Genomic DNA, 72,089 nt, shown 5'->3' on the forward strand with positions numbered 1-72,089 from the left:
TGATTTAGTACTTGTTTTAATTGTGATTTCTTGCTTTAATTTTATTTTTTTTGTGATTTAATTTAATTTTTGATGATCAATTGCAGGTGGATTTCAAAACAGATGGGAAAAACCTTAAAATTTTTATAGGGGAGGAAAAACCAGGAACACAGAGCATTTCGCACACCCTACGAAAATTTTGCAAGGTTTGCGAAAATCCCAAATATCATTTCGCAGGGCATGCAAAAAATTCGCACACCTAGGTTTGCGAATGCTTTACGAAAAGCTGTGCGAAATTAAAGAGGGTGTACGAACCCATTTCACAACCCTAGAGAAATTTCACAAACCCTGTGCAAATTCCAACAGCCTGTGCAAAAACCAACGGTCACTGAAAAGTCTATTTAAACCCCTCCAGGCCCTGTTTTCATTTCGCACACCCCATCTGCCCATTGCGAAAGCCTCCATCACTTTGCGACGCCCCAGCTTCCATAGTTTTTTCTCCATTGGATGTCCCGCGCCCACCCATTTGAAGAGGCGACCCACATCGAACCCGTGGAACATAGACCCGAGCCTCTCACTCCATTTATGACATGGTGTGGATTAGAGGAGGCCATACCAACTCTTCACTGTCTCGTAATCCGAGGCAAAGAGCCTCATCTCCGCAGGATTTGACATCTCAGGCCCCCAAGGCCTCGACCATTCCATCTTTTGAGAGTAAAGTGCCCTCTAATCCTCCTCAGCACGGATACGAGACGCGGAGACCACCGACTACACCCAGGACGACTTCTTCACGCCCTGAAAGCTCAGTACGTCGCACTCCAGCTAAGAGGGTCAGGACTTCAATCCCTGGAGAGTCATCTAGACCTTCACAGCCTGATCCTCGGGCCCCTACCGATTCTCAGCGTCCTTCTGGCATGTCACCGGAAGCCATCATCAAACGCCCTATGGTCACCGCGCCGCCCATTGAGGGAAATTCAAATTGTAGAGCCAGACCATTCCATTTCGAGCTATATTTTGACCTCGAGGTCATGCAACAGTAATAGGAGCTTCGGGATTCATTTGGACTGCTCCAGAAGTACCATCTCGAGCACTTTATGACTCCTAAGGAGTTCTTTTACCCCAGAGTGGCACTAGACTTCTATCAGTCCATGACTACTCATGGCGCCTGGAGTCCTATCGCCATTCACTTTAGCATTGATGGGCGCCAGGGTATCCTTGAGGCTAGACATGTTGTAGAGGCTCTACATATTCCATACGAGCTAGTGGATCTAGCAAATTTTTGGGAGTGGTCCTCTGTATCTCAACGGGACATGGTGCACATCTTATCCAAGGGGACCTTTATAGATTCAGTCCTTCTACGTAAGGAGCTTCCACCTGGGATGCTCCTAGTAGATGTGTTGCTACGGTCCAACCTTTTTCCTCTTTAGCATTTAGTGTAGAGGCAAGGAGCTATCTTGGACACTTTATTCTAGATATCAGAGGGCTTCTATTTCGGTCCATATCACTTGATTATGGCCTCGCTCCTCCACTTTGAGGAGAAAGTTCACAGGAAGAAGCTCCAGAGGGCCGACACTATTCCACTACTGTTTTCGAGGTTGCTCTGTCACATATTGGAGTATATGGGTTATCCTACTGAGCTCCACCTTGAGCGTTGCCACCATTGTCAAGAGCGATTCACTCTCCACAAATGGACACAGTTGGAGGGCTATTCGGCACCTCTAGGAGCCTCACCCTAGCCAGTACCTCCAGTACCACCATAGGCTGAGCAGGCACAGCAGGATGAGCTTCCCATAGAGTTTGTACCACCTGCTTTTGTCGCACCTATGCCTGAGGCCACTTATACTGCTCCTCCTACCACTCCCGTTGTTCCATCGGATGCACCTTCTACATCTGAGGCCTCCATCACCATTTCTGCCATGGAGTTTCATGTCATGGTACATACATTCCAAACACTGACCACTACACACACTGCTTTATTCCAGCAGATGGCCACTATGAGTGCTCAACAGGACCAGCATACTGCTATCCTTCGTCAGATTCAGCAGCATCTGGGACTTCTACCGCCACCTCAGCCTGACATTCTTGGACCATCAGAGCCCATAGCTCCAACTGAGGAGACCACCAGAGCTGATGTCCCGATCTAACCCACTCAGGAGGCCACTACAGAGGCATCATTTTCACATGATCCTACCACTACTTGATCATCTTTTTATCTTGTATTTGCTTATTATATTAGTAGACATAATTACTTGTTTTGATGTTTTATATTCTGGGATTGGATGTATTACATGATCATATCTCACATTTTACTTTCTCATAGTAATATATACACATCATTTTTTATTATATTTGCCATTCTTCTATTTCCTCCACTCATTACTCTTTTGTTTTTTTTTGAATCATATGGTTTCTCCTATATGACTCAGACTCCATGTCACTCAGGAGGTACCACTTTCTCCCTTTATTTTCAATCGCTCTTGCCACATTGAAGGCAATGTTGATCTTGGTTGGAGAGAGAGTTGAGGAAGGAAGTTTTGTTAATAATGCTAGGTTAACTTGTTAAGTTGATTTAGTTGTTTTTGCTTAAATTTTTAATAATTTTTAAAGTTTTTACTCTACTCTTCATGATTATTAAATAAAAATTCTCAAAATGAAATGAGAGAAATTGAATTCCTGTATTTTTACTTAAATATTAGAGTTTGTATTATGCTTATCGAGGTTGATGAATTATTGAAACTCCTATTGATTTCAACCTTATTTCTTCCACTTTAATCTTACCACACACTGTGCACATTAGGTTCCAATTATAAGATGAAAAACTATCTCAACCCCTGAACTTAAGAAAATTTAGACTTGGTACCTTCGACCTCATTTTAATAGTGTTGAGACACCTTAATAAAGGCCAATGAACCTTCAAAAAAAAAAAAAAAAAAGATAAAGAACAAAGTGTTACACTTGCCTTGAAACCTGAGCAAGGTCCGAGGAGTATATGGTGAAAGTCTTTAAAATCCGGTGCCCTAAGCCCTTATTGGTTGGGAGTCACCGACCTCAATGCTTGTTACAAGGGTGAATAGGTGGAGTTTAAAATATTGTAGGTGCTTGGGTATTAAATTTCATTCTCAAAAGTCTGGGGTAAAATCTGAAGAGTTAGTGGTCAAAAGATCCTTAAAGCTTGATGCCCTAAACCTTGATTGGTTGGGAGTCATCGATGGATCCCCGTTACATGGACACTTTAGAAAACAATACCTTAAGCATTACCTTCTTAAAATTAAAAAAAAAAAATTGTGAAATAAAAGAGGTGCGTTCTTAGCCTATTAGAGGTTGGTTAGTTTGCTAAAGTTTGAGAAAGAACTAGGTTGGGGGAGGGGGGGATTAGTTCAACATACTATATTTAGAAACTAATAAGCTTAACACATAGATTTTTGTGGAAGAGTAAGGATTGAGCCTATGAGAGTGGAAATCCTTTTAATACTTAAATATGCATAATGCCTACTCTTTATGAATTGTGATTAGGCAAGATATTTGATAAACTCTTGTTGAAGGTTGAGTTTTGCTTCTTTAATGTTCCATGAGAGAGTATGCTCTACATCATGCCACTTGAAAATTTTTTGGAGTGATCAACATGATTTTGTAAATTATTTTACTATCTATTTTTCTTTTTTCTCTCCTTCATTGCTTAGGGACTAGTAATATGTCAGTTGGGGGGAGTGATTACTACTCAAAAAGTGCTCTTTTATAGCTTGTTATAAACTCTTTTAAATACTTTTGAGTAGTATTTATTATCTTTTAACTCAATTGGCACATTAAAGACCCTTGAAAATGTTTCTAATCAGTTTTTGGCAAGTTTTGGTGTTTTTAATAGCTTTTTTATCATTAAAACGAGCCAAGAATGAGGGAGAATTTTTTATAGTCCATGGCAAAGCAAGTTGAAGCTCAAACACATGAAGAATCCAAGTTTTGGAGAGCTTCGCAGCCTTTGCCAAATCAATCAAGTATGTAAGGAAGAGAATCAGAGAAGAAATCTAACATCCAGAAATTTCACATGGCTATGTGAAATGCCAAAAGGAGTACAAGCTGCAAGACTATGAAAAATGAATTTCGCACCCTATGCAAAATTTCGCAAGCCTTGCGAAAATCCTCCTGTGTAATTTTTAGATATTTTTGCACCGACTCCATTAGATTTTTATCTCAAGATATTTTGTGTAATTACCTATTTTTTCCTTGTAATCAGCTAAATTTATTTTTAGATATTTAGGATATCTAAATGAGGGGTTAAAAATATCTCTCTATATATGTTTTAAAATATCTCTTTTGTAATATCTCGGAAGAAATTCCAGAGAACACTTGTAAATTCTTTTAGTAAGAAATACACAGAGCTTTGCTTTGCCTTACCTTCTTATTTTTGTTTTTATTTTCTTTCTAGTCAAATAACCTCTAAGGATGAGTGGCTAGGTTTTTCGTTTCTTGGATTGAAGGAAGCTAGGTAAGGGATCCAGATACAAAGGTGGGAGTTTTTCTTGCCTTAAATGAGGAGAGTTGTTAGCCATTAATGGTTTTTATTTTAAGGTTTAACTTAAAATCCCTTAAAATCACCTAAGCCAATACTTGGTAAGCTTTTCAGACTCCTTAGAGATCCATTAGTTATCTCTTACGAGCCTTTGGGAGGTGGTTTAAAGCTAGGATTACCTAGAATGGCCAGTACTTGGTAACCTTTTTTGACTCCTTGGAGATCCATTAGTTATCTCTTACGAGCCTTTGAAGGGTAATCCAAGGTTAGGATCACCTTGAATGGCCAATACTTGGTAAGATTTTTGGGCTCCATGGAATCCATGGATGTCCATTAGTTATCATGTACGAGCCATTGAAAGATGATTCACAATGAGAGGTCTTTAGTGTTTGAAACCATTAATGGGAAGCAATTGCAGTTTTTCATAGACTAGTGGGATCAAATCTTGGTTGCTAAATACACACCGGTTTGGGAGATAACCATTCTTTATGTTATTATCCCCAACGCGAGGAAAAGATCCGGAATCTCCCCCTTTTGTCTAAGGAACATGAACCTAGTGACCTAAAACTCTAAGAAACCTTTTCTTTGTAATTAATCTTAGTTACTATTTTTGGCTAACTTAAAACCAACCCTTTTCAACCAAAATTATGTTTTCTTTTAAAGCTAACTCATAAAAGAAAAAACACCATTTCAATACTTTAACTAATATCACTTGTAATATGAAAACCCATCCTTGTGGACAATCCTAGAACCACTATACTATGCTAGCTATGCTACCCTAGTGTATGGTGAATTAGGTTTATAAATTTTGTTGATAACTCCCGTCTGAGGACTGAATCAAATAGTACACCAATTGGGGACGAATCAGTATGGACATTGATTTGAGCATTCAACCCATGTCTCTTACATTGTACATAACTTGGGTGCATTTGGAGTTGCATAGAAGATACAAGTTATGGGTTCCTCATAAGTAGATAAGTTGTCCATAATTGATTCATGGATATGGACAATCTAGTAGAAACTATAGTGCACCACCTCTTAATTGGATGGATGGCTTGTCTTAGCCGTTGGGATGGGTTTCCCATGGTAAGTGCATTAGTGTATGTAATGTACACTGGACAAGACCTATGGTGAATTATGATGCAACCTTGAGAGAATATTGAGTCTATGCCAAAATCAACAGGAGGCTTTAACTTATGGTGAGACCCTAAGATGGTCATATATCCCTATGGATTGGGTCACTATTGATGGAGGTTGGTGACAACAGGTATTCTCAATAGGGGCACCATAATATCTCATAGGATTGAGATAGTGTCTCCTTGGGTGATCCAAAGGACCTGTGGTAATAATAATTCCTTTAATGGAATTTGACATATGCTCCTTGGAGCTAGAGTATGTCAATTGATCACATAATAAGTGGGATCTGTAACTCAAGAATTGGAGAGGTAATCTTGATAGGTGATAACACTATCTTATTAAATTACAGACACCTATTCATGGGGAGTCTACTCAATGGATGGTGTCTCGTTGTAATATACATAGGGTACTAAAGTGTAGTTGACTCTTTGTATTGGGATTTTTAGTTAATTTCATAATTTGATTCTAAGGGAGCCAATACTCTTGTGGATCTCAATGGTCCCCACTCTGAGCTCATAGTCCTTGATGGCACGGTTTATGGGGGTTGGATGAGTTATTAGTTCATTTTTGTGCATAAGGGTGTTTTCATAATTATATAAGGTTGCACAAGGATAAGTGAGTGGTATGTCTGGACTTGACTAATTGATTAATTAGGGCCTTGTATGGTTAATTAATCAATTAGCAACCTTTTTGGGCTAGATTAAGTGACCCAAGCCCATGGTGGGCTTAAGTCACTTAAGGTCAATAGGAAGTCTATAAATACCCCTTTAAGGGTTAGGGTTTCTAAGTCTTGCCATTCTCCCCTTCAGTTTAGATAGAGAACCTCAGCCTCCACCCTTGAGATCTCCACCATTTCTCAGGCAAAAGATCATGGTGGTTACGAGATCCATTATGACTTTGGAGTTATCTACATTGATTGGAATTGATCCAAGAACTTCCAGATCAAAGGTATGTGACTTTATTCTCTATATATATCTATGTTTTCTATAGTAACCATATTGTTTTTTAATACCTGTTTATTTGTTGTGGTAGATTTAGAGAGCCTAGGATAGATTTTCAAGCACCCTACGTGATTTAGAGCATGGGAACGGAGTAATCTGGGGTTCCCAACAGATACATGGGGTAAGCCATATATGGTTTTGAAGCATAGGAAGTCAGGAATTCAACACTTCAAACAATTTATAATTCAAAATTGAAACGAGTGAGATATGATCAAAGCAAGACTACATAAAGAGCATGCTATTTCAGGATTGAGTTTGGGCCAAACTATTTTTTAATTGTTTAGACTCAATTTTGGGCTTGTTCTCGGACTCAATATTTTTTTTTATTTTTTATTTATAGCAATTGGGCTTTTTAGCGTGTTTCAATTTTTTACTAACTCTAATCTTTAGTTGCAGAACTATTTTGATAAGATCCCTAAAGGTCATGATGAGAAATATTTATTTAATTATTCCATTGTTTTTATTATATATTATCTTTATTAATTGCATATTTGGCTTGAAATATTTTAGTATTTTTAATTGAATATCAATTTTCAGGGGTTTTTTCAAAATTGGAAAACTTATTTAAATTGGAATGTGCATGGTTAAGAAATTTTATTTTAGATGATAAGTTGGAAAATAATTAAAACTTCTTTCTTTCTAAAAATTAATTCCTAGATATTTTATTTTTATAAAATCCTTTCAAATCTTTCAAATCTCTAAGAATATTTTTTTTTCCTTTTAAGGAAGAGCTTTTATTTTTCCAAATTTTTATAAAAATATATTCCTTCCTTTTTGTGCATGATTTCAATTATAAAGAATGAGTTTATTTTGAAAATTTATGATAGAAAATTTATAGTTAAAAAGGTTACCAAAATAAGTGTTCAAACCTAAAGAAAAGTATTTTGATATTTTTAGTTAATTTTCAAGAGAAGATTTTTCCAAGATTATTTATTTAAACTGGTTGTTGCTATTATCCACGATGCAATTTTGTTTTTGATTAATTTATCTGAGCACACCAGGAGCATTAGGTGTAGAAGATTTCTTATGCACGCTCTTTTGGGTGTTTGATTGGTTCTTCAATAGTTGGCTTGACTTCACCTCGTTCTGTGCTCTCAGACGTAAAGAACTTCTATTGGTACTTGGATTCAAACCTTCACTTCTCTGAACATTGACCTTTGCTTGGATTGCAAGGGAAATGGATTTCCTTTATTCTTTTAACCAGCAGAACTTTCTTCTGTATCAGGAGAACCTTTGAAGGATATTGTCTCCACTGATCCATTCCAGCTCTCTAATCTGTTGGATCTGGTATCTCTCTCTTTCCATTAAGCACGAGGGTTTAAGTGGATCAGTCATCACTACAACTCCTTTTGCTCACATTACTCCACACAGCTAACACTGCAAAGACTATAATCTTCTGAAGTTGTCTGTGACATGTGGGCAAAGATAGCAGACCAGCAGACACAGGAGGGAACTCTTCCATTTCAACCAATTTCCTCAAAACAGTAGATGCAGGAACTAGCAATCCACAAACCATAAGCCTTCTCAAGCCATTGAACATCAGGGCTTTATGAAAAACTTGCCAATACTATGTTCACAATGGATTTCCTAGGAGACCCTTCCATACCCATATATTGTTCAAACAACTTCCAGCAAGGTGAAGATGTCTCCTTCTCTGACTAATCCTTTCACAACAACATGCATCTCAAGATTAAACCATCTCGAGTTCAGAATTTTACTATCAAACCTTTTGTCCACATGCTGTAAAGGAACTGCACGCCTACCCTCTGTAAGACCTCATCTTTGTTGTTTCCAACCCTACTCAAAATCAAGGGCTTCTCAAATGGTTCAGCTGCCATAGCAAATTTCTCATCAGAAGTAGCCTCTTGTGAGTAGGAGGCAGGTAATACCATGTTGGTGAAGAAAACAAATAAAGCTCGCTCAGTAAAATAGAGACCAGCATTTTTAGCTGTAGTGGCAAGCCTCAAAAGTTCAAATCCAGGGCGTCCAGACTTCATACTTATGGGTCGCTTAAGTAAATAATCCACTTTCTCTATAATATTAATTTCTTTGTTGTCAGCAATAGCTCAACCATCTAGTTTCTTCTCACCTCGCCTTAGAACTGAAATTGCTTAGGCATTTTTTCCCGTCTATTCGGTTGCCAGAATTTGTATTAGGAAGTTGGGCCTCCCAATTTTCATCTTCAATCTTAACTTGGTTTGATGAGGAAGCTTCATCTTTACCCTCAAAAGTCTTTCTCATTCAAAGAACCAGAAGTGCCAATGACAGTTACGGATTCATTCTTTGGTGATGCCACAGCTTTCAGATGTTCACTTGGCTCATTTGTTGGAGACGTGACAGAACTGACATAACTATTATTGTTCTTAGTGTACTTAGACTCTGACTGCCCACAATATAGTGAGATTTCTTGGAAATTAGTCCCAAAAAATGAAACAGAGTTCAAGTAATCTGCACCCTCCCTGTTAGTAGACCCATGCAAAAATTGTGCCATCATTTCTGTTGTGTCACTGTCTCCTCTTAGAGCAACCTGAAATGGCTGAATCTTGTCTGAATCATCAGCTTCGTCTTCAGAATCCTCCCCAGATTGTGTCTTCTCATCTTCTTGCATGAACTTCATTCCTCTGAATGTCTATTGCAGAAGCAGTCTCAGTTTTGGAAGTAAATAAGACTTCTGTTGTTCAACTGGGTTTTTGAATAGGTGAGGATGTCTTCCTTTATTCCTTCTAACTTCATAAATCGGGGTTCTGTAGTTGAATTTCAGCAATTGCTAGACTAGTCTCTCTAGCATCATTAGCCAAAGAAACAGAAGGTTTAGGGCTCTTCCTAGCAAAGAGCTACATGAAATGCCATAGCTTTATCACTGGCCATTATCGTCTCCTCAACATTCTTTCACATGTGCAGAAAAGAACCTTCAGGGAAAAACATAAAGTTTCCATCTCTACCAAACTACAATGGATGTGGTCCTGCTGTGTACTTCATTCTCTCATTCTTTCAATTGTATCAAGGATTTAAGCTGTTCAATTTCCTTAGTCGAGCTTTCTTTCTCCATCAGATCACTCTTCAACAACATTAACCAGTTCATATCATACCAGCAACAGGTGTTATCTTTCTTGACAGTGAAGCTGGCTGGTTCAGTCAATTGATTGTTCTTCAAATTCAACAGCTCAAGCCTTTTAAGCTTGGATATTGAAAAGGGTATGTCCCCATATAGCAGATTATCAGTCAAATCCAAAGTTATCTCATCTGGGATCTGACCAGTTAGTCTATTCCCCTACAGATCTATGGATTTCAGGTTCTTCAAATCACCAACTGCTGATGAAATTTCCCCACTCAAGTTCAAATTTGACAAGCTCAGAGAAACAACTGACAAGCTGACATTATGCCCATTATCCGATGCCTAGAGAACTCTAGGATTCTTTCAATGATCTCTTCTAAAGTTACTTTGGCCTTCTTGAGCAGTACCATTGCCTCTAAAGTATTACCTACCTTTTTTTTATTATATCCAGAAGCTGGTATGATTGTAATTGTAACCAGAATCATCAATTAGAACAGAAGGACTGCCATGGATTTGCTGCTACCGTTGAGTCTGCTGTTGGCCATAGTAATCATAGCCACTTACTGCGGTTGTATACTGACTTGGCTGGGCAGTTGTCTGGTCCCAACCAGAGGCATTCAGTTGAGGATGGCAGAGGAAAGTGCTCTTGTTCAGCTTGATGCTCTTAGTTACTTCTGATGATGGATTGTTAACATCTATTGAGGATTCCTTTTCATCTTTTATTAACTTGAAATCTTTCCAATACTTCAGGTTTCTAGTCATCAGGATAGCAGAAGATATTTCCTCCTTGTTTCATCTTTGTCAACTTGCGTACCTGAAACAGGACCTTTAGAAGTACCATGAACAGCTGAAGGACAGTAAGATTTCATGGTTTCTATATCTCCAGATCGATCTTCAACCAAAAGATGATCTGTATGAACAAAATTCCATTGATTCTCTATCAGATGACTGTACTACTAACAAATGGAAAACCAAGAATCCCGTAAGCCACACATGCCAAAGTCCTCAAATCGACTTGGAAATCACACAACAAATCATCATCGTTCAGACATGAATCATTTACATTTTCAGACATACAAGCTCATATTGTCAAAAAAATCACTCTAATTGCTATTGTCCTCGTTCTCAACCTGGGAAACATTTTCTCTTGGTTTGGTTTCAATTGTGCCTTCAATTTTATCCTTCTATAGTGCATTATGAACTCCCATAAAAAACATTGATCCCCATAACTTTAAATTTGGAATACAATATCTCTTCCACAGTTTCCCATACATCCATGACTTGCGTTTGATCATATGAAAGAACAAAGCTTGCCCAAACACCTTCTTTCTGTGCCTCCAGAAACCCTCTTCCCACTAAACATGCTTGTTGCTGACTTTTTCACAAATGATCAGTCTGAAGACTCATGACCCAAAACATTCCCAATCAAGGTTTGAACCGAACCTGAGCATGTATTAGCAAAGAAACCAGACATTGTTGTAGAAATCAGATGGTTCAGATTGCCAAGGCTTGGAGTGGTGAGCTTAAGGGCTCAGAAGCAAATGTAGTAAGGAGCTTCGTTATCAAGAACCATATACTCATCTGCCTTTCAACTGATTGATGGGCAGATAGGGTGGCATTATGTGATTCTACTACTGTATCAGAGACCTGGAAACCTTACAAGCAATCACAATTCTCTACCTCCCTTCGAACAACATCAAGCACTTCATTGTTCAACTCCATCCCCTTTGTATAATGCCCCTCTAAAGCTAACACCGGTGTTGAGAACTTCTGGCAATAAGTCTACTTCGCACTCAGATGAAGGTACCCACTGAACAACGAGCGCAACCTCAATGTGCAAGACCAGAAACAGTCACCAGAAAAATAAGAAGGATTAGAAAAGGGAACAAAAGGAGAACCTCGGAGAAACAAGAGGAGAACAAACAAACAAACAAAGGGAAACAAAGTGAAGCCACATCTCATTATTTTGTCAATGAGCTTCAAAGTCATGTGAGACATCAAAATAGATTTAAAGAGAATGATAAGAGCTACGTGATGATAAAGAGAAACATAGAGTCTACAACAGCATACTTGAGAATGCTCTCTCAAAAACTTTGAAAATCTACCAGCTTCCTCATCGTTTTTTTTTCTTCCTCTGGTTTGTTACTGCTTAGCCTCTCCTCTCTCTAACCGACACTACCCAACCAAGAAAATGTCTTCTCCCTTTCCTCCTCTGCCTCACTCTCCAAAATATAAACGTCATCACCCCTCCTTCCCCCTCTACAGAAAATCAGAGAATGTCTCCTAATCCAATCCCCATAGTGACCGCCCTCTAACCCGTTCTTGCTCCCATTTTTCCTTCTCTAAGTTTTTCTCTAACGGACCACTTGACTAGTAACTTCACTTTCAACTTCTCACCTTCATCTTACGAAGTACACTTGGAGTCCACACCAAGCTCAATCTCAGCTTCTTCTTTGAATCCTCACAAGAAGAAAATGGGTTTTTGCACAAAACCAAGAGAATGAGATATGAATGTTTCATAAATCAACCCATGTTCTTTTTCAAAAAAATCCATTTTAAGAAAAATTTCTTGGCAAACTTGTGGGATTTTCTTAGGAGCCAAACATACTCAAAATAGAGAGGAATGAAAAACTCTCAGACGACTGCAACTCTCTCTATTTTCATAAATGGGAGAAAATTTGGTTTTTAAATGAGAATGAAGCCCTAATCCAAGAGTTGGAAATTGATCTTAGAATCAGGTTAGTTGGATCGACTGTCCCTGCACCTGGATTGATCCAAAAACAGGAGAATAAAAGTCTTGCACCAAAAACTATTTCTCCCAGCTTTCTGAACTCATTTAAAGATGAAAAACAGGGTTGATTCACATTCAATCACCACACACTCGGCTACATACCTCGTCCTCTTAGCAAAGTCTTAATCTTCAAAGTCAAATAGTCCGAAGAGGGATTGGTAAACCAAGTTAGGGGACACTTAGGGATTTTGTTTGAAATTGCCAATCTAGCTAAACACTCACAATCTCCCCTTTTGGAAATTTTGGGACAAAACCCTTTACAACACGAATGAGTACAAGTAAGTAAGCCCCACCCAACTCTCATACAAGACTACTAACTTACTCAAAACCTCACCAAAGGTATTACAAAACATGCAAATAAATCTCAAGAAAAACATTAGTAGTACCTGCACATATTACCAAGACATTTTCACAAGTTTCAAATGAATTGACACACAAATATCCACAAAGATCACTTGTCTAAAGATAGTCAATATGTATTCATGAATCCAAAACCATGTCTAATATCCACAAATACACAAAAAGGTGATCATGATCAACATATCAAATATCCAAAGCAATAAAACACAATGAAACTATCATGATCAACTACATGTCATAAGAATCGAGGAAAAAAATGAGAAACCTATCCACGATCTCACTATGTCTAACTAAGTTTGATATCTTCTCTTCATCTCTCCATTTTGCAATGAAGACCCTACTGCACATGACTATGAAATAATCTTGTGCTCTAATGGAAAGAATCAAACTTACTAGACATATCGCCTTGATCTAATTGAAGTGACTTAGTATGCATACCTAATAGGTTATCTGATCCCGCTTTATTCAATGAATGTATCTAAGGCATCAAATCTCCTATGTACATATTCAAACCTAGAGTAATCATCACTAAAAGTGATGACATACCCATACCCTCCCCATGCATGGACACTAAAAGTTCTATACATGTCAGTATGCACTAACTCCAAACATTCCTTAGTTCTAGTCTTCTTAGTCACTTTACCATCTATACAGGATTCGTAGACTGAAAGATCTTCTAGAATCAAAGAGTCTAGACTTTGCTAGTCTTTGGATCCTATTTAGATCAATATGACCTAGGTCTAGAAACCAAATGTTTAATTAGTGCTAGGTTTAATCTCGAGATCTTACTGTTCTCATCACTTGGCAAAGTAATAATGGAATACATATAAAGGAAGAGGATATTACTTCTCACTAACCTGCATAACTAACCTTGCATTTGAAGCTAAGGTAAGTATAATCTCATCATTTAACCTTCTCACTTGTTGAATATACAAGGACTTACAGATAGTGGGCATGGAATTTATCCACCATAAATGGTAAAATCCACCATTAAATATTCATCAATGAGAAAATGATGTATACTTTCTTTTTTTCCTTTAGGTAAATTGAGCATTCATTTTCTAGTATCCTAAAAGGTCACAAATGAGGCACTTGTCCTTGATCTTGCTCTCTTATTCCTTATCTTGAACTTTCCTTATTTAGTATTGTTGTTCTTCTTCTTCTTAAGAGAAGAACTTGAAGAACCTTTGACTTCCATATGAACACCCTATAATCTTTGAGAATCCCCTTAGCCATCCTAAAGGAAAATGGCATGTGTATACTTGGTGTTCATAATAGTCCTAAGAGTAGCTTGTCAAGGCTGACCTATCCTTATCACCAAATAACCATTGCAAACTAGAAAGAGAGTATCAAAGTCTCTAGTAATAGACATGTATTACTATTACAATACATTACCCAAAGATCCAAGTATTAGACACTTAGTCTTCTGATCCATCTAGTACCACCTTGATATACAATTCTTTCCCTTTACTAAGCTAGTTCATAAGGAATGGCTAGCTCTGCCTAAACTACCTTCTATGCAATTAGTTACTGTATCCATAATAAAATTAGTCCAATTGATTAGTTGGGTTTGGCCTATTGTGAGAAAAATAGTGATAATTGAACCAACATGATATATGTAACAAAGAATATAACCAAGCATATGACATAATTAAGCATTCATGGCATCTGGTAATTAATTTAGCAAAAATGTAGTGCTCACTACATATCCTTTTGCAAGGTATCCGAGTATCATAAGAATGAAGCCTATGTGAAGCAAGTCATGACCTTATTACTAGTTAAAGACCCTCTCAAATTGATCTCCCTACCTTAACCATAAAAGTATTTAAAGGCAAGATCAACATACCTGTTATTTGGCCCATGGAATATACAAGTGGGACCGCATGAGGTGATTCTACCACTTCATATCCAATGTTAAGAGTATAACCATTGTTCTTGAACTATCAATGTCACCAACTAAGGAACCCCACCGTGGAGGTGGTCGCTCTCACTACAAACATTTCTAGTCTCGTCTATGTAGAAAGTCCATATCTCCTTATTCTTAAGGCTAACCCATCGTGGGGGTGCTGATGAACCCAAATCAAGATGTACTCGACAATGAAGGCGGTGGGCTTGCCTAAGGCCCCCTCCCACTTAATCTTTTGAGATAAATAAGAGTATTTTAAAAACATTAGTAATTTCCCTTATGAATAAATTATCTACTTTTAAAAATATTTATTTCCTAATTGGAAACCTAGTATAATAGGAGAATACCAACATGCAAAATTTTAAATTTCCATTATAGTAACATTATAGTAATTTTCAAAAAGAATATTGATAAAATATCCACTCTCAAAATTTTAAAATCTATTTTCATAAAATTCCCCTTCTATACATAATTCCAATTAATAAATATTTTATTTAGGAAATGTTTCATAAAAAATTTATTTCCATCAAATTACTAAGCCTTTTGGAAATAATCTTTTAATGATAAATTATCTCTAATGAAAATTTCCAAAATATTTATTTTTCAAATTATAAACTTTTATGTAATAAGGAAATGACCAATTTATGAGATTTTGAATAATTTTGAGAGCACCTTATCCAAGAAAGGAACTTTTGCTTCTCATATCAAAAAATCCTCATAAGATTTACTTTCCTTATTCCTTACACATTTCCAACTTAATAAATATTTCCATGGAAATTTCATAATAATTTATTCCATTAAATACTACCAAAAATAGAACATTTTAGTAATTCCTTAATAAATAAAATATTCTCTATGAAAAACTCCCAAAAATATTTATTTCCAAAAAGGAATAAACAATTCATTTTGGAAAGTATTTTCAAAATATTTTATATCTCCATTAAATTACTAAAACTTTTGATCGCTTGGATTTTCATCGTTTATTGGATCAAAACACAATTTATAACCTAATTCACTATTCTAGAGTAGCTTGTACCCGATCAAAAATGGTTTTAGTACAAACTACCATAGTATAGTGGTTTTTAAGTGTCGTCCACTATGATGGATAATTCTCGATAATTAAGGCTTGAATGAGAGGAGAAGAAGTGATTGTGATAAAGTGAAATTGATTTGAAAATTCAATTTAAAAAATCTATGTAACAATGGCCTCAAATTGAGAAGAAAAATAAAATGTAAAATAGAAGAAAATTAATAGGAGATGAAATTCTCGGAGTTAGGATTTTCTAGAAAACAATTTCCATGGTGAATAGATGTTGAGATCTAATTGTCATCAAGTTATATTGAAAACCTAAATTCTCATCTAAATCGATTTTTGATTTAGTTTTAGGTCTAGATCTAATTTCTCTTCAAATTAGGTCATTTAATACAAGAGATCAATTCAAATCATATATTCAATTCATCTTAAATTATCTTCCAATGATTCACACAATGCATTTATTCAATCTCATCAAATATAGCTTTAAGAATTTGATGAATCTACCTAGCTTGCATTGTAGTAATCATTCAAGACAATTTGAAGAGAAAAACCCCCAAATTTCAATTAATCAATCAATTGGATCAAATTACCTTTGCAATTCAAGCGTTCATTTCTCTAATTCCACCATAGATCTTGCCTCTAAATCCTTCCTCCTTTGAGAAAAATGAGATTTAGCCACTCATGCTTGGAGATTTGATCTCACAAGGCATGTTTGGCTAGTGAGAAAATGAGAGAAAATGAAGGAAAGTAGAAAATCCTAGAAAGAAAAAGTCTGAAAAGTTCTATAATTAGAAAAATGTAAAAAGTCTCTCAAATGAGTAAATCAAGTTTCTATTTATAGACCAAGGTCAAGTGGACACTTGGCATCATCTAAGAGGTCTTCTGGAGGCTTCCTCACCAAGAAATCTGGAAAAAAAAAATGCAATTTTACATGAGCTCCAACAATTTTGCACGATTGTGCGAAGTGGAAAATTCATCAACACCATTTTCGCTTTCCTAGAGCATTTCGCATGATTGTGTGAAATTTTCGCATGGTCATGCAAAATCAATTTTCATTTTTTCCCTTTTGAGCTGCAGCCAAATTCCCGTCTGGTCCATTTCGCATGATTGTGCGAATTTTTCGCATGTTCATGCAAAATTGAATAACATGGTTTTTCAACTCCTTTTTGCCATTTCTTCCATTTCTTTCTCTTGATTCCACTTCAACCACCTCCAAATCAACTCCAAATCCCGGTCCAAACCAATTGCATTACTTATTTCATTGTGCATTTGGATCATAATCGACTTTATTTGTTCTTTTCAATTTGATTCATCTCTTTTGTCACCAATTTTATCCAAATCATACCTTGAAATGACTCCAAAACTTCATAAAACTTGTTAGTAACTCTTGCAAGGGAAAAAACATGTTAATTGAGTGTTTTAGGCATAATTATTATCAAAAGACATGAAACTCATGAGAATTATTATTTAAAATATGCTCTTTTTGAGTAGTAATCAACTTTCCAAATTTATTTTGGTAACCCTTCTTCTCATAAATTCTTTATCATGAGATTTTCTAAGTCCATTATTTACTTTTAAACCGGGACTCTTGTGCTAAAATAATTGCCCTCTTATTCCTTATCATTGAACTATCGAAATAGAATGGTTTCGTCATTTTCTTTGAAAGGGAGAGCCTGGAGGACCAACTATAGGTATAGTTTTTCTTCTCTCACTGAGAAAGAATAAGAAAACCTCCTAAAGTTTAATAAATAGATAGTTCTAAAGAAATAACAATCTTTTTAGCAACTAGTTTAAAAAGATAATTTTGAAAAATATCTTTTCATGAAAATTTACTAAGAATACTAAAAAAATTTTCTTTGGCTTCTAATACTTATTTTAGTAATCATTCTTAATTATAAATTATCTATCATAAATTTACAAAATTAACTTATTTTCTTTAAATCAAAATCCTGTGTAAAATATGAAAAATACTATTTTATAAAGATTTGGAAAAATAAGAGCTTTTCATTAATATATATATATATATTAAAAAGTAAAAATAAAAAAATGAAATCTTTAAGAATTCATTTTAAAAAAGGTAATAAAGCTCTTAATCCTTTTTCCAACTTATTTTTTCTTTTAAAATAAAATTTTCTAACCATGCACATTCCATTCTAAATAAGTTTTCCAATTTTGAAAAAAGTATATAAAATTATTTTCAAATAAGAATACCAAAATATCTTGGGGCCACATATGCAATTAATGAAAAGCATGTAATAAAAACTAGGGAATAAAAAAAATAAAAAACTTTTCCTATAGCCGTTAGGAATCCTATTGCATATTTGGAAATTAAAATTTAGATAACATCCAAATTACCAAAAATAGGGTTACTGAAAATAGAAAACCCAAAAGACTCAATTGCCACCAAAATAAGCCCAAAAGGAGAAGCCCAAATTCAGCCCAAATAACTAAAAGGAATTGGACCCATATTCAATCCCATAAGATCATGCTCCTTGCGCAGAATTGTTTCAATTGGTAATATCTCCCTCATTTCAACTCCGAATTCTGATCCATTTGAAGCATTGGATTCTTAACTTCCTAAACTTAAAAACCATAGGTGATTTTCCCTAGGAAAATTACTAGAAGTAGCCACGATATTGTCTCAAACTTGACATCACTATCCTATCATGCATTTTATGCGACCTTGCTTCAATTGACCATATCTCTCTCATTTCAACTCCGAATTGCAATCCACTTGAGCCAATGGATTCGTGACTTCCTAAGCTTCAAATCCATGTGGTTTTCCCCAAAAAGCTACTAGAAGGTAGTCCCAATTTTGAATTCAATTCAGCATCGTTGTGCTATAATGGATCTCACACCAAGAACTTCCAAGATTGCTTATTCTTTCTTTAACCACCATAGAATCTCAAAAAAAAAAAAAAAAAACTTTCAAGATTCCTTATTTTCTCTTGGGTCACCATAGATGGATACCTTAAACTGAATTTTTTACAGCAATAAAAATTCCTATGTTCATATAAAGGAGCTCACAACCTATTGATTGAAAAGAAAATATTTTTACAACCAAATAAAAATCCTATACCCCTTATGAGGTCTACAACCCAATCTAGAGAACAATAATCAAATATTATATCAAACTTCTAATCAATCAATCCAAATATATTGATATATTTTATTGAATGAATAAAAACATCTCATCCATTCATCCCTTAGGGTCATGTGTTGAATAAAAAAAAACTTGCAAAACAAAGTTAACAACCTAAAACACATTTAGCACACCCTAAAATAAATCTAACATGCTAGAACCTACCCTAGGGCTTTGATACCAATAGTTGGGAACCTTGGATTGCTCCATTCCCATGCCCTAAATCGTGTAGGGTGCATGCCAATCTATCATAGGCTCTTTAAATCTATCGTAGTGGATAAATTGGTATTCAAAAATAATATGGATACCATAGAAAACCTAGATCTAGAGAATAAAGCCACATACCTTTGATCTGGATGTTCCTAAATCAATTCTAATCGATGTAGATAACTCCAAAGTCATAATGGATCTCGTAAACACCATGATCTTCCACCCGATGACTCTTCCTTTTGTCTAGGCATTGAGATGGTGGAAATCTCAAAGGTAGAGGCTAGGGTTCTCTCTTTAAATTGAAGGGGAAAATGACAAAACTTGGAAACCCTAACCCGAAAGGAGTATTTATAGGCTTCCTATTAGGCTTAAGTGACTTAAGCCCATCATGGGCTTAGGTCACTTAATCTAGCCCAAAAAGGTTGCTAATTGATTAATTAACCACACAAGGCCTAATTAATCAATTAGCTTAGTCCAAAGATACCACACACTTATCCCTATGCAACATTGCATAGTTACCAAAACACCCTTATGCACAAAAGTGAGCTAAACACTCATCCAACCCTCATAAGTCTTACCAACAAGGATTATGAGCTTAGAGCGAGGACAATTGAGACTCATAGGAGTACTAGCTCCATCAAAATCAAATTCTGAAATTGACTCAACATCCCATTATAGAGAGTTAACTGCGTTCCAATACCCTATGTATATTACAACGAGACACCAAGTGCTTAGGTTCATGACCTACTATCCATTGCACGCAGACTCCCCATGAACTTATGTCCATAATCTAACAAGTTAGTGTTATGACCTATGAAGATTACCTCTCAAATCCTTGAGTTACAGATCCTACTTATTATGTGATCAAATGACATACTCTAACTCCAAGAAGCATATGTCAAATTCCAATAAAGGAATAACTGTGGCCATATATTTCATTATCACATTTCCTTTGGATCACCCAATGGGACACACTGACTCAATCCCATGAGTTAATGATGCCTCTATTGAGAATACCTATTGCCACCAGTCTCCATTAATAGTGACCCAATCCATAAGGATATATGACCACTTTAGGGTCTCACCTATAGGTCAAATCCTCATGTTGATTTTAGCACAAGCTTAAAATCCTCTCAAGGTTAAGAGTCCATATAGTATAGTAGATTGGTGAATCATGACAATTGATAGCCTTGCATCATGATTCACCATAGGTCGTGTCTAGTGTGCATCACATACACTTGTACACTCACCATGAGAAACCTATCTTGATGAGCAAGACAAGTCCTCTCTCCAATTAGGAGGTGGTGTACTACAGTCTCTAGTGGATTGCCCAAATCCATGAACCAACTATGGACAACTTATCTACTTACAAGAAACCCATGACTTGTATCTTCTGTGCAACTCCTATTGTACCCAAGTCGTGTACAATGTAAGAGATATAGGTTGAATGCACAAATCAATGTTAATATACCAAAAAGATAGTAAGGGGATAGTTAAGTCTAATTTTGCTACATCACGTCTTGCTTTTTGGGGCTTAATCCCAACAATATTATCCTCTATTACTTTTGCAGTAACCTTAAGTATTCATTAGCAGTGTAAATCACAAGAAAGCATATATAATCTTAATCCAAAATGAATATAACTAAATAACCTAAAATGATATATAATAGTTAAGTACCTTGGATTTTTCATATTGAAATTATATTGCAATGGATGGAGAAGAGGTTGTAAATAGTCCTTACTTAGACAACCCTCCCCATATTGAGTTGTTAAGGATGTTTCAGCTTAGCAATTTGTTATTATGTTGAAATAATAGAATGCAATAAACTATTATTTTAGCAAAAAGAGTGGGTTCCAACAATTGATATCAAAGCTAAAAGATTAAATAAGGTGAAATGTCAAATCAAAGCTAGAATACCAAGGAATGTACAAAATCAAAAGAAAGTTACAATTTTGTTGGTGAAATTATGGCTACAAGTAATAATTCAATTCATCATCAACTTACAAAATTCACATGTGAGAATTTTGATAATTGGTGTATTCAGATGCATGTCTTATTTAGATTTCAAAATTTATGGGATCTACTAAATAATGGTTATAACAAAGCAATCGATTCAAAAGAATTCAAAGCACTATCAAATGAGCAAAAAAAAAAATCATTAAAAATTTATTGAAAGAAATATTAAAAAAAACACTCTATACAATATTCCAAGCAATAAATGAATCCATATTTCATAATATCTCAAAGGCAAAAAAAAAAAAAATGATGGGTTACTCTATAAAAACTATACAAAGATGATTATCATGTCATACAAATGAAGTTGCATACATTAAAAGGTGAATTCAAGTCTTTTTGTATGAATGACTTTGAATCCATCTCAAATTATTTTGATTGAGTACAAACTATTGTAAACCATATGTGGGTTATTGGTGAGAAGTTTGGTGATCAACAAATAGTAAAGGAAATTATGTGATCTTTAAATGCAAAATTTGACTATGTTGTTGCAATGATTGAAGAAGGAAAAAATATCTTTACTTTCACAATTCAAGGGTTGGTGAGCTCATTATGTTCTCATGAACAATAAATGAGTAAGAGAATCAATTATAATAATTTAGAGAAATCCATGTAGAGTAAAGCATCTACAGGAGATTGTGGTAGCTAACATGGTGGTAAAGGTTGTGGTCGTAGCAGAGGTAGAGAACATAAAAACTTTAACAATAGAGATGGAGATTATGAAAAAAAATATTCTAATGGAAAGGGTAACTGATTACTACTCAAAACATGTTATTTTGTAGCTTGTAATTAGCTCTTTTTAAACACCCTTGAGTAGTAATTATTACCTTTTAACTCAATTGGCATGTTAGGAACCCTTGCAATCGTTTCTAATCAAATTGTGTTAAGCTTTGGTGTTTTTGATAGCTTTTTGCTCACCAAAGCAACTTAAGAATGAGGGAGAGCTGTATTTAGTTCATGGAAAAGCTTTTGGAAGCTCAAATTCATGAAGAAACCAAGCTTTGGAGCCTCATAGTCCTTTGCCTTAGTCGTTCAAAGTATACAAGGAAAGAGCAAAGGAGAGAGGAAAACAAAGTGAAGAAAACAGAGGACAGCAGCTGCAGTCTTCCTTTGCACTTTTGGAGCACTTCCCGAAGTCCATTTTTTGAAGTCCATTTTCTACATGCTATATACCATTTCAAATCTCAGGAAGTCAAGAATCCAACGCTTCAAATCGTGTACGATTTGGAGCTGAAATGAGGAAGATATGGCCTTCGGAAGACAACTGCATCAAGCTAAGGGACAATTTCGCACCTTGCGAAATTGAAACTTCAACGTGCGAAATTTAAAGTGGATGGCAGCTATGCAGTAGCGGTGAAGCCCAGCATTCGAAGTTGATTTTGCAACTTGTGAACTTGGATCTCAACATGCGAAAGTGGATTCTAAGTTGCGAAATCAACTTGCGGAATTTTCGCAAATCACCATGCAACGTGCGAAAATGGGATATTTGTGCTGACTCTTTTTCTTCTGATATTTTTGTGTCTAAATTTCCATTTTCTCCTTGTATTCAGCCACTCATGTAATTCCTTAGCTAGGAAGTATTCAAGGAAGGGTAAATTACCTTCCTATATAAACTCTCTTGTAAACACTTAAAAAAAAAACTCTCTCGGAGGAACTTGTTCCAGGAGACCAACTTTTGTATAGTTTTTGGAAGGAGAAATACAGAGCTCTCTTTGCTTTCCTTTTCTCTCTTCTATTTTCTTTTTCTTGGAAGCCAAACAACCTCTGAGGATGTTTTCCTAGAGGATGAGAGGCTAAACCTTTGGTTTCTTGGAGTGAAGGAAGCTAGGTGAAAAGTCCAGATGCAAAAGTGGAAAACTCTTGTGCATTAAATACAGGTAGTTGGAGTTCATAAATGGCTTCTAAATCTAAAGTTTTAATTTAAATCCCTTAGAATCACTTTGAATGGCCAATACATGATAAGCTTTTAGGTCTCTGTGGATACTTATTGCTAGATCCACATAAGACCATTAGTTATGATGTACGAGCCTTTGGAAAGTGGCTCAAGGTGAAGACCCATAGTGTCTAAAGCCATTAATGGAACTTGACTACCACTTCTATTGACTTTTTATGGATTAAATCTTCATTGTTAAACCTATACCGGTTCGGGAAACAACCATCCTTTATGTTGTTGTCCCCAATGCGAGAAGAAAAATCCGGAATTTCCCACTTTGCATTCTGAACTTGATCCTAGCAATCTTTAGCTCTAGGAGACTTTCTTTCTTCCATTTTTACCTAGTTTTATGTTAGTTTAGTTTCAAACACCACTTTCAAAACAAATTTTCTTTTCTTTTAAACTTTAAGTTTTTGACAAAGGAAATCATCGAACTCAATTTCTAATCTAGAGTCTATCACTGGTAGAGTGAAAACCCATCTTAGAGTTCGACCCTAGAGCTGCTATACTATAGTAGCTTTCACTACAAGAAAAAAGGTCTTCATTGACAGTTTTTCATCGTCAAGATAAGGTATATCTGTTAAGGTAGATCAGTATTCACATATGTCGTCTATGCCAGTGTCAAGAAATGATAAAAGCTAGCTTGACATATGCATAAGTTAAGTAGACCTTATTTCTATCAATGTAGGAATCTTATTAATATGACATATGTTAAAACGTTTCTTCCACTTTAGTCAAGGTTAGGTTAAACATATGTGATGGTTAACTCATTGTTTTGTCAAGATTATATTCAATATATGTTAAGCTTAAGTATGATATATGTCAACGTTGTTTTATATGCTTTTAAATTTAATTTACACATATGTCAAGGATGTTTTTTGTTATTTTTTTTTCAAAGTTGAAATTTAATATGTTAAGGTTCTTTTATTCTTATGTCAAGGAATACAATTTCTTTTATGTCAAGATTTCTTTATTCATATAAAGGAAATTGTTTTATTTCATATCAAGGTTGCATATGGAACATGTCAACATGTTGCCCAAATAATCTGCATCAAAATTGAACCTGTTGTGTGTGTGTCTATATATATATATATATATAAAGTACATGAATGTATAAAATATACTTAAAAAAAAATATGAACATGTAGGCAAATATATTGACAAAAAAAAAAAAAAAACCTTAATATCCTTGCATAATCTTATATTATCTCACATACATCCAAAAAAAGGCATATATGTACCCAAAAATCCAATAGTTATACATGATAAATATAATGTAGCCATGATCTTGTGCCTTCAAAAGTGCTGTAATTGCTGCAAATGCCACCAAATCTTCTGCAAGTAAGAAAAAAAAATCAGTATATGTTTATATTTGAAAGATTAATAAAAGGATATAAACATGTATCCAAATATATTCCCAAACAACCTAACAACTATATAAAATCTTGTTATCTTGTCAAATATATATGAAAAAAGAATAGATATTTACCCAAAAATAATTAAATATCAAGTAGTTGTACATGATAACAAAAATTTATGCATGATCTTCTCCTCTAAAAACTGCAGCACTGCAAATGTCACCTAACCTTTGGCAAGAAAGAAAAAAGTAACATTATTTTATATTTATTAAAAATTCAATGAAAAAAAATCTACATCCAATGTATATTAAACATGTCACCTAATCTTTTGCAAGTATGAAAAAAAAACAACATTATTTTATATTTGTGTTTGAAAGTTCATTAAAAAGATATAAATATGTATCCTAAATATATCAAAATGTATCCACAAACAACCCAGCAAGTATACATGATCTTATACTATTATCAAATAGTCCAAAACATAGTTCTGAACCAAGATTAGAACACTAGATGTATCCACTCATGACTACTATCTACCACTCATTTTCATCCAATTCCACTCATAGTGAGAAACTCGATTCAATTAGTCCAAAACTGCATGCAGCAGTGACTAAACATGGGTTTGAATCCAATCTTCCTGTCATGAATTCTATACTAGACATGTATTGCAGGTGTAGTTGTTTCTCTGAAGCAAATAGATATTTCTATGAAATGAATCAAAGGGATTCGATCACATGGAACACCTTGATTGCGGGATATGAAAGATCCAATCCAACTGAGACATGTAAATAGTCCTTTATCTGATGCCACCAATATTTGATTCTTTGTTTAAATATACTTAAAGTATTCTCAAAACTGTGTTTGCTTGCTATTTTCACAGCAAGAAACTTGTTGACTAGCTTGCCAAAGAATATTGGAAGGCTTTCACGTCTCATTCGTCTTGACTTTCATCAGAACAGTTAGTGAATCTAGTCTCTACAAGGTTTTTCCAGTACGTATGTAAAGTTTTAGAGGAATTAATAGTGGTTTTTAAGTATATTCTTTTATCTGAACTATTTTTTCTCAACTCTTCTAATGTAACATGTGCATCTGAGTTATGCGGGAATTTCATCAATACCAGCATCAATAAAGGGTTGTTGTTCCCTTGCAGAGTTTTATATGGGGTCATATTCTCATTCCTTGTTGCAAAAAAATTTAGATATTTGGGAGTGTCTGGTGTACGTAGATTTTCTTTCATTTTAAATCTTTTTATATTTGATATTCATCTAGTTGTTGTGGCTTCAAGTTTCAAGAATAATGTGTTGTCTTTGCTACCAGCAGAGATTGGGGCACTTTCTCTTTTAGGGACATTAGATCTTCACCCAAACCAGGTGGGTAGACATTCTATATTCAGTTTAAGTATAAAATTTATCCGACCAATGTCAAATTCTTCTGAGACTTCGGATATACCCTCTTTGAGTGATTTATCCTACATGTTATTTCTTCTTATCTTAGTTAGCTTCACATTTACCAGCATTATGGCTGCCTGCGTGATGTTAGCATTTTTGGAATTGTGGACAACAGATTCATGGGAGGATTATTCGAAGAGCCTTGATGGGAATTTGGCCTTGTCTAATGCCCTTATAGACATGTATTCCAAATGTGGAAATATTGTTGATTTGTACCAAGTTTTTGGGGGTATGTCTCGTAGAGATTTGGTTTCTTGGACTACCATGATGATTGGGTATGAAACTCATGGGTATGGAGAAGAGGTTGTTGAATTGTTTGACAAGATGGTCAGGTCAGATATTAAGCCTGACTAAGTCTTGTTTATAGGCATTCTTAGTGCTTGCAGTCATGTTGGACTTGTAGATGAAGGCTTGAGATATTTTAAATTAATGGTGGGTGATTATAACATTAGTCCAGACCAGGAGATTTATGGGTGTGAAGTGGATTTGCTAGGATGTGCTGGGAAAGTTGAGGAAGCTTATGAACTCATAGAGAGCATGCCATTCAAGCCTGATGAGTGCGTTTGGGGCCATTTCTTGGAGCTTGTAAAGCACACAGGTTTCCCAATTCCATAAAATTAGCTGCTCACAGGATATTGGATCTGAGGCCTAATATGGCAGGGACTTATGTGATGCTATCAAATATATATGCTGTTGATGGTAAGTGGGGGAGTTTGTAAGACTGAGAAAGTTGATGAAAAGAATGGGAAATAAGAAGGAGACTGGTAGGAGCTGGGTCGAGGTAGGAAATCATGTCTATAGTTTTGTTGTTGGGGATGAGGTGGGCCCCAAAATAGAGGGGATATAATCAGTTCTGGAAAATTTGATTGGGCATATGAAGGAATCAAGGTATGTTCCTGATTTAGATTGCTTGATATATGACTTAGAAGATGGCACTTGAGAAGCAGTTGAAGTCCAAAAGGTGAGAAAACCATATACAAATGGGGGATTGAAGAGAGTCATTTGATTTTTATAACAACCTCGAAGTGGGTACTAGCAAGAAAGTTTCGAGGTGAATTGACCTTTCCCATCTTTGTAAGAGATCTTATTTTATTATAACAGAGAAGAAGAATGATCTGTAGTAATAACATGATGGTGTGTAACAAATAAGACATCTTATCAGATCAGCAAAGACCATTGTTTGTATATACAAAATTCATAATGTACTTATCTATGACTTAATTTGTACTACAACACATTAATAACCAAAGAGAATGCATTGAAAGATTATTCTTCAACTTACTTGTTTGTGAGTGCCCTTTGTTGTTTGGGACAACTTCTAGGACTGCAGCTTTAGATTTTGATAACATGTTTACAACCTCACTCCATGGATGTGAAATGAAAGACAAGATGTGTTATTTAAAATGCATACCATGTAGGACTAGACATTCAACTCCTAAACCAAATTCAAGTTGATACGATCTTTGAAAATTTTGAATCTCAAATTTAATCACTAACAAGGAGCTAACCTTAACTTGTTATGGCATTGGCAAACCAAAAACTAATATGATGAGAGGAGCTTTCCTTCCATGGTGAACACCATTTCAATGGAGAGGAAGAGTGGCACTTTCCTTTATGTTGGATAACATTTCTATGAACCTGCAAGATTAACAAAAGGTAAGGTTAAACTCATTTTGTAGCATTACTAAGACAGCCAAAGTAAAATCTGCTTTAGATAGATTATGTATCATTTTTATTCATAAAATCTACATCCAATGTATATTAAACATGTCACCTAATCTTTTGCAAGTATGAAAAAAAACAACATTATTTTATATTTGTGTTTGAAAGTTCATTAAAAGATATAAATATGTATCCTAAATATATCAAATGTATCCATAAACAACCTAACAAGTATACATGATCTTATAATATTATCAAATATATATATATATAAGATATTTACTAAAAAAACCAAAAATTAAATAATTATGCATGATACCAAGAATTTATACATGATTTTATACTCTAAAAATTGCAAAGTGCTACAAATGCCACCCAACCTCTTGCAAGAAAAAAAAAAAACATTACTTTAAGTCTATATTTGAAATTTTACTAAAATGATATTAACATGTACCAAAATTTATGCGAAAGAATCCAACAAACATACATAATAAAAAAAATATATGAATTAGTACTTTCATCAAATGTATCTTTTAAAAGATATAGGTATGTACCCAAAAGTATCCAAAACTTCAGCATCTATGCATGACATAAGATCTTACATATGATCTTGTCATCTCAAAATTGCAACAACTGCAAATGTCACCGAAACCTTGCAAAAGAGAAAAGATGCAACATTAATTGAAATTTATGTCTGAAATTTTATTAAAAAATTATAAATTAACATACCCACTATACTTGGTCTAAGATAAGAGTGCTAAAAATGAGACCCATTTAGATCTCACTTCATCTAACTCAGCTCGTGAATAGGTTTTTTTTCCTTCAAACTAAAATATATGACAAGAGAAAATATGTTATTGTGAAACATTAAATATATGTATAAGTTCTCATGTACTTATGAAAATACATAGGCAGATAAACCTGAGATGTTAAGAGACTTCTATTTGCAATTATGTCTCGCATGTATCGCATGACAAAATATCCGCACATGACACCATCCAACTGTTTGGGCCCCTATGAGCAAAATTATAGCAACAAAATTTCACAATAAAATATGACATCATATAAATTTGGTCAATTTTTTCATCATTCACATTTTAAATTTAAAAAAGGAATGAATGACATAATGTTAGTTTCAAGTAAAATTTGCACCTAAATTATACTCAATACATGTCTAGCATAATACCTTAAGCTCCCATGTTTACAACTTGGAGGGTTAAATTAGGTAAAATATAAGAATGTACAATACCATGTATATGTGAAATATGGAGAAAAAAAAATGAATAGATAAAGGTAATGATTAATTATATTTATTAAGAATAGTGATTAACTTTAAAAAAATATAATAGTTAACTTTTGTCTATGTGAGAATATCCCTTAGAAAAGATCATGACTTTGAAGACTTCATTAAGGTAAATCAATCAAGCTTCAAGAGCAATTATCGATAATATATTTGGAAATATGTACTATTAACCTCATTTTACATCTCATAGATTGACATTATAGAAGAGAAATGCAATTAGTAATTATAAGGAATAAATGTTTTACATATGAACAATTTGATTGAAGATGGATAAAAGAGTAAAGAGTTTTGATTAAAGAGAGAAAGAGAGAGAGAGAGGTTGTGCCTTACAAGAAACATCTAAACTAAATATAGGATGTATATAAGACATACTAAGGTTAAAAGAAAGATATAAAGAACAACTCACACCTAAGTAACATGATCAAAGCTATCTAAAGGATCCCCATTGCTTCCTTACCCACACACACATCTAAATTGTTCTAAAGGATTGTAAATGCTATGGATATAGTGATCAAAATTTAATAATTGTTCTTCCTATGACCAACATTTCAAATTGACTAATTATGTATATATTAATTTTTTTATGCTTGAATTTTCTAAGGTTTGATCTTCCACATCATAATACAATTGAAAAAAGTATTCTAGTCATGCATTTTTAAAAAAAGTTTACTATTTTTCTTCTAGTTTCTATTACTATTTCTTGAAATATTAATTGTAGAAGGTAAAAATGGATCATAAATCTTTCAATCACATGAAAAAATGGGTTTGTTCTTTTTTAGTACTACTTCATTAATTAATAGTGGAATAATGGACATATGAGTACATTGTATTCATAGCATTTTAGATTATATTTTCGTAAGGTAGTGAAACAAACATATATGGTATCCTTCTCAACTCAAGTTAGAAATAGGAAATAATAACAAAAACAATTATAAACTAAGAAAATTCATATATATATATATATATAGATTTATATTCATGTGAGAGAAAGCCATATAGAATCTTTACATTTCAAAAATCAAGTAAATTTTCATTCAAGAAAGCAACTTAAATGTAGGTAAGTCTTCAAAAAGTTTTGGAGAAAAAAAAAATAACCTCAACAACCATCCACTTGAGCTCTTTTTAGATCCTTTCTTCTTTTGAGATACAAAATTCGAAACCCCCTACAAAAAATAAGATTACATTAGTGTTTGTTTGAGATATGAAAACTAAAATTATGGTAGGCTTACATGTTCACAATATCTTTTATATCTTGGTATGGTGTTGCATTGCGAGTCTAAATAGTAGACTATTTGTGCTTTGAGGTCAATTACAGCAAAACCCAATGAAACCTACAATATATTAATATATAATTTAGATAAATAGCATTTATAAGGCTAAGAAATTAAAAACAATTATGATTAACAAACTTACCTTGGGTTATATGGAAGAAAACCAAGTTTGCCAATTTGGAGTCAATTAGGTGATTAGCAATGAACCTTGCTCTTTTTTCAATTTGGTGGGGCTATTGTTCCAGCCTTGGACACCATTCCTGGATGAATAAATATAATTTTCTCCTGTAGTGTCTCATCCAGATGTTCATGGCAACCGCCTAATGAAATATCACCCAATTTAGAATTACTTGACAAAAAAAAAAAAAAAAAAAACAACTTCTACTTATTTATATCATGAATGTAACATAAAGATTTACAACAAAATCTCACCAAATATAGAAACATATGCAATTCATAGTCACTCTTTGCAGAAATTACATCATTCATTTCACTTGTCAAGAGGAAAGTTTGAAATTTCATCCCAAAAACATTGATTGGAAAGTCAACTTTGGGTGCCGGTTTACCCTCCAACATTGCTGAAACTGTTTTAGAAAATAATTGTACATCTCTAGGATTCTCTTATTTGATTTTCTTTGGGGATGCTTGTATCTTCTTCATTTTATTCTTCCTCTTGCCAACATCCTAAACACATAAATAGATGCATGACATTAAAATGAAAAATAAAGAAAACCAAGAGTGTAGGAAAATTTAACTCAACTTTGAAAGTTTGGGTATAACGTTATTCACCTCATCATCATCATTTATCACAAATGCAATAGGCCACAAAACCTCATATCCAACACCTCCCTTGTTGTCCTAATGTTTTCAGAAAGTGGGAATGGAAGAAGTGCATTAGGTTGAAGAGGGTAAAGGATGACCACTAATATATCAACACCATTAATGGAAATATGTGAATCTCGTAAATAAGTTCCATATGCAACAATGTTATCTGTCAGTTTCAAGAGCTAATTGCATTTATAAACTGTAAAAACATATTTTGTAATCCTTAGTCTTTCATTATAGTTATTTTATAATTGTTTTATAAATTTAACTTAGAAAAAGGCATATATACCTGAGTTAGTGGAAAGCTTTTGAGTCCTTGTGCTGATAGTTCTCCACATGAGCACTATCATCAGTCTTCCCTCCTATTTCTTCATGTTGCAACAATTGTTTCCTTATGTTTGTGTTGCTCACTTCAGAGCGGGGTGTGAAGGGTTCTTTTTTTCCAGCTTTCAAAGCAATGATCTCCTCTTCCAAGCTCTTGACTTTCTCCATTAACATTCTTTGACATTCCTCCTCTTCAAGAGTTTTTGTGGGTTTTGGTGTGTTGAAGAATTGTTTGGGTTTTTTTTTTTCCACCTTTTCCTCTAACCGTCCAGATGCTCTAATGTACCCAATGCTAAAGTGAGGATATCCTTTTGGCCAACACATGTGATCTTCCCTTCCTAACAGCCTTTGTCAACTCATCTCCAAAAAAATATAAGATACTTCAAAAGTCATATTAAATAAAAAAAAAAAACAAATGAAATTGACTAAAACTAAGTATAAGGTTTGACAACTTACAATCTTTTCCACTACAGGCCTCGTAACTTCATCATATTCACCTTTTTTCAATCTTGCTAGCTTCACAAGACCCATCTATCAATAGGTTTCCTCAGAACCTGTCTTTTGCATCTATCAAAAAACAAAAAAGTGAAGTAATTAAACTTTACAAAAGTAAATGTCCAACAAGATAAAATACACTAATTCAACTTACCAATTCTTCTTGAAGTCCTGCATATCCTTTCCTACTCACTCAATGAATATAAATGTATTTTGCCCTTCTTTCTTTTCCTTTTTTTGATTTAACTTGAAAACTCTTTTGACAACCTATTAGCCACTAACTTTCTCCAGTCTTCAATTGGAATGTAATTATATAAGTTGGTGGCTGCAAAAGATACTCGGGCTTATCCTTATAAGGCAGGATATACTCTTTTGTCAATCTGTGCCTGAACGACCTAAAGCTAGTCCCAATGGATGCTATGACGTTTGCTATTCTCATCAACCAAGAATGCACCCTAAAATATAAGATCTTGATTATTTACACAAAATAAAGGAAAATAATTTCATTAGATTACTACATACTTTATAGAAGATATTGGTTATTTAATAATCATGTCAATCTACACAAAATATAGAAAAATAATTTCAATAGATTTCTATATACCTTAACGCAATCCCATAATTTCTCCTTCAATTCCACAAGCACTACTCTCCAATCAGTATGATAAACTGGCACCATGGTTCGTGCTAACAACCCATGTATGATACAAGCTTACATATCCCTCACCATCCCTCACCATCATCATTATATTGAATGTCAATTTTTAGTCCTTTACTTCTCTTTTTAGCAATTTTCAGGTTTTAAAGTTGGGCCTCTTAACTTTTTGGTGAAGTAATCTTCTGTTTTCCTTCCTTTTCATCCATCTACATGACAATCCAAAGACTAATGATTAAACTCATAAACATAATACATACATAATATATATATATATATTATCTTACATTCAAAAGTAAAACATGATTTTTATAGTTAACCTGCTTTTTATCTCTTCTTGTGAGCCATTCATAAAAATGTAGCACTTTTCTCCCAAGTTCCCAAATAATTCAGAATTAGGCAATAATAAACAACATTGAAATGTATCTCAACTAAATCTAAAGAAATTAGTTACGAAATGATTTCATAAGTATGAATAAATCATTGTTGTACAAACTTTGCAATACATGAAAATTAATCTTAAATGTTGATTATGAAATATGCATAAAATTAATAGGCTAATCTATTGCTAAACCTCAACAACAACATATCATCGAGTTTAAAGAAAATTACCATGACTTATCTTATAAAACACCACACCACACACACACCACACATTCTACCATTATAGCTTAGTTAAATTACATCTATTTTAGTCACTACTGTTATAAGGTCCTAATTGGAATGCATGTTTCTAGTTAGGATGCAATACTCATAAAATGAAGTTTAAGAGTGTGGGTTGAGGATGCATTGCAAGGTGTTTGATTTTCCTACTATTAAGCATATAAGTATTAATCATATGTAATGAGATGTGGTTGCCTTAACTTTAATGATTCTAGGATACATGGCTTCACTTACACAATATTGAGGATGGAGTAATGTCACTAATAGTTAACAATAACAAACCAAAGACTACATTCGTTGAAGTAAAATAAATTGAAGAAGATTTTCTCTAAATTCACATAAAGTCAAAAATCCACCAAATTCACATTAATGAAACTTTATTTGAATTTTTAAAACTAATGTTATTCAATTACACAAAAATTGCAACTTGATCAATTATCTCTCAAAAGTTTTGTTCTCTAGCATAAACAAGTGACCTAAAACAAAGGAAGGAGCAAGAAAATAAAAATTATGGTATTCATACACCGTTTCAGTTGGAAATAAGAATATTCAACTATCAATTAAAACATATTTTTCCATTGTTAGGTGACTCCTAACAAAGATCAACTTCATATAAGGTAGGTTGTTATTATGTTTACAGTTAATTCATATATGTTATTTATTAATGTTTCAAACCGGTTCATTATGGGTTGGTGGATTCAATCTATCTTCCCATAAAACCTTTTGCTTTGTTTTGCATAGTACGTAGTTTAACACTTTGATTTAAAGTTTTTAATTCAAATCTATGGAAACCTTCAATGCAATTACCCCTTAAATTATTTAAAAGTTGAATCAATATGAAATAAGTGAGTAATGGCTTTATCTTGTCTAATATTAAATTAAACATACAATATCAACATATAAGCAACATTTATTTAACTACATATCAATTAAGCTCAAATGAAAGTTCAAACTATTCAAAATATATAAATATGATGCTAACTACATTTATTTAGAATAGCTTAGCAAGTATATAATAATAAAAATATATTTGACAAGAATAAAATAAAAACATAAAATTGTTGAGCATCATATTGTATATTAACAATAACTCAAAAATCACATAATACACTTAGTAATCACAATCACAACCAAAAAAAAGTATTAAGCTTAATTTTCAATCCAAATCCCCTCACAATTAGTACGCATACAAATTTCATCATAATCTTCAACTTCATCAAAAGACTTAATATTAGGCATCCCATTCGCAAATGGGTGATGCTCCATACAATTGTCAGCTATGTTGTCATCACCTTCTATGTCAAACGACTCCATTTTTTGCCTTGATAATACAATAGACCATCTTGGATCAACTTGATCTTCTACATAAAAAACTTGTTGGGCTTGCGTTGTCAAAATGAAAGGATCTGATTTATGTCCTATCTTGCTCAAATCAACTAATGTAAAACCAAGCTCATCAACTTTGACACCATTCTTGCTATCAACCAATCACACTTAAAAACACAAATGTTAAACATGTTATAATCAAGGTCCCATATCTCTGTGATAATCCCATAAAAACACATGTCACCAAGCACAGGATTCTTATCTTTGGAACTTGCAATTTGCATGGTCGATGCCACAATACTAACACCACTGTTTTGGTTGACTCGTGCCTCATCACGGTTCTTGATGTGGTAACAACAACCATGAATGATATATCCAGGGTACGTAAGAACTTGTTGTCTTGGTCCTTGTGCAAGCCACTTAAGTTCCTTTTCAATAGGTTCTTTCTTACTTGTGTCATCTACAACCTATAAGGTTCATTAATGATATGTAATTTAATGTAATTTAAATTTTGTAGGCATTAAATTTTAAGGGGAGTATGAATAGTTTCATACCTTTTTTCTAAGCCAATAACTAAATGTGCGCACATGTTCATCCTCTAGCCACTTCACTCTCTTTGATTGACGAGGATATTTTGTCTTCAAATATTTCATATGTTCATTATCAAGCAAAAATAGGCAAGTCGTGGTTTGTATAAACATTAGTTAGAATTTTAAAATCAAATATTCACATATATGACACTTAATAAACGGTTGTACAATGGTTGTATTTTGTAGAACATAATGATGTGCTTGCTCCACCAATTTGTAATCATGAATAGTTATTACACGACCACCAAGTAATGGTTTCCCACATTTCCATTAATCTTTCATACTAAAAGGAATCCTAATTGCATCCATGCCCGATAAATACTCTATACAAAACTCTAAGGCTTCCTCTGCGATATAGCACTCAGCAATACACCCTTCTGGACGATTATGATTTCGAACATAACCCTTGAGGACTTTCATGTACCTTTCAAATGGGTACATCCATCTCATATACACTGATCCACATAATCTAACCTCTCTTTACCAAATGCACTGTTAAATGAAGGATGATGTCAAAGATGGAAGGTGGAAAATACTTCTCTAACAAGCACAAAGTCACCACTATGTCCTGTTGTATATCATTCAATCTTGACACGTCCACCACCTTTGCATAAAGTGCATTAAAGAAAAAACACAATCTTGTAATGGCATATCTGACATGCTTAGGCAACACGGATCTTATTGCTATTGGTAGTAGTTGTTGCATAAGTGCATGATAATCATGGGACTTAAGACCATTAAGCTTTAGCTCTTCCATGGACACAAGGTTTCTAAAGTTTGAACAATAACCTTCTGGAACCTTCAAATCAGCTAAAGTCTGCAATACTATTTTCTTCTCCTTTCTACTAAGAGTATAGCATGCAAGAGGAAGATAAGTTCACTTCAACCCAAACCTTGGTGCTAAGTCAGGCTTAAGCCCATTTTTAGAAGATCAGGTCGAGACTTTACTCCATCCTTTGTTTTACCTGGAATGTTAAGTAAAGTTCCAATGATGCTCTCGTAAACATTCTTCTCTATATGCATGACATCCAAGTTGTGTCGGATATAAAAATATCTCCAATATTCAAGTTCAAAAAATATAGACTTCTTTTTCCAGCAACTTGTCGGATTAGCAAAGGATTCACATTGTTTAGCCTTTTTTTTCCCCCCATGAGTTATGAATCATATCAACCTTTGTAAATATTTCATCTCCAGTAAGTTCTTTTGGAGGTAACCTAAACTCTTGTTCACCATTAAATGCCTTCTTTTGCTTTCTAAATGGATGGTTGCATGGAAGAAATCTTTATGCCCGGTGTATGAGTTCTTATTCCCATGTTTTAGCCAATGTGAATTTGTTTCTTCACCACATATTGGACAAGCATAATATCTCTTAACGGTGCAACCAGACAAGTTTCCATATGCAGGGAAATCATTAATCGTCCATAACAAAATAGCCTTTAATGTGAAGAACTCTTGTTAATGTGCATCATAGGCTTTCCCCCCTACCTCCCACAATGTTTTCAAATCATCGACTAATGGTGCCAAATAAACATCGATATCCTTACCAGGTTGTTGTGGTCCTGATATTACTAAAGATAACATCATAAATTTCCTCTTCATGCATAACCAAGGGGGAAGGTTGTAAGTTATTGTGAGAACAGGCCAACAACTATGCCTACCGGTCATGGAACTATGAGGATTGATACCATCTGCTGAAATGGCAAGTCTAAGGTTCCTACAATCTGAAGCAAATTCAGGCCACATTTGGTTTACTAGTTGCCATGTTGGGGAATCCACTGGGTGTCGAAGTTTACCATTATTTTCTCTTCCTTGTGCATGCCATTTTAGGTCTTTCGCTATTTTGGGAGATTGAAACATCCTCTTAAACCTAGGGATGGGTGGGAAATACCACAACACTTTTGCAGGAATCCTCTTAGTGTTTCTTGCCCCTGCCTTGTTTACCTTCCACCTTGACGTTCCATAAGTAGAACATGAAGATGCTTCATTTAACTCATTCTTGTATAGTATGCAATCATTTGGGCATGCATGTATCTTTTTGTATTCCATCCCTAATGCATTCAATGTTTTCTTTGCCTCATACATGGATAAGGGCATCTCATTGTTGACCGGGAGCATATCCCCTAATATTTGGAGTAAATCTGAAAAGCTTTTATCTGACCACCCATACCGTGCCTTCACATTGTACAATTTAACTAGTGCAGAAAGTTTTGTGAACTTTATACAACTAGGATACAAAGGTTTTTCAGCATCTTCAAGCAATTTTTTAAATGACATTAGGTCTGTCATAAACTCATCTTCTATAGCATGAACCAGTTCTACTGTACTAGCAACGTCACCACAATCCATCGTGTCATAACGTTGTGCCATTTCAGTTGGTTGGCTACTAGTAGGACCTGCTTCTCCATGCCAATACCATGTACAATAACTTTGGTCAATTCCATTGAAAAACATATGTTCCCAAATCTTGTTAGGTGTATGATGTATTAAGTTTCCACATCGCATACAAGGACAACGAATTCCACGTTGATTGGGACAATGTTCTAATGCAAAATTAATGAAGTATTCAACTCCTTCCTCGTACTCCCTTGACATTCTATCTTTAGACATCCAACTTCGATCCATTCTATGATTCAAATACACAATGAATTAATCATGAGGAATTTTAACATTAGAATCAACTTGTTAAGAGTAAGGGCTCTTTCTCCATGCATTAGACCTTTTTTTTTTGTCTACAAAAGTAATTGTTTTAACACTTTTGAAATGTTAATGTTGTATCATATATCAAAAGGATTCATCATGTAATATATCCATGTTGTCTACAAGTATATGAAAGTGGGGTGGTTAATTATAAAAATTGTCTTATTCAATTCATGTCATTGTAGTTAATGCCACAAATTATCAATTTAAAATTTCTATTACTTCATGATATTTCATCTTATTAAATACATTTAATTTCATTACGTATTGAACCAAAGTAATAAATGTGGTTCTCTTATAGAATTATGATCCTATCTAGTTGATGTGCTACCATGCAAATGAGAAATAAATATATCTTACATTTGTTTAAGTCTTTATTCACTCTCGAATCATCAAAGATAATTTATTATGCATATTTCTGTAAAATTAAAATAAAATTATATATCAAAATATTAAACCAAGAAACATAATTAACTCTCATGATTCTATCTTGTTAAACTAATATCAACTTATACTACATGTCTTATGCATTCTAACATCTCCAACTTCCTAGTTTAGGTGGTGGTTCCTATCCCATATAGGAATACATAATCCCTACATGTCAACTACTATTCTGTTTCGTTTCATTTTAGAAAAATTTCGACAGCATTTCCTTATAGTTCTCCAAGTACACAAAATGGAGAAGGCATATTATTCAGCCTTGTCCAAATATGCACCCAGAGAACAAAAGGAACGAATGTCGAAATTTCTAAAAAATGAATGAAGCATAAGAGCGTAACTTCAAAGATATTATGTTTTCCTTATATTGTCCAATTCGATAATTCAAGCATCATTTGTAGAAAAAAAGTCTCATTCACATGCTAGACTAAGTTAGAAGTTGTCAACTTCAAACTAGTTCATCAATGAACCATTTGCATTCTTTGACAACTTAAATGTCCTTAGCATGTAATAAGAGAAATTTTTGTCATACAAGGATGCTAGAATGGGAAGTCTAATGTTTCATGCATGAACTTATTTAAATTCTATCTAAGTATCCTTAACACATTAAAATGAAATACATTTAATTCCTTTAACATATTTGTTATTTGCCTAGTAGCGGAAAAAAGAAATATATTTACTTGAAAACTCATGACTAGAGAAATTTAATTACACTTGGCCACAAACAAACAAAAGTTAATATTAAAAATATAAAGTCATCAACGTCACATTCAATGGAATCAAATTAAATCAAAAGTAAACCCACCCACTAGACCAAATCTACTAACCATCAAATAACTCAACTACAAGTTTGATTATATATGTTCAATTTCCTTTAAAAAAAATGAAGTATTGACAAGTTAGAGTTTCATGGGAAAGTATAGAGAGAGAGAAACAAGAGAGAGTAAAGAATTACCTTAACAAGACTTGTCCCTTGAAATTGTCCTCTAGTGATTGAGAAACTAAAAAACTAACCCATGATTAGGAGGACCTGCATTTTTGGTACAAGGATATGAACTTTTAAACAACAAATAGAACATCAATATCCATTAAAACTCTTAGTTCTTTTTCCCTTTGCTTGTTTCCTTTTTTCTTATCCAGGTTTCATGTTTCTTGTTCTACAGTTTGGATAAAAAGATAGGATCATCATTACGTACCCATGCAGTTTGAGAAAGCTTTGCTTATTTCTACAATGGGTTGGTAATTGTGGACCATTATTACATAGCAACAAAATATTTTATAATGAATTTTGTAATAAATAAATTAGAATTATAAAATATCCATTTTAATTTCTTTATGATATTTATTTTATAATATTTTTCTTTTAATAATTTTAGAATTTTCATATTTAATGTTTATCTTTTTCATATAAACAATTTTTTATTAATAAATAATTTTACCATAAAATTTGTCATGTTTTTTAATAAATTGTTTATCATTGCTTTCATAATAATTATAAATAAAATACTATTTCAGAGAGAAATATCATTAATCAGCCGGCTCCAACACAAAATTCGTAACCAATAATTGGTCCACAGAAATTTTGGTAAATTTTCCAAAATCTATCTGATATTTCGATATTAATCGGTATTTTTACCGATTTTTCAGAAAATTTACCAATATTTCCTACTAGTCCAAGCCACGCACAGGATACAAAATTGTCCGTTTTTTTTTTTTTTTTTTTTAAAAAGACATAACATGCTATTCAATAATATGACCATGATTTGCAGGTAAAGGTTGAGTTTTTCAGCCTGCCTCAAAAATCGTGGAGTTGGGGTTCATAATATTTAAATCCAATGGCACAAAAGCTAAGAGACACCCTTACAACACATCCAGAAACCACACAGAGCAAAGAAAAAAGCTTTTTTTTTTTTTTTATGGTTTTCCATGGGGGTTTTGCATGGATTGTCTCCGAAATCAACAGAGGAAGAATCTTCCTGGAAATGGAATGGGTGATGGATTTTCATGGGAATCAAATGGGGATTGCAATAATAATAATAGTAATAATAAACTTATTAGATTAGTACCTGCGTTGAATGAGAGTGGCAGAGGAAACAATGGCCTTTTTGGGAATTCTCTCTTGTGGAAGGCAACTTCAATGAGAGTGGCAGAGGAAACAATGGCCTTTTTAGGGATTCTCTCTTGTGGAAGGCAACTTCAAAAATGGCTTCTTCATGGCTGAGTCAGAGGAAGTGGGTGGCTTTTTTATTTTTAGATTTAGTACAAAAAAAAAAAACAACGAAACAAATTATGAGACATTTCGCTTGATGAAATCAGCAATTTTGCTTTCTAAAGGCCATATTTTAGAAATTAAAATTAATTTCATAAGATAATTTATTAATAATTTTAATAAATCTCAAATAAAATATTTGATATAAATTAATTTCATTTTTCATTTAAAATGTAATAAAACATGTTATGATAAAAGTATTTTAAAATTTTGAAAATAAATATTGTCTTCAACAAAATAGGCTCCCTTCATCTAACAATATGATAGAACCATATCGATCTTCATTTTGATACTAAGTCCTATTGCAATGTCATATGTATAAATTATTTTTATTCAATAAAAACAAATATTTTTTAACTCTATTCTAACTTTATACATTTCCAAAATACATATTTATTATTCTTAAAATTGAAATATTGAATCTACCGATATATGTTTGTTTATCTATGTTTTTTTCTTTTTATCACATCTATGTCAATTATACTTACAAAATAATTTCAAAATGTGTATTCTTGCTTATTTTATCATTTTTACAATTTTCCAAGCATTCCTATGAATGTTAAATAATTTTTGCTCCACCCATATTTGTGAAAAAATATTCATTGATATTTTTCTGATATTTTCGATATATCCCTAAAATTGAAGTACCAATATATGCGTAATTATTGATATTTTTATCCTTGATTCTAATTATATATATAAAAAACATTTAAATATATAGCAGCAACTTTTTATGGATTTTTTTTTCCGCTTTTTATTTATTTTTTTCTCCACCGATTGTGTGGTAATGTTCAATATTTTGACAAGCTATAAGTAGCTAACAATTTAGGGATGATGATTGGAGAGATGACATTTTCTCCACTATCCTATAGCCTATAAGTAGTCTTCCACTTCCCATCTAGCATGCAGCATTTAAGCACTTGATAGTTAGGATGCTGATGACGTGACTCCACTACCTCCAAGGCTCTACTCTAAACTTTTCCAACATTGCCTTTACACTTGCAGGATGTTAGGAATCAAGGAGCACCAGCTGGACACGAATCAGCTGAGACACCAATTGGGCATGAATCAAATGGCGCCGTTACCGGGGATGGTGCCACTTTACAGTGATATCACCTTTCTAGAGTACTAAGTTTGGTGACTTTTCTTTTCTTTTTACTAACTATTTTTATTTGTTTATTTTTCTTTGTTCACATTTTAGTATACCTTTTATTTAGTTTTTAGTTTACCTTAATTTTTTTTCTTTGAATTGTTTTTCTTTTGTTTTCTTTTGTTTTCTCTATTGTGCATGCCATATTGAATACGAGATAGCAGAGACTACCATGAACTTCATGAGTTATGTGGCTGAAGTTTCAAAAGGTTGATCTGCCCACATGTAAGCTTGAGCATAAGGTAGAGAGTGAAACAGAGAAAGAAAATAGGGAGGAAATCAAAGGAAAGAAAAAGGGGAAAAGTATAGAGAAAGATGACTATATAAATGAAGAACCATAGAGGATAGTCATCAAGGAAGAATTGATGAAGAAACACATGCCTCCACCTTTCCCCCAAGAGAAAATCATACAAAGCAAGCCCCAAGTGAGAGATGCAAACTTCATATGGGATCTGGGCAAGCTAAATCAGGATCAAATTTTTTGATGGACTTAGTCTTTTTAAAGACTAGCTACTCCATATCTTTTTGTTTTTTTTTTTTTTTTTACCTGTTTTAATTTTGATTTCAATGTTTTAAAATTTGATTTAAATGCTTTAATTTTGATTTCAATGCTTTAATTCTAATTTGTTTTGATGTAATATAGGTTTTTGGATAATCAAAATTAGGAGGAATTGCAAAAGAAATTGAAGGAAAATCGTTTGGAGCAAGAAAAGTGCAAAACAGGGTAAAAACAGGGGTCTGCGAGATTTCGCCGCCTCTACAAAATCGACACTTTGCTGCGAAACCATTTCGCAGCCTCAGGCCCCTCTCTGCGAAAATTTTCGCAGCTGCAAAACCACTTTTGTCACACGAGTGCCATTTTGCAGCACAGTACCCTTATTTCGCAGCTGCGAAATCCAAAAAAAAAAAAAAAAAAAGCCAATTTTCGCAGCTGCGAAACCAACTTTTGGCACACGAGTGCCATTTTGCAGCACAATGACCCTCATTTCGCAGCTGCGAAACGGCTGCGAAATCCCAAAGCATAAAAACTTCCAATTTCGCAGCCAAAGCTCCATTTCGTAGGGTATTTCGAAGCTGCAAAACCACTTTTTGGCACACGAGTGCCATTTGGAAGCCTCATACACTCATTTCGCACCTGCGAAATGGGCTGCGAAAATGACCTTTAGGTTGCGAAATGGTTTGCGAAAATGCCACTTTGCTGCGAAATGATCTCTAAGCTTCGAAATGGCTGCGAAATCACCTCCAAGTGTCGAAATGGCCTTCAAATTGCAAAATTGACTTGCAAAATGGAGGGAGGTTTGCAAAAACACCTTGCAAAGCCAAAGGAAGTTGCTAAAATGCCAACAGAGCCCCACGACCATGCATATGAAGAGGAGAGCCCCGCGCACCCTGAGATCACACACATGAAGCCTTTCACTTCATTTCTGACCTCCTTAAACCATCAAATCCCATAGCTACCAACTGAGAGCTCCAGTTGAGGAGACTATGCCATCTAAGGAGACTACCAGAACAGAAGTCAAAATCCTGATCCAATCCACTCAAGAGGCCACCACAGATGCATCAGCTCCACATGACTCTACCATTACTTGATCATCTCTTTATTTTTTGTATTTACTTATTATATTAGTATACATAATTCCATGTTTTGATGTCTTATATTCTGGGATTGGATGTATTACTGATGATACATCATATATAGACATCAATTCTTGTTTAAACTTGACATTTTTCTATTTTCTCTACTCACTGATTCTTTTGTTTTTTTTTTGAAACATGTGGTTTCTCCTATATGACTCAGACTCCATGTCACAGAGGTACCACTTCCTTCATATTTTTTAATCGCTTTTGTCACATTGAGGACAATGTTCAGCTTGGTGGGGGGAGAGTTAAGGAAGTAAGTATTGCTATTAATGCTAAGTTATTTTGGTAATTTAGTTGCTTTTTGTTTAATTTTTAAAATTTTTAAGTTTTTTATTCTACTCTCCATGGTTATTAAGGAAAAATTTTCAAAACTAAAATGGGAGAAATTGAATTTTTGTCTTTTTAATTGACTTAGATTTTGTATTATGCTTATGAAAATTGATGAATTGTTGAAACTTCTTTTGAATTCAACCTTAGTTCTTCCACTTTAAGCTATCCACACATTGTGCACAATAGGTTCCGATTATAAGATGAAAAACTATTTCCCTCTTGAGTTAGGAAAATTTTAGACTTGGTACCTTTGACCTCATTTAATAGTGTTGGGACACATTGTAAAAGAAAGAAAGAAAAAATGTTTGCTTGCCTTGAAACCCGAGCAAGGTCTGAGGGGTATATGGTGAAAATCTTTAAAACCTGGTGCCCTAAGCCTTAATTGGTTGGGAGTCACCGACCTCAATGCTCGTTACAAGGGTGGATAGGTGGAGTTTAACACACTATAGGTGCTTGGGTATTAAAATTCATTCTCAAAAGTCCAGGGTAAAATCCGAGGAGTTAGTGGTTGAAAGATCCTTAAAACTTGATGCCCTAAACTTTAATTGGTTGGGAGTCATCGATGGACCCCCGTTACATGGACAATTTAGAAAAAGAATACCTTTAAGCCTTGTACTCCTACAATGAAAAAAATTTGTGAGAAAAGAGGTGCGTTCTTAGCCTATTGGAGGTTGATTAGATACATTCTCTCCTCTAATTTTCTTAATAGAATCTTTTATTCGAGAAATTCAAGATGGAAATGAAATTTTAAAGCTTATTGTATTAATATATATATTTTTTAAATGGCTAATGAGAAAGATCACTGTACTTTGAAGAATTGAAATAATATATATATAATGGTATTACAACTTGACCAATAATCCAAATTTAAAATTGAAATAGGGAGGTGCATTCATCCATCTCTTATAATTATTATAATAAATATAAAGACAAACACATATTATGCTTAGAGAATCATAAAACAAAAAGAAAGCTTAGAAGGAGAGAAAATAAGAAAAAAATAAAATAAAGTAATCTCAAAACAGACATTTTGTAGTTGGAGAGAGAACCTTTTGTTTTATGAGGTAAGAAAACTTAGTCAATCATAACAATATTTTGTAATAGTTCCACCGTACCATTCAAAATAGAGTTTCATTTTTAAAAACTAAATATTATTTTTAGAAATTAACAACATTATCAGATAATTGTTTTTTCATTAACAATATAGGGAGCTTCTTAAGAGCAATTTTTTTGCCTTTTTTTTAAAAAAAAAAAAAAACATGAAAAGATTAAATAAATTAAAAATTATAAAATACAAATAAAGGAAAACACAATATTTTAAAATTATATTTTGCTTCATCTAGTTTTCATTTGATAGTTAGTTAAACAAGATTTATATTTGTTTTCCAATGAATTCTTATTTATAATTTAATATGGCATCCAAATACAATAATATATAAGAAACATAATGAATTTCTACATCTTATTTAATTTCTATATCAACATTTCAATTATAATCCTAATGAAAACATTTTTTACAAAGTGATTATGTATATGGTAATGTGTTTTTTTTTTCTTAGAATATTATAAACCCTGTATTTTGTTCTCTTGACACATTCCATATAGGATTGTCCTCCTACATCCTTTGATGCTTTAGTGTGCAATTGTGGTCATTTTTTAAGTTGTGTTTAGCTCTTATTAATTGATGGTCCACTAAGACTATATTGATCACTAGTTTTGGATTTTCAATTAGATATTTTGGAGAGACTAAGTGGATCCCTATTTTGTGTGTAGTGACCCTTAATTATTAGTTTAGGACTTTGTTTTTATTATTATTATTATTATTGATTTACAGCATATTTAGGTTTGTTTAGAATTCTAAAACCTTAATTCTTACAAATAAATTCATGTTTTAAAATAATATAATAATTGATATCATATTCTTTAAAAATTTAAAATACAATAAGGTTTTGATAATGAATTGGAATGAGTTTTTTCTTTTTCTTTTTTTTTTCTTTTTTTTTCTTTTTAAGAATGATTTAATAAGATTCAAGTTTTTTTGTTAACTTTATCTTATAAATTATAGAAATTGAGGTATTAATCAATATATTGAATGATTAAATTGAGAAATAATATGTTAAGGTTATTAAATATATATTCAAAGCCTTATTTTATGATAAAATAATTTAATTTTTTAACATCACAGGAATCCTAAATCAAAATAAAGATTTTAGTTTATTAATATATCAAAGCAATTCTCTTTTTAATACTTTATGAACCAAAAACAAAATTAAAATTTAAGTTTATTATGGTTATCTAATTCATGTCTTAAAATATGAAACAAAATGTGTGATTTTTTTTATAATAAACATGCCAAAATAGTTATTATTTTTAGATATCATGAATCATAAGTAAAGTTTATATGATATTAAAATTCACATATCAAAACATAAAATAAATTAATTTTCTAAATCAAAAACAAATATGCAACTTGTATGATTTTACGAAATATTTATACTTAGATTTCATCTAATTTAAAACACACCAAACACACCTTAAACTAACCCATGCATCAACTGTCCATCAATAGTCTCCATAGGTCGTTAGCCTAGCTTCCCATTTCTCTCACCCATCAATTGTGTTTTGTTGCTGCTTGCTACTACTCATATTTCAGATGGCTTAAAACGTATCTGCCATACCACTCTCTCTTTAAAGCTTATTTTTAGTTGCTCAAGACAACTACTTCAGACCATGCCATACCCTGCAACAACCTATTCTTTAGGCAATAAAAAAAAACCTATCCCTACCACCTTTATCAGACATCAAGCGTCTTTCTTCTGACACAGCCCATGCTTTGGGCTGCCCAAAACCCATTTGTCATAATGATATCCATGCTTCCCGTCCATTAATTCTCCTTCTTTATCCCTCCACACATGCACATTTAGATCAGCAGCACCTAGTCTCACTGTGATGTCGTCTTCTTCTTTCGTTCAAACTAAACACCATAACAGTTTCAATATGCAGCAAATGATTCGTGAAGAGGTGGAGGGGATGGCTCGACCCAAACGTTTTTTTAGCTCATCATGTAGAACTCGGTTGTCAACTCCATCGGAACTCACCGTGGGGAATCCGACATGCAACAAGTGTTCAGCTCTTGTTTTAGATATTAATTTTTGTGGACTTTGGGGTAAATCAATTGAATTAAAACAGTTTTTGTTTCAAGGTTTATGGTCTGAGGGCCATTTTCCTTCCTGGGTCTGATTCCAGAAGTGGGTCTTGTGGCACCGGTGTTTTCTTGCCTCGTGGAACTGACAACCCTTCAGATTCATGCAAGAAACAGGGTACCATTTTCGCCCATTTGGGTCGTTTGAGCCTTTTCTTAACCTGCTTATTGTCTTCTCTCTCTGTCTGATCTGTTACTATTCATTTAAAAATACACCTCCACTGCATTAAATATCCACAACTTGCTTTGAATTTTGATTCTTTTCATGGCATGGTTTGATTTCAAAGATTCTGATTAATCTTCTGGTTTCTATTTTTTTTTATTTCTTGGATATAACCTGACAATGTGAACCGGAATAGTTCTTTTGGGACTACTTGCGGAGTCTTTTCACAGATTTTCTTCTTGCATCTTTGCCGTTTGCTTTTCCATGTTCTCATTTTTCCTTTTTCTAATGGGCACTTGGGAGTTGTTCTAATTGCTGTGTCCCGTGGTTTAATCAGGATGCTCCACTGCCCTTATACCAACCAGAGTAGCCCAGGCCCTGAAACTCAACTTTGATGAAATGGGTGTTGTATCACCATCACTGGGTGGCCGTTTCTCTTTGCAACATGGTACTATACAAACTTCCCTTTGATAATTGATCTTTTTTTTTTCAATAAACATCTTGTTGATAATCACTGTAGATGCGCCACCAGGGCGAAGGAACAGCCTGTATCCACCGCAGAAGCAGCACTGGCCGGCGCCTCCTGCAATGAAGCACCGGGAGATGGATGTTCCTCGGGGATGGACTCACTGACACTTGATGAAGCCCCTCTAATCTTATGATGAAATGCTCAAGTCACATAGAAAAAAGGAAAAGGAAAAAAATGATAGACAATGATCAAAAGCAAAATATTGCTGAGATTTTTCTTCTTTGGTTTTTCAGGATTTCAGGGGTGAGAATTTGGAAAAAGGAAAGGAATAAAAGTTGTCTGGGAGGGAAAAGTATAGAGTCTATAAGGGTTATCATTAGGAATGATGATGATTTAGGTACGATTAGTGGTTGGTGGGGGGCGGGGATTGGCCTTTTGGAAAAGCGCTTGTAATAATGTTAGAGATGTTAACAAAAGAGAGTTGCCCTGCTTACATCTCTTTGTTTCCTCTCTTCTACCAGTACCATTTTAGCTTTCAATAATTTCCCCTTATTTTTTGTATGGTCAAGAAAATGTTTGTTGTGAAACTAAAAATTGTTCCTTGAAATTTGCCCCTTTGTTTATGCAGCAGTATGTGTATTGCCCTTGGAATATAATCATCAAAATGTGACGTGAAATATCACAGTATGGTGCATACTTCTTTTATAAGATGAGCATATTTGTATGATAGAGGATGTAGAAATTGCAAGGAAGTTAGACGGCGAGAATAGCGGTGGAATCAGCCGTTTCGGGGGTGAGGAGTGAGGACTGTGGGATTAGGTGTGGGCCGAGTCCGTGACTTGTTGGGTTGGCATCAAACCCAGCTGCAATTTTCCTTTGGCTTTTTCTTTGGTCCTCGTCTCCCTTTTCTTACTCCAGAGACCACGCTGTGGAGAGTGGACTTTGAGAGACGTGGACTCAGATTCTTTTCCCAAGATAGAATACATCTCCTCCCACTCGCTCAATGCATAGTCTTTCTTCCCTTTTGTTTTTGTGTGTGTGGTTTTGATTTTCTCATTCCTTTTTCTAAATCTAAGTCAGTCAAGGATTAGGATTATATACAGTAGAATGACAATGACGAGGCTCTTCAAATTTTGTCTAGGTCAACCTGAGCTCTAGATTGGATGGCTTGGGCCTACTCATATTGCAATCCTAATGAAAATTTCCAAAAAAAAAACCCAAGATATAGTAAAATCATTCAAATGAAACTTTTTTTTTAATTAAAACTATATTTGTTAAAACTTAATATTAAGTTAAATTATGTTTAAGCTTTAAGTCATTAAATTGATTTATCAAAATTAATTTTATTTTAATTTATAATATTAAGTTATTATATTAGACATAATTTTTTTTATGGTTGGGAAATTTTTTTTATATAATTGGTGAAGTTTGTTCACTGCCCTTGCCTATCAATACAGCTTTATTGGGTGAACCATTTGAATCATTTTGTTTGTGCGTTTGTGATTTTATGTTGTTTTCTTTACTTATTTTTTGCATGTCATTTACTAGAATTTGGAATGCTTCTGTTTTTCTTGTAAGTTGTATAGATTAAAAAAACTGTGGCAATGGTATTTGAGCTGGAGGCTCAACACGCAGTATTTGGGTGAGTTTAAGCATGGCGTTGAGGTGGCCACCTTGAACCGGAAAAGGGAAGATGAGGACATAGGGAGAGTCCATCCATCTCGCTTTTGGTCCACAATCTCAAGGGTGATATCCTATTACTAACGAGATTTTGAGTGCGTTTTTCCAACTAATAATTTCTTCAGAGACAACCCTGTGCTTCACTTTCTTTTTCAAGCTTGGTCCGTCATCATTTTCAGGCAGTAGCCTTTGGTATGTGCTGTATCCTTATATTCCACTTCTCCCATGTGTTCTTCAATAATCTGTGGTCAACATGTATTGTTGCCTTTTGTTTAAAATCTAAAAAAATAATTACGATTTAGAAATAACTTTTTATTAGCCTTCCATACATGGTGCAACTTGTACATTCCACTTCTCCCGGGTGTTCTTTAATAATATGTGGCCAACATGTCTTGTTTCCTTTTGTTTAAAGCACTCGTCCTCATCACTCTAGGCAGAAACGACTTTGTCAACAACTACTACTTGGTGCCCAACTCTACAAGATCTCGCCAATTTACTCTTCCCAATTATGTTTGCTATATCATCTCCAAGTGCCGAAAAAATCTAATGGTAATTCTCCCCAGCATGTGTTACATTTTGGCCTAATCTGCATAAAATATTCACTATTGAATCTAATGAGGAATTGGGGATGAGTTGAGGGCAAATGCATTATGGTATTGCATATATGATAGTCTATCACAAGAGACTTGTTTTGGTAGGTAGAGACACTTGTTACATTAGACCCTTTTCCAATGCATGTAAACTTTATAAATAAGCACTATTACTATTTTGTGCGTTGGGTTGTCCCATTTTCTAACAAAATACAATGTATTAATGTTATATATTTTAGTGACTTATATGTATGGTCTAAACTTATGGTTGCAGAGGCTATATAAGCTTGGAGCACGAAGGGTTTTTGTGACGGGCACTGGACCAATCGGGTGTGTACCAGCAGAACATGCCATGAGGAGCAAAAGACTATAACGAATTTTTTTCATAATTATTATGGTTGCAATAATAAACCAAATAAAAGGAAGTCATGTTACATCATTTAATAAATGTCATAAAAAATGCAAAAAAAAAAAAAAAACATAAAAAAACAAAAATTTAAACCCTATAAAGGATATATATTTGCATGGATAATAAATATCTAATCCAATAAATTTTCATGAAAATATTTTAACTTTTCACAAAATATTTAATGGTGGCCTCTTAGGATTTTCTTTCAAGTTGCTTCTAGATGGGAATGGGTCTAGATAGAATTAAAAGAAAAAAAAAATGAGAAGTGAGATTTTCAATATTTACTAATATAACCTTAATAGATTTATAAATGAAATTACATTGACTTATAAATTATTTGTCAAGATAGCTTTTACCAACCTTGACATACGAATATTTTAACTATATATATTGACTTATAATTTTTCTATCAAGATTGTATTACTATAAATTAAAGAAAATTTTAGCAAATTCCATATATGTCATTATTGCCTTTATTTAGCTACCTTGACATAAAAATATATTAATTTTATATTGACTTATAAATTCTCTGTCAAGGTTGCATCGTCATAAGTCATGGAATAATAACTGGAATTCATATATGTCATTATTTCTTTTAACTAAGTTTTATATGTCATAGTTGCCCATTTAAATAAAAAATATTGGCATATACTACTTTAAGTAAAGATAATATATGTCAACAATGACTCTTTTTCTTGTAGTGATGACTTGTAAAAAGTACAATAATAGTCCACAATATTGCCTTTGTCAAAGACTTTCCTTTTCACATTAATTTGTATGCAATTATGTATACAAAACAAATATAAGGAAATTTTAGAAACCTATAATCGAGCTCTAGATAATTCAATAAATAATCATCATCATGAGACCAATACCATAATGTGCCTAGCTAAGACTCGTAATTTCGACGAGGTATTCAATGTCCTAGTAGCTTTTTTTTCATCATTAGGTCTTCAACCATAAGTTGTACACATAATCAATTAATTTAACACTCTTGTTTCTGAATTATCTCATATACAACAAAAACTTTAACCTTATGTCCTCAATGATCATAAAATATTTGTTGTTGAAAGAGAGGTGACAACAAAATCTATTATTTTTAGCAACTTGGCAATAAAGTTGACAAATCCAAGTTCTAAAATAATATTATGCAACCATAATTCATAATTTGTGACACATTATGCCACAATACATACTTTGATAGAAGATTTTCATACCTTTACATAATATTGTTCCTTTGTATAATCTTCAATTCATAAGAACAAATAACAAAAGTAGACTTTCAACTATATATTATTCCGCATAATTGAATATAAAAGTAAATAGAAAGCATGCAACATTAAGGTTCCTCTCTCATAACAGTTCCAATCCATCAATATCTCAAAACCCTTTAAATTTTACTTTATGAGACAATCTAACAATTCATGTAACTTTACATAGGATATATTATCCCATCACATAACATTGTCTCTTTTATATAATTTACCATTAAATTTTGAGATTTTACTTCATAACTTACTATGATAAATAGAAATCTAGTAATGATTAGCAAGACGTTATCAATATAAAAAAAAGGTTTCTCCCACTAATCTTTGGATATATTCACTAAATGATAGTGGTTTTCTTAAATCCAAAGAACGTTATGATATCATAGAGCTTAAGATATCACAAAGGAATATTAAAATTTGTTTATCAACTTTAATTGACTTTCAGTGACAGTTTTAATTAACAACCACAAGTTTATCTCTTAAACTTAATCATTAAAATATGAGCTACTTAATGAAAATATGATATTCTCCCACTTGGCTCACATTTTACATTAATCGAGAAATAAACTTGAAGTATCAAGTAAACCTAAAAGTAAAACATTTCAGACTAAACTTCTAACTTGAAAAATCTTTATGTAGTTATTATACCACATGGTTGATACTTAGAATAGCAAATCTTTCCCCTTATAAGATTATTTATTATATTTATTTATTTTTAATGCCATTCCTAATAATAAGAGGTCCAATTAACTTCATTTAAGAGTGATTGATCATTTAATTGCTACTTACTAACTTTAACCTTCATGAATAGTAAGCAACATTTTAGAAGTTATAAAGTTAAAGACAACTTTATTATAACTCTTTAGCTAACTATATTTCATGGTACTTATCACCCCTACTGATATAAACATTCTTAATGAACCACAACATTATTAGTTTCAACAATCAATCATGATACTTTGGTTTAGATTGTAAATCTTATACCTTTGGGGTAGTAAGAGATGCTTGACATACTCCTAACCGAGTAGCATTGAATTACAATTATACTTGATATAACATAAGTGTCAAGTGCATAAATAGTTTAATAACAATTGTAACATTTACCACCTTCAAACATAATTCTCTAACTTCATGCTTTTATTCTATTTGTTTTTAATCTCATTTAAAAGGAAAACTTTAATGAAATATGATTTTAATCATACAAAAGAACAAAACTTAATTGTTCTTTTAAATCATATTTTACAATTTATGCAATCCTTCAACTATTCATACTTTTTCAATAAAGTGATACTTAACATTTTGAGTTTCCTTTTATGATTCTTGATAATTTCACAAGAATAATCTCTTTAATTGGTTCATTCATAATTCTTGTAAACATTAATCATTGACCTCTTATAAGTTTCATAAATCTTCAAGGGGAATGAATTTTCATCAAGTAGTCTTGTTTCCTTTCAAAGAAATATGATGACCAATTCAATCATATCACACTCATTCTTAATAGTGTTTTGGATAGATTTGAAATGGTCTATACTCAAACAAGATTGCATAATATGAAAATTCATCAATTATTTCCAAGATCTTTAGTTTTGCAGTCATATCATTTTGAAGGGCTCATTTATTGCATATCATCAAAATTCATGATGATATTAATTAGTCCTCAATCATGAATATTCTTTATTTAAAGGAACAATAATAAACTTAATATGGAAAAATAATTAGCAAATTTGAGGACAATACTATAACATAAAATATCATGCTTTCGTGATTAAATTTGGTAAGTTATAAGCAAAAACACATTTAGATTCAAACAACTAACTTAGCAAAATATTACATATATACTGTAACTCTCCTTTAGGTAGATATTACAATATATGATAACTTTATGATGCTTTTAATATATACTTTAATGGATAACTTCATAGCCCATGTTAAAATACATTTGCAATCTTTGGATGTACAAATATAATCTAACTAAAGCATACGATTTATCCAATCATATTCATCATTCATAAAATGGTTGGGTAAATCCTTAAATATCTTTCAATATACTCATCCAACAAGTACTTAAATATGTTGATAACATAAGTAATGAGTAATTGAATAACGTAAATATATATTACTCAATATGAAATTCATGAAACTTTCAAGTTTGACCACTTTGGTGACTAACAAACTTTGCATTATATGAATTTCAAAATTTTGTAATAAACATCATTTACATCATTATAGGATGTTCATCAACTTTCTAGTATGGTCACTTTGGTGACTAACACACTATAAACAATATGAACTCCTATTTGATAATATAATTATCATAAAAACATTACTTTGTAATAAATCAAGATTTAACTATTATTATACACATCATATAATAGTTAAACATATATGCAAGCATCCATAAGTAATGAGTAGTTGAATAACGTAAGTAAATATTACTCAATATGAAATTCATGAAACTTTCAAGTTCGACCACTTTGTTGACTAACAAACTTTGCATTATATGAATTTCAAAATTTTGTAATAAGCATCATTTACATCTTTAAAAGATGTTCATCAACTTTCTAGTATGGTCACTTTGGTGATTAACACACTATAAATAATATGAACTCCTACTTGATAATATAATTATCATAAAAACATTACTTTGTAATAAATCAATATTTAACTATTATCATAAACATTATGTAATAATTAAACATATAAGTTTATTGGAAAACCATAATATCACAACAATCATAATCAAAATTGTCAAACATGTTGAGAGAACTTAATTGTCAAACATGATGAGAAAGCTTAATGACACTTTGTAAATAGAGCAAATATCATAGGTTTTCTATACACCAATAATAATACAAAATTATAAGCATGCAAGGCATGATACTATAACAAGAATATGAGATTATATGAGAAATTCTCACATAATTAGCTCCATTTACATTTATGTGAATTCTATCTCAAAATCTTTAACTGTCAATTTGCATTACATTGACAATAATATCCATAATGTATAATTCATATAAATAATCACCTATAATAGGACCTTCAGCCAAATAGTCTTTACCCTCATTCTTATATCACCTCATACATAATAGGTAATCAATAATAATACTACACAATTTGATAGAGACAAAACTTTAAGGTTTGACCACTTTGGTGATTGCAAACAAACATAATATGAATATCAAACTACACAAAATCTCAATCATGTTAAACCTTTATAATACTATTATGGAAGCATAAAAGACAATTTGCTAAAAATAACTTATGATCCCATGTTGTACAATATGCAACTTCTTCATAAAAGGATCAAGTTTAGCATAAAGCCATAAAGAATTCAATTTATTCAAATCATGCATTAATAGCAGTAAATAGTTATGTGGTAACAAAAAATAATTGACATAAAATCGTAATTCATATAAAAACTTGAAGCCACCATAATTGATTTTGGGAAGAAATCAAACACAAAAATATCAACAAAATATTTCGATTGTAGCAAAAAAATACAATCAGTAAATGTAATTTTCTCATCAAAATTTTATATCATAAAACAAAAATAAAACAATATTTAAAGGAAAATCATAAGTTCTTGAACCATGGCTTTGATACCACATGTTAGGTTTTCTTTATTTATGTAGAATAATAATAACCATAATTCCTATAGAACAATCATAACCCTAATTCCATAATTATGCAAATCATGTCCTAATTTTGCACAAATCATAATAGATAAGGATTTTTAGAACAATATGATATTCACAATTCTATTATTGAGAGATAAAACAAAAACATACCTTTAATCCATAGGGAACTTTTGAAGAGACCAAACAATAAGCATAATAGAAGCTATATTTCTTTCCCTTAACCCTTTCACCCTTAGGTTTTCTCTTATGCATATTATTGATGGAATATAACACTTATTTATAGGGTGGGGAAAGGACCAGTTTCCTTATAGAATTAGAAGTGCATTTTCCATTAAAGTGCCTTTAATTTAGGAAACTAACTTCACGAAAACTGACCAATAGGATTTTAACTTTATTATTTATTAAACCATAATACTTAATTTGATTTTTAAATAAATATCATGGGCCACATAAAATTCTTCTAGGGTGTCCATGACCAAAATTTCTAATTTAACTTGGATCCCTTGCACTATCCATTATGCTTTGTGAGATCTCATAGGGCCATGTAATCTAAAGCCTTACAATCTACATTGATTATGCAAATCAATATTGAAACTTCAAATTTTCAATTAAATAATGGATCTTCAATTGTCCAATTACAAACAATGCTTACTAATGAATAAACATGATGTTAGAACTTTACCTTGAACCATTTTAGAAAATCAAAATTAATTCAAAAGCTTCTTGCACTAGTTCAAAGTTGTGGAAGCCCTAGCTGATTCTTAACCTTCTGCTTTTTACTCCCTCTTAATTCTTGTGTTAGTGTTGGATTCTCACAAAACCTAATACATGAGTCAAGAAGAATCATATGTCATTCTTTTAAAGAAGACCTCAATTAATTTCTCAAATATTAAATGAATCCTTTGGGATACACAAATCTCACTATTTATTATTCATAATTATGAGGGAAAATTTATTGCATTATCATAAATGAAATTCAAATTTTATAAAAGAAGATACATAAATGAAGAGTGATATCTACCTACATTGCATACAAACAAATTTATAAGTTAAAAGAACTACCTACAATAAAAGGCAATTTAAGAGTAAGTTTAATCCTTACCACTTGATTAATTGTTACATTTAGGTCAATTATAAAGTGCACCATTTTATTAAAAAACTGCCAAGCTTTTTTAATTGGAACAAATTAATTTTCTTAACTAAATGGTATAATGACTTTAGTCATCGTTAATGGTGTTTTTTTAAAAAAAGTATCTCTTAGTCATATAAAAAACAAATCATTTGAATATGGGTAATTTTTTTCCATTACATGAACATGAGGAAAATAATAATAATTTGACTCATACATACCAATGATGAACACTCAAATATTATATTTTTGAAGTCTTTATGCTCAATTTGATGATTTTGGTTTGTTAATTGAGAAAATTTAAAAAATAATAAAAATAAAATTACCCAATCAATATTTTTAAACCTTTGTTAGAAGAAAGATTGGTCTTCCTAAACTATTTTTTTTTTTTTTAATCTCAATCTTGAAAGAGTACCATGTCCTTAATATTTAAATAGCTAATTTTTTACAACTAGGCTAAAAATAGTCTTTGCATGCTATGAAAGCACTAACTAGTGAACTTTAATTTTTAGAGAGATGGAAGGTTGAGAAGGGTACTAGACCAGTTGAAAAGTCTTAATACAAAAAAATTGTATGATCATGTCATTGAGATAGGCAATAGTTTGGGAAGACTAATCTTCTTTTTTTTTTTTTAATATTGTTTTGATATTCTTAATTTTGCTCAATATAACAACCCAAAATCACTAAAAAGCATAGATAAGACTTCTAAAATGTAATTTTTGAGTTTTCATCATTGGTATGTGTAAGTTTCACACAAGGAAAAAGTGAAAATAAAAAATCTACCCTTGGTCAAGTTATTTTGTTTTCTTATTATATGACTGTAAAATATTTCTTACTATTTTTTAAATACGATTAATGATGACTAAAATCTCTGTTACCATTTATTCATGAAAATTAATTTGTTTTCAATTAAAAAAAAACTTGGTGATTTTATGATAAAATGTTGCACCTCATAGTTGACTGGAATGTAACAATCAAATACAAATAGTAAGTTTCACGTTTTTCTCTTAAATTGTCATTTCTTTTAGGTAGTGCCTTTCGCTTATTTAATTTATTTAAGAGGAATGCAATATATGTTAGTAGATAGTAATCCTCATTTATGTATTTTTTTCTAAAACTTGAATTTTATTTCTAATAATTTAATAAATTTGACCTAATTCTATATAATAATGATTAAGCTTTCGCATATCCAAAGGATTCATTAAATACTTGAAAAATTAATTGTGGTTCCTCTCTTAGCTCATGTATTAGGGTTTGTGAGAATCCAACTATAACATTAGAGGTGAGAGAGAAAAAAAAAAGGATAAGGTTAAATATCTTTTAAGGCTTCCATACATAACTTTGAACTACTGTACAAAGCTTTTAAATTAATCTTAATTTGCTAAAAATGGCTCAAGGTAAAGTTATAATATTATGTTTGTTCATTGCATAGCATTTTTTAGAACTTATATAGCTAAAGATCTATTTTTTAATTAGAAAGTTGAAGTTCTAATCTTGATTTGCACAACTAGTGTTGATAGTAAGGCTCTAGATTATATGGTTTTATAAGATTATTAATTGCAAAACATAGTAGATAGTGTGGGATCGAGACCTACATTAAAGGTAGCTTTATTTGGTCATGGATGCCCATTCTAGAAGGTAACTAGAGTAAATAAGAAAATTTACAGCCAACCCATTGCGTAAGCTATTTTCAACCAAATTCTTTGTTTAAGGCCTTAATATATATATATATATATTAAGCCTTAAACAATGGTGTTTGGCTAAAAAAATTGTGCATTTGACATAATTTTGGGTTTTATTCCTAGCACTAATTCCCTTTTGGAGTATGTGTTTATGACCAATTTAGGTATGTCTAACCCAAGCTTTGCACAATTTATTATGCCTTTTGATGATGTTGCACGACATATTATCTAGGTTATTGTAATATACATTATATAAATTGTAAATATATATAGAATCATTTAAGAAATTCAAATATCATTTGAATGCCATATTTTTCGACTCAATCAAAGTTGATGTAAATTTGTAATTTCTTTTATCACATTTGGTTAGAATTTAAGGTTTGATCTCTTTCAATTACGTAGCCAACCTTTGTTTTTAAATTTTCAAAATTTTATAGTGTAATTTTTTTAGATGTTTAGGTGATTAGGTAGTACTTTTAGTGTTCGTTTCCTTTTAAATTCTATTGCATAAATATTAGGGTTAAATTTACTCACACCCCTAAGGTTTGGTATAAATACACCTAATCACTGTAGGTTTCAAATTTCTTCAATTAGCACCCCTATAAATTTATTTTATTTGTTTTTAGAGAGTTTTTAGGTAAAAATATTTTAGATAGATGTGTTTAACAATTCTCTAAAAAATAAATTTTATATATGAAATACATTTATAAAAATGTTATTTGATGAAAAAAATAAATGAAATAAATTTATAGGGTGTATTGATTGACGAAATTTGAAACCAATGGTATGGTTTAGTGTTTTTGCACTAAATTAATTAACCTCGGAGGTTGTAAATGAAATTAACCTTAAATATTATTTTGTTTGTTTTCTTTATCATAGAGTACAAACATATATATGAAAATCAAACTATGATTAAATGATCTTTTATTTGTTTGATAAGCCCATGTATTTGAGTTGAGGCCTTTTAAATAAAATATTAATGTGTGAATTTTGTTTTTATGGTTTTACTTTTCAATTATCTATATTATTTTATTTATGACTAAAAGATTTGAAACACTAATATTTTTAGGTTTCACCATAGTGTTTTGGAATCTATTATTTTACGGGGAAGGTAGCTCGATTAAAGAATGAAGAAAAAGGGAAAAACATAGTTGGTTTATAACATTAAATCAAAATCATCTTTAGGTCTTTAGCTTCTTGTTGCATTATCTATTTCACTTTTCAAATTAATTTTTTCTTTTTTAATAGAAATCTTTCAATCATCTACTTGATATTTTTTTTTCTAGCTCTCCATCCTTTTCAAATTTTAAATTAGTAGCAATAATATTTTACATTAACAAATGCAAGCACTATGCTAAAAAACTTTGGTCTCATGTGATTTTGCTTTTAAGAATTCTATAGTTTCCAGTGTTGTAAGTAAGAAGGGCGTGATTATTTTTTTAAAAAAAATGCTATTAATTTTTGCTTGAATTTCTACAATTCTGTTTTAGAGATATGAAAAGTTTCATTATTCTTATATTCAATAAAACCATAAACTTTTGGGTGATTTCAAGCAACTAGCAACTGTTAACCAATGCATAATTAGAACCCAAATTCTAAGATAAATTGTACATATATATCCTCTTATAGTACATGCACTTATAAGTTTTGCTTTATGAAATTAAAGCGAGGTAAATGGATGAATGGTAAAAAAAATGTATATTATTCATGGTATACATTACAACCCTTAAATATATACATGACTTTCCAAATGATACATGAACTGCATATACAAGGTATACATACATCACTCCTAAACACAACAATTGATCATTAACTACTCTTGAATTGTGGGAGAAATTGATTCTCTGCTAATAGAAATAATGCATTAGAGATACACAAAGAAATTTTTTATCAGTCATATTGGGAGGGATGACTCTATGGGATCAACACAATTCCAATTTTTGTTGATGGAGGCATCATGGTGGATGCAACACTCTTCCTTGGTTCAAAGATTGAACCTGCGCTCTTTGTTGCGTGAGGAACAATGATTAAATTCATCACGAAGTATAGCTCCTTTAGGACATGAGCACCCATTCCCTCCCCAAGTGTCGTTGTGGTATTTTATAAGAGTTGTCTTATAGAGTTGAACCATTTTGACCATGGCCAGCACCAAAATGCATCTGCCACTGTCCTCTCGCAAAATGACTCTTTAACTAGGCAGAGTCAATTGTTTATACAAAGCATAGAAATCATGCATTGATATCCTCATCATAATGTCATAATTTTTCTTTGAAAAACTAAGCTAAACATTTGATCCATGACTCAGATGAAATTGGGCTGACCATGAATGAAATTGATGTCTGTTATGCCAGTGAGATCTTGCTTCTTGATCTGCCTTGGCCAACATTCTTGACCAAGAAAAAGAACAAAAAGGACTCAACATAAGAATTCATATATAAATCAACACATAGCCATTTGTATCATTTTTGGAAATTCACATAAGACTTTACATGTAGAGAACCAACCAAGAAAAAAAGGAAAAAAAGGAAAATGAAGCATCGTTTAACCATGGAGAACGACAATCAACAAGATTAATACAAAAGGCAATATTTTCTAGCAGATTCACTGAAGATTTCTGGATTTTGATCAGATCGAAAATATTATCCAACAAAGCAATGTACGGTAGAGATGTTTCTAGTTTGACAAAATTTTTCTATGCCATGTTATTATTTCAGATCTAGAAGCAGGTTGCTAGTGTTTCAAATGCTTAGATTAGTAAAATCATGAAACAAGCATGTATAAAGAACAAAACTCCTTCCATATAAAGAGGAAAAACTTGTGGAGAGAAAGAGAGACGTGCCTTATGAGCAATCAACAACACACTCACAGGACATCTTAAAGTTCTTCTTCAGTAAATAAATGTTCATTCCCGCATTTGTTGCTGCATAAACCACTGTAACTAAGAGCAATTAAAAACTATAGCAATATAAAATCTTCATCAAACCCACCGACTTGGTGAGAAAAAAAAAAAAAAAAAAGGAAGAAGAAGAAGCAGAATTGGGAGTCCTCAGAAACAAATTTTAACATGATTTAAAGATTTCTATTCAAAAAGAAAAGCAATTTTAATAGTGAAATAGATAAAAATCTAAAAGATGAATTATAAGGCTCTTCAAAAAGGATATTTTAAAAGAAAGAACAATTCAAAAATTAAAGAAACTGATAAATGAAAGTTGCTTTTAACCTTGCTAAATCATTTATTGGATCGGCATTATCTTCAATTTTTTCATATTCCGCTTCATCACTAGAGTCACTTTCACCTTTGTCTTCACCTTCACCTTTGCCTCTATAGAGAAGCATCTCCGATTGACTCATGGCAACAAGAGATATAAGGCCCATTATATATTATCTCACAAGGTCTTAACATAGTTAAAGGTTGATGTTATATGGGAAAAAATCTTGTTCCTATCCAATCCAATCTAATCATATCATGTTTGGATTATTATATTAAAAAAAATTCACTATGATTTTTTATTTTCTATATTTGGATTCTTATATTTAGAACACCTTAATTATGAGAAATCCATAAAAGGGAATTTTTGGCAACTTTTTTCTTATTTACAATGACAACTCAAACTTCTACAGAAAATTAATTAAGGTTATGTTTGGTTATTGGAAAGTACTAGGGAAAGAAAAAAATGAGAAGGAAAAATTATTTTCTCATATTTGGTTTTGCTATAAAAATGTAATAGAAAGTCAAACATAATTAAAATAATTAAGAAATTTATATATTTTCAAATAATTTAATTTTTATATAGAAAAGTCAAATAAGTGAAAAAAGTTTGAAGCAGTACATAAAAATAATTTATTAACTTTACATCTTTTTTTTTCTTTCGTTCTACTTTTCCTCTTTATTTTTTTGTCCTTTTACTTTTTTTCTATATTTTTTTCCCTTGTATTTTCTTTCAAACTTTCTGAGAACCAAACGTAGCCTAAAATAACCTTATTCAATTATTTCCTATGACTATGTTTGGTTTTGAAAAATTTTGAAGGAAAACTTGATGAAAAGAAAATAGAGAGAAAAATTAAAAGAAAAGAAAAAAATGGAGGAAAATAAAAATAAATCTCATTTTACTTGTGTCAACTTTTCTATTTAAAGGTTAAAGTTTTAAAAATATAAAATTTTCCAACTAATTTTAATTATATTTGATTTTTTTTTTTACTATTTTCTATATTAAAACCAAGCAGGAGAAAATCATTTTCCTTTAACATTTTTTTCTTTTTTTAGTACCTTCTAGGAACCAAACATAGCCTAAGAAAATTAGCAATGACAATGACATAAGTAATGCTCTTCTAAGGCCAAGGTAATATTGAACACCAAGATCCCAGTTTCAATGAATTAAACAACAATTAAAAAACAAAAAGGGTTTCTCTGAATTGACATGCTAATATATAAAAGAAACAACTTGTATAAAAGAAATTAAGATGGAATTGGATCGACAACTATGGGCCAAATTGATGTTTGTAAGGTTTATGAGATCTTGTGTGGGTTGATTTTGTCCTAGCCAAGAAGTCTCCTTCCATGTTTCTAACTGTTCTTTACCTACAGTGGGTGTACCAAAATAATATTTAACAATAAATACTTACATTGTTAAGATGAATTTCTATTCAAAAAGAAAATCAATTTTGAAAGTGAAATGGGTAAAAATTTAAAAGATAAATTTGAAGGTTTTTCACAAGAAGCTAAATACTTTAAAACATGATTTTGAATGTTATCAATCAATTATGTTTCTTTCTTTCTTCTTGTGTTTTTTTTTTTTTTTTTTTTTTTTTTTTTTTTTTTTTTTTTTTTTTTGCAGTTAACTATCTTTTAGTAGAACTATCTTCCCCATCCAATATATTCCAAAACACTAGGTAAAACCCAAAAATAATATTGTTTCAAATATTTTATTCAAAAATAAAATAATAAGTATTTTAATAAAAGAATCATAAAAAATAAAAAAAAATTATGCCATAATCTTATAATCAAAAGGCCTCAACTTAAATATATGGGTCTATAAAAAACATAAATGACCATTTAGTCATATTTTGATTTTCATATGTTCGTATTCGATTCCAAAGAAAGGGTACACATTAGTATTTATGCTTTAGACTTTAAAAGGACATAAAAAAAAGTATTGTAACATCTAAAAACTTAGACTATAAAATTTTCAAATTTTAGAAATTTAGAAACAAAGGTTAGAGTACTACAAAGGACCAAATCTTTAATTCTAACCAAATATAAGGAAAAAATTTCACAAATTTACATCAAGTTTGAGCCAAAAAAATAATGCATTCAAATGACATTTGAATTTCTTAAATAAATATATATTTAAAATTTATATGATGTAAATTATAGCACCGTAGACTAGATCATCATAAGGCACAACAAATAGTGCAAAGTCTACGTTAAATGTACAAAAATTGGACATAGACAACTATTCCAAAAGGGAATTAGTGCGAGGAACAAAACTCATAACCATCATTAAGAGGCAACTGTTTTTTCCCCAACTCCCTTGTTTAGGGCCTTCAAATTTTGTGATTTCGAGGCCCTAAAAAAGGAATTTAGTCAAAATGAAAAATAGCTTGTGCCATAGGATGGTTGTGAATTTTGGTTTTTGATGTGATTCCCTCCTAAAATGGGTGTCCACGACCAAATTTGCTAATTTAACGTAGATCCCTTACACTATCCACTATGCTTTGTGATATCCCATAGGGCCATGTAATCTAAAGCCTTACAATCTACATTGATTATGCAAATCAAGATTGAAACTTCAACTTTCCAATTAAAAAAAAAAGAAGTAATTTTCAACCATCTAAATTACAAACAATGCTTACTAATGAATAAACATGATGTTAGAACTTTACCTTGAGCCATTTTAGAAAATTACAATTAATTCGAAAGCTTCTTGCACTAGTTCAAAGTTGTGGAAGCCTTATCTGATTCTTAACCTCATGCTTTTTACTCCCTCTTAATTTTTGTGTTAGTATTGGATTCTCACAAAACCTAATACATGAGTCAAGAAGAACCGTACATCATTCTTTTAAAGAAGACCTCAATTAATTTCTCAGATATATATTAAATGAATCCTTTAGGATACACAAATCTCAATCTTTGTTATTCATAATCATTTGAATGGAATGTTTTCTAACTCAATCAAAGTTGATGTAAATTTATGGTTTCTTTCATCACATATTAGTTTAGAATTTAAGGTTTGGTCTTTTTAATTATGAAGCCAACCTTTGTTTTAAATTTTTCAATATTTTATAGTGTAATTTTGTTAGATGTTTAGGTGATCAAGTAGTACTTTTAGCATTCTTTTCCTTTTAAATTCTAGTGCATAAATATTAGGGTTAATTTCACTCACACCCCTTAAGGTTTGGTGTAAATACACCTAACCACCATAGGTTTCAAATTTCATCAATTAGCACCCCTATAAATTTATTTAATTTATTTTTTAGAGGGATTTTAGGTAAAATAATTTTAGATAGGTGTGTTTAACAATTCTCTAAAAAATAAATTTTATAAATGAAAATACATTTATAAGAATGCTAATTAACGAAAAAAGTAAATTTTATAAATGAAACAAATTTATAGGAGTGTTAATTGATGAAATTTGAAACCAATGGTGTGGTTTAATGTTTTTACACTAATTTAACCTAAAGGTTTGTGAACGGACTTAACCTTAAATGTTATTGTGTTTGCTTTCTTCACCATACAGTACAAACGTTTATGAAAATCAAAATATGATTAAATAATCTTTTATATGTTTCATAAGCCCATGTATTTGAGTTGAGGCCTTTGAATTAAAATATTAAGGTCTGAATTTTGTTTCTATGGTTTTACTTTTCAAAAATATTTATTATTTTATTTAGGAATAAAAGATTTGAAACACTAATATTTTTAGGTTTTACCTTAGTGTTTTGGAATTTATTTGATGGGGAAGTTAGTTGTGCAAAAAATGAAGAAAAAGGGAAAAACATAATTGATTTATAACATTAATTCAAAATCATATTTAGGTCTTTAGCTTCTTGTTGAATAGCCTTACAATTCATCTTCTAGATTTTCATCTATTTCACTTCTAAAATTATTTTTTCTTTTTTGATATAAATCTTTCAATCATGTACTTAAATGCTTTTTTTTAAAAAAAATTATGTGGCTCTCCATCCTTTCCAAATTTTAAATTAATTAACGAAAAAAGTAAATTTTATAAATGAAACAAATTTATAGGAGTGTTAATTGATGAAATTTGAAACCAATGGTGTGGTTTAATGTTTTTACACTAATTTAACCTAAAGGTTTGTGAACGGACTTAACCTTAAATGTTATTGTGTTTGCTTTCTTCACCATACAGTACAAACGTTTATGAAAATCAAAATATGATTAAATAATCTTTTATATGTTTCATAAGCCCATGTATTTGAGTTGAGGCCTTTGAATTAAAATATTAAGGTCTGAATTTTGTTTCTATGGTTTTACTTTTCAAAAATATTTATTATTTTATTTAGGAATAAAAGATTTGAAACACTAATATTTTTAGGTTTTACCTTAGTGTTTTGGAATTTATTTGATGGGGAAGTTAGTTGTGCAAAAAATGAAGAAAAAGGGAAAAACATAATTGATTTATAACATTAATTCAAAATCATATTTAGGTCTTTAGCTTCTTGTTGAATAGCCTTACAATTCATCTTCTAGATTTTCATCTATTTCACTTCTAAAATTATTTTTTCTTTTTTGATATAAATCTTTCAATCATGTACTTAAATGTTTTTTTTTAAAAAAAAAATTATGTGGCTCTCCATCCTTTCCAAATTTTAAATTAATAGCAATAATATTTTATATTAACAAATACAAGCACTATACTAAAAAACTTTGGTCTCATGTGATTTTGTTTTTAAGAATTCTCTTACTTCCATTGTTGTAAATTAAAAGGGTGTGATTTTTTTTTAAAAAAAAATTATTAATCTTTACTTGAATTTCTACAATTCTCTTTTAGAGATATGAAAAGCTTCATTATTCTTATATTCAACAAGACCCATGACCTTTTGAGTGATTTTAGGCAACTAGCAATTGTTACCCATGCATAATTAGAATCCAAATTTTGAGACAAATTGTACATCACATTCTACTCTCTTCCCTTTCTACATATATATATTCTAATAGTACATGCACTTATAAGTTTTTCTTTATGAAATTAAAGATGGTCAAAAGAATGTATATTATTCATGGTATACATTACAACCCTTAAATATATACATGACTTTCCAAAGGATACATGAACTATACAAGATATACATACATCACTCCTAAACATAACAATTGATCATTAACTACTCTTGAATTGTAGTAGAAATTGATTCTCTCCTAATAGAAATAACGCATGAGAGATACATAAAGAAATTTTTGATCAGTCATATTGCGAGGGATTACTCTATGGATCAACACAACTCCAATGTTTGTTGATGGAGGCATCATGATAGATCATAAATTGATCAAGGTGGATAGCTCTTTTAGGAGGTGAGTGCCCATTCCCTCCTTCCCAAGTTTCCTTATAGTTCCCTAGCAAAATGACTCTCTAATTGGGCAGAAGTTGATTTTTCCCGTTAAAAAAGAACCATTTATCAATTGTGTACAAATTAAGCACAGAAAAACCATGCATTGATCGTTGTCATAATGCCATAATTTTTCTTTGAAAAACTAAGCCAAACATTTGATCCATGACTAAGATGAAATTGGACTGATCATGAGTCAAATTGATGTCTGTTATGCCTGTGAGATCTTGCTTCCTTATTTGCCTTGGCCAATATTCCTAGCCAAGAAAAAGATTAAAAGGACTCAACACTAGAATTTATATATAAGTCAATGCATACCCTTCTGTATCATTTTTGGAAATTCACATAAGATTTTATGTCACGCCCCAAAACCCACTCCAAGGGCATGATGGTCATTTCACACCTCAAGCCCAAATGGTTAAAGTGGAAATGACACAAACATTCGTATTGTAACTAGAAAATTACCAATTATCAAATTCCTATTCAGAGTAGTATAACAAAAATTCTAAAATCTCCATATAACAATTTTTTAAACTAACACATTAAACCAAGTGTTGTTGTCCAAATAATTCCAAACTCAAATAATTCTAATAGAAAATAAATTTTAACTTCTAAATAATGCTAAAAATAGAAAGAGTTTTGAAAGAAGTCCTAACAAGCCAATTTCCCCTCCAAACTGTCATTCCTCACCCGAACTAAGGGTACCTGAAAAGTTATCAACAAATGGGGGATGAGTTCAAAGCCCAATAAAGAATATTAACACAATTTCATGGATCAAATATTTTTAATTGTACTTACAAATAGGAGATATAACATATACTATATTTATAAAACTTTTGAATTAAACATGCTAATGCATTTAAACAGTTCAACAAACATTTTCATATATATAAAAATCATTTCATATCCATTTAAAATCAAATACATTTCAATTGTTTTCACTTTGGTTATCAAATAGCAAATAGTGCTCATTTAAGTGGGACTTTACAAATAGGTGGCAAGCCTCAAATGTTTCTTTTAAGGTAGACAAAACCAAACACTACTAGTATTAGTAACCTCTAACCAAACCCCTGGAGGTTGGGGTTCAAATCAATTACAGTTTCCACCACAAAAATGTAAAGGTCAACTATTATATTCCGTTGACAAGGGTCAAACAAACCAAAGTCAAATTCTTTATTTTATTTATTCTAACTTACAAAAGCATAAAGTCCCAAGTATTTTGATATAAACAAAATAAATGTGATAACACATTTTTCCATAAAAAAAATATATTTGATCCATGCTTAAAAGCAAAATTAACAATTACACATTTCAAACAACATATATATAATTTTTTTTTTTTTTTTTTTTTTTTTTTTTTTTTTTTTTTTGCAAAATCCATATTAATTTCCCTTACCTCAAAAGAAGTCCTCAAAAACTTTGGAGAAAAATAATTATGGAAAATCTACTTTTCACCTAACAAAGTGTAAGAGAAATAATCATTACTATTTATCTAAAATTATAGGTTTGAAAATCCTAAAATTTTAGGTATTCAAATTAATGTTTTTAATTATGAAAGATAATTTAATCTATTCCTATTTTATAAAAATTAATAAATAAAAATTCATATAAAACTTAAATTTTATTTTCAATTTATTTCTTGGGATACGACATAATTTAATTAAACTATAATTTATTTCACTAATTAAATTTTATGCTACTTATTAACTTAATATTTGTCATTAATCTAATTATAATACTATAAATTTAACTACTTTGTACTTCACCTCGTTTATTCTACCACTTTCATATTTTCCAAACACAACTACCATAACACTCACACAACTACTAATGTAATATACATTCCATGTGCATGCCTCTTTATTATTAATAATATTATTATTCTCATCATTCTTCATTCTTCCACACGCACGCATTTTTTTATTTATTTATGGTCATTCTGCACATTATCTCAAAACCTGTTTATTATTATTATACACTTTTAGAAATCACCCAATATATTGAAATCTTATAATTTTTTCTTTCTAATATTTTCCAATCCCTTAAGCCACATATAATCATATATTTATTTACGCATTTAATTTTTGAAATGTCATTGCTTAGATCTATTCATCTAAGAAATTTTGAATTTCCCTATTTTCAACAATGGAACAACCTATAATCATAATTTCAATATTTTGACCTAAAAATTTTAAATAGATTAACCCTAGTCTAAATCGAAATCTTCCAAAGATTTTTTTTTTTCATCTAAAAACTTAAAATTTCCCAATTTCCAACTATGAATCAACCTATAATCTTAAATTTCGAATATTTTGATATTAAATGAATTTTAAAAAAAAAAACTAACCCTAATCTAAATTAAAAAAATATCAAAGAATATTTAGCGTGTTCAAAACTAACTAATGAATATAATATATTAATTAAGGGTTAGAATCTTACCTAAAAAAAATCTGAACTTCAAACTCTGAACCTCTAACCCTTGAGCCTTACGATTTCCAATTCTCTAATTTTGGTTGATAGAGTTTTTCGAATAAAGAAGGTAAAAGGAAAACCTAATTTATACCTAGAATTATTAATTGTAAAAGGACTCTTTCACCCTTGATGAGTTTAATTAATTATAATTTACTATTTTGCCCCTAGAGTAAATTTTGGGGTGTTACGTTTTACATGTAGAGAACCAACTAAGAAAAAAGATAGAAAGAGAGAGAGAGAGAGATAGAGAGAAAAGGAAGATTGCTGGATTTTGATTGAATGGAAAATATTATCCAACAAAGTAGTGTAGTGTAGAGATGTTTCTAGTTTGACAAAAGTTTTCTATACCATGTTATTATTTTAGATCTAGAAGCAGGTTGCTAGTGTTTCAAATGCTTAGATAAGTACAATCATGAAACAATCATGTATAAAGATCAAAACTCATTTCATGTAAAGAGGAAAAACTTGTGATGGAGAGAAAGAGAGACGTGCCTTATGGGCAATCAACAACACACTCACAGGACATCTTAAAGTTCTTTAGTAAATAAATGTTCATTCCCTCATTTGTTGTTGCATAAACCACTGTAACTAAGAGCAATTAAAAATTATAGCAATATAAAATATTCATCAAACCCATCGACTTGGTGAGAAAAAAAAAAAAACAGAATCGGGAGTCCTCAGAAACAAACTTTAACATGATTTAAAGATTTCTATTAAAAAAGAAAAGCAATTTTAAAAGTGAAATAGATAAAAATCTAAAAGATGAATTATAAGGCTCTTCAAAAAGGATATTTTAAACGAAATAACAATTCAAGAATTAAAGAAACAAATAAATGAAAGTTGTTTTTAACCTTGCTAAATCATTTATTTGATTGACATTATCTTCAAATTTTTTTCATACTTTGCTTCATCATCAGTCACTTTCACCTTTATCTTCACCTTCACCTTCGCCTCTATAGAGAAGCATCTTCGAGTGACTCATGGCAAAAAGAGATATAAGGCCCATTATATATCATCTCACAAGGTCTTAACATAGTTAAAGGTTAATGTTATATGGGAAAAAAATCTTGTTCCTATCAAGCTAATCTAATTATATCATGTTTGGATTATTATTCTAAAAAAATTTCACTATAACTTGTCATTTTCTATATTTGGATTCTTATATTTAGAAAACCTTAATTATGAGAAATCCATAAAATGGAATTTTTGGCAACTTTTTTCCTATTCATAATGACAACTCAAACTTCTACAAAAAAAAATTAATTAAGGTTATGTTTGGTTCCTGGAAAGTACTAGGGAAATAATAAAAAAATGAGAAGGAAAATTGTTTTCTCATGTTTGGTTTTGTTATAAAAATGCAATAGAAAGTTAAATATAATTAACATAATTAAGAAATTTATATATTTTCAAATAATTTAATTTTTATATAGAAAAGTCAAATAAGTGAAAAAAGTTTGTAATATATAAAAATAATTTATTAACTTTAAATCTTTTTTTTTCTTTTCTTCTACTTTTCCTCTTTCTTTTTTTGTCCTTTTACCTTTTTTTTCCCTTGCATTTTCTTTCAAACTTTCCGAGAACCGAACGTAGCCTAAAATAACCTTATTCAATTGTTTCCCATGGCTATGTTTGGGGTTGAAGAAAAATTGAAGGAAAACTTGATGAAAATAAAATAGAGAGAAAAATTAAAAGGAAAGAAAAAATGGAGGAAAATAAAAATAAATCTCATTTTAATTGTATCAACTTTTCTATATAAAGGTTAAATAATCTAAAAATATAAACATTTTTCAACTAATTTTAATTATATTTGATTTTTTTTACTATTTACTATATTAAAACCAAACACAAGAAAATCATTTTCCTTTAACAATTTTTTCTTTCTTTAGTGCCTTCTAGGAACCAAACATAGCCCAAGAAAATTAGCAATAACAATGACGTAAGTAATGCTCTTCTAAGGCCAAGGTAATATTGAACACCAAGATCCCAATTTCAATGAATTAAACAACAAGAAAAAAAAAAACAAAAAGGGTTTCTCTGAATTGACATGGCTAATATATAACAGAAACAACTTGTATAAAAGAAATTAAGATGGAATTAGATCGACAACTATGGGCCAAATTGATATTTGTAAGCTCTATGAGATCCTGTGTGGGTTGATTGTGTCCTGGCCCAGAAACCTCCTTCCATGGTTTCTAACTGTTCTTTACCTTTAATGGGCATACCAAATTAAGATATTACTTATGCACTATGAAACATATTTTAACACTAAATACTTAGATTGCTAAGATGAATTTCTATTCAAAAAGAAAATTAATTTTAAAAGTGAAATGGGTAAAAATCTGAAAGATGAATTTTAAGGTTGTTCCCAAGAAGCTGAAGACTTTAAAACACGATTTTGAATGTTATCAGTCAATTATGTTTCTTAATTTCTTCTTGTTTTTTTTTCAAGTTAACCATCTTTTAGTGGAACTATCTTCTTCATCCAATCGATTCCAAAACATTCGGTAAAACCCAAAAATATTATTGTTTCAAATATTTTATTTATAAATAAAATAATAAATATTTTAAAAGTAAAATCATAAAAAAAAAAATTAAATAAATATTGTGACATAATCTTATAATCAAAAGGCCTCAACTAAAACATATGGGTCTATCAAAAGAATAAATGACCATTTAATCATATTTTGTTTTTCATATGTTCATATTCTATAGCAAAGAAAACAAACACATCAATATTTTTGTTTCAAACTTGAAAAGGACATAAAAAAGTGTTGTAATATCTAAAAAATTAGAATACAAAAGCTTCAAAATTTAGAAATTTAGAAACAAAGGTGAGAGTACTATAAAGGACCAAATATTTAATTCTAACCAAATGTAAGGAAAAAACTCACAAATTTACATCAAATTTGAACCAGAAAAATAATGCATTCAAATGATATTTGAATTTCTTAAATAAGTCTATATTTAAAATTTATATGATGTAAATTGTAGCACCGTAGACTAGATCATCATAAGGCACAATAAATAGTGCAAAGTCTACATTGAATGTACAAAAACTGGACATAGACAACTATTCCAAAAGAGAATTAGTGCAAAGAACAAAACTCATAATCGTCATCAAGGGGCACATTGTTTTTTCCCTGACTCCCTTGTTTAGGGCCTTCAAAATTTGTGATTTCGAGGCCCTAAACAAGGAATTTAGTCAAAATTAAAAACAATTTGTGTCATAGGATGGTTGTGAATTTTGGTTTTTTATGTGATTCCTTCCTGCAATGGGTGTCCATGACCAAATTTGGT

General features: G+C 31.6%; 1 protein-coding gene and 1 pseudogene across 3 annotated transcripts; both read left to right on the top strand.

Moving 5' to 3' along the window:
• The first annotated feature begins 25,847 nt into the window (after nucleotides 1-25,847).
• Nucleotides 25,848-26,872, top strand: LOC117908235 (annotated as a pseudogene).
• A 19,565-nt stretch (nucleotides 26,873-46,437) lies between these two features.
• Nucleotides 46,438-47,977, top strand: LOC117909362. Of its 3 annotated transcripts, none has more exons than XM_034823380.1 (3): nucleotides 46,438-46,682; nucleotides 47,219-47,329; nucleotides 47,402-47,977. In XM_034823380.1, the coding sequence occupies exons 1-3, from the start codon at nucleotides 46,466-46,468 to the stop codon at nucleotides 47,512-47,514; spliced, it is 441 nt and encodes a 146-aa protein (XP_034679271.1). In that variant the 5' UTR covers nucleotides 46,438-46,465; the 3' UTR covers nucleotides 47,515-47,977. The 3 variants fall into 3 exon arrangements, 2 of the variants coding, with proteins under 2 accessions (XP_034679271.1, XP_034679272.1); XM_034823381.1 differs by having other exon boundaries at nucleotides 47,414-47,977; XR_004650344.1 differs by lacking the exon at nucleotides 46,438-46,682 and adding an exon at nucleotides 46,690-46,836 and having other exon boundaries at nucleotides 47,414-47,977.
• The last annotated feature ends 24,112 nt before the right edge of the window (nucleotides 47,978-72,089 follow it).

Source organism: Vitis riparia, chromosome 19 (genome assembly GCF_004353265.1).
Source record: "Vitis riparia cultivar Riparia Gloire de Montpellier isolate 1030 chromosome 19, EGFV_Vit.rip_1.0, whole genome shotgun sequence".
Lineage (NCBI taxonomy): Eukaryota > Viridiplantae > Streptophyta > Magnoliopsida > Vitales > Vitaceae > Vitis > Vitis riparia.

Bases quoted from the DNA above. Each gene is read 5' to 3' on its own strand.
- LOC117909362 (XM_034823380.1), top strand. From the start codon at position 46,466: ATGTCGTCTTCTTCTTTCGTTCAAACTAAACACCATAACAGTTTCAAT. The intron at 46,683-47,218 runs GTAAATCAATTG...TGGTTTAATCAG, and splicing joins TAATTTTTGTGGACTTTGGG to GATGCTCCACTGCCCTTATA. The intron at 47,330-47,401 runs GTACTATACAAA...TAATCACTGTAG, and splicing joins CCGTTTCTCTTTGCAACATG to ATGCGCCACCAGGGCGAAGG.